Source organism: Osmerus eperlanus, chromosome 19, assembly GCF_963692335.1.
Source record: "Osmerus eperlanus chromosome 19, fOsmEpe2.1, whole genome shotgun sequence".
Taxonomy (NCBI): Eukaryota; Metazoa; Chordata; class Actinopteri; order Osmeriformes; family Osmeridae; genus Osmerus; species Osmerus eperlanus.
In genome coordinates, this window is record NC_085036.1 from 8,605,751 (window position 1) to 8,676,357 (window position 70,607).

At 48.3% G+C, this 70,607-nt stretch overlaps 4 protein-coding genes across 5 annotated transcripts; all 4 read right to left on the bottom strand.

The window, feature by feature from the left end:
* Window positions 1-6,044: 6,044 nt before the first annotated feature.
* cxadr (CXADR Ig-like cell adhesion molecule) lies at window positions 6,045-39,817 on the bottom strand. Its single transcript, XM_062484972.1, has 7 exons — window positions 39,628-39,817; window positions 20,335-20,504; window positions 14,708-14,912; window positions 11,199-11,354; window positions 10,949-11,071; window positions 10,420-10,558; window positions 6,045-8,743 (listed from the first exon to the last, which is right to left on the bottom strand). Exons 1-7 carry the CDS (start codon window positions 39,773-39,775, stop codon window positions 8,455-8,457), a joined length of 1,230 nt encoding a protein of 409 aa, XP_062340956.1. The 5' UTR covers window positions 39,776-39,817; the 3' UTR covers window positions 6,045-8,454.
* A 252-nt stretch (window positions 39,818-40,069) lies between these two features.
* On the bottom strand, window positions 40,070-42,760 carry btg3 (B-cell translocation gene 3). Its single transcript, XM_062484973.1, has 5 exons — window positions 42,601-42,760; window positions 41,539-41,746; window positions 41,237-41,374; window positions 40,830-41,025; window positions 40,070-40,711 (listed from the first exon to the last, which is right to left on the bottom strand). The coding sequence occupies exons 2-5, from the start codon at window positions 41,709-41,711 to the stop codon at window positions 40,508-40,510; spliced, it is 711 nt and encodes a 236-aa protein (XP_062340957.1). The 5' UTR covers window positions 41,712-41,746; window positions 42,601-42,760; the 3' UTR covers window positions 40,070-40,507.
* A 1,004-nt stretch (window positions 42,761-43,764) lies between these two features.
* c19h21orf91 (chromosome 19 C21orf91 homolog) lies at window positions 43,765-56,058 on the bottom strand. The gene is made up of 5 exons (XM_062485308.1): window positions 55,894-56,058; window positions 54,451-54,578; window positions 47,226-47,738; window positions 46,344-46,406; window positions 43,765-45,965 (listed from the first exon to the last, which is right to left on the bottom strand). The coding sequence occupies exons 2-5, from the start codon at window positions 54,575-54,577 to the stop codon at window positions 45,796-45,798; spliced, it is 873 nt and encodes a 290-aa protein (XP_062341292.1). The 5' UTR covers window position 54,578; window positions 55,894-56,058; the 3' UTR covers window positions 43,765-45,795.
* A 5,014-nt stretch (window positions 56,059-61,072) lies between these two features.
* Window positions 61,073-70,209, bottom strand: ripk4 (receptor-interacting serine-threonine kinase 4). Of its 2 annotated transcripts, none has more exons than XM_062485768.1 (8): window positions 69,913-70,209; window positions 66,758-67,049; window positions 65,686-65,834; window positions 65,349-65,398; window positions 64,138-64,296; window positions 63,821-63,927; window positions 63,069-63,309; window positions 61,073-62,894 (listed from the first exon to the last, which is right to left on the bottom strand). In XM_062485768.1, exons 1-8 carry the CDS (start codon window positions 70,179-70,181, stop codon window positions 61,621-61,623), a joined length of 2,541 nt encoding a protein of 846 aa, XP_062341752.1. In that variant the 5' UTR covers window positions 70,182-70,209; the 3' UTR covers window positions 61,073-61,620. The 2 variants fall into 2 exon arrangements, with proteins under 2 accessions (XP_062341752.1, XP_062341751.1); XM_062485767.1 differs by having other exon boundaries at window positions 63,069-63,312.
* Window positions 70,210-70,607: the final 398 nt, after the last annotated feature.

The window sequence follows — 70,607 nt, forward strand, 5'->3', positions numbered from 1 at the left end:
GTGAACACTGACAGAGCCGGGTGATTGTGTCTGGGCCGTATCATTGTGTTCCCACTGCCATTGGAACATGATTACTTCTACAACAAAAGAGATTCAAAATCAATTTTTCGAGCATACTGTACCCCAGGGAGAGTCCTTACAGGTAGAGACACAACATGCTCTTCAGGGGGTCGAAACGTGTCAATCCTGCACACAAACACTGACGATGGTGAGGCGATACCAGATTACTCCTGTCCCCTTCTTAATCTTACACAGCTTCCTCAGCCAACACAGTCTTATAGAAAACTCTCCCTGCCCACTGCAGAACAGAGGGAGTCTATCGAGAAGGCGATTAGGTGGGAACGCTGAGGAGCTTCTCCCTGACAACAATCCTAATCACATCCAAACAAACACTCTCCAGCTCTCCTAAAAATACCTTTCCTTCTCATAAATGGGAAAATATCCCGCTCTCCGTGGCAATGTTCCCCTGATGGTTGCAGACTCCTCTCAGAAATGGACTATAAAACACACAACTGGTATTAATCTGAACACCATTACTGCTACGCTTTCAGCTAATGGAGGAGGTGTTTGGAATGGTTGTTTTCCCAGAAGTCTCTCCATTTACACAGCCGTGAAGGATGCAGACGACGGCGAGAATGTGACACCCTTTTTAAATCTGTACTGAATCTTAACAGTTTTCTAAGAATTCTGAAAGAACAGATTTATAAGCCTGTATTAAATTACCCACAACTCAGTGGAATTTTATGACCTCAAAGGTCCAATAAGTCTATTTATTGTAGAACTAATTTCCAGTGTTCTCCAATGAGGAATGTTTCAGGCAAATGTTTCATTGGTTTTTCTATTAGATTAGTTTCCGTTAGCTACACATGACAAGCCGATGGCTAGATTGACACAAAATGGTTCATGCAGTTTTCGTGCAGCCTTGCTCTGAGCAAGAACATGCCTGGCACTTAAGTCCCACAAGGTCTATGGACAACCACTTTGTAATAGTCTACAATAAATCATTTGGCCTCAAAATAGTATTTTTGAATACAAATGCCATCAAGTGCTTAGCTAAAAAAGTTTAACAACCTTTTTCTAGGGGAATGCACAACCTACGTGTTAGGTCTTGAAATGAAATCCTTGGGTACATTTTCTATTCATATTTGTTCAACATCCAAAAAGTAGGAGAATAGTTCCGTTTTGAGGCAACATTTTTCTACACTTTACTCATGACAACATTTCTCCTCATTTCACCCCTCATTATGAATGTCTTATCAACCAGCTAGCTATTACAACAGCAGAAGAACATGTTCTTTGTCTACTTGCCCCATTTTAATCTCCCTGAATTACCACGTAGACAGGTGTAAGGGGTGCTTAACTAGCTCTTGCTGTGACAGCCTACATCCTTTTGTAATATCTGAGATTGTAATTCCGAAGAACCAGGAATTTACATATCAGTATTTCGCAGTCCTGAGAACAATATTCCTTTTGCAAAAATTCCAAAGTAACCTTTTCACATAAACTGTGGCGGGAGACCATCATTAATGTAATTGGGTGAAGCTGTCACATTCTGCCTCTCAGACAATGGAATAGAAATAAGGAAGCCATTTTTTTTTCATTCAGTATCTACAGCCTAATGAATTCCCTCGAATTAGTGACTGACTGTGCCCCTTGTCTGACAATCTTCTTGGACCTTATTAAAAAAAATTTCCTGCCTGCAGGTTTTAGGAACCTGCTTCTATTTGTGATGGAAGATGGATTTATTTTCAACAACCACGTCAGAAATCTGCACTCCAACCCCGTTCACGCGACAATAAAAAGTCGATAGCTAACTGGTGCAATCTTATGTTCCCCCTGGGCTCCTTGAAGGAAGCTGCCATTTCTCACAAATGAATCTATGCTTTCACTGACCCTGTGAGCCCATTGGATCCTCTGCCCCATCAGATGGGCTGACCCATGCCGTCTCCATGTCCTCCTCCTGATCATGTCTGCTCCCTGACCCGGGCCATGTCCCTCGGGGCTGCTGCTACAACCAGAAAACAATTTAGCCAATCTCTCTCCTGAAGGCAGCTGAATCAGCCCCAGTTCTCCAGATCCCCCCCCCCCCTTCACCCACAGAGCTCTTGGAGCCAAAGCCCCACTTTCCAGCAGATGTGATGGGTGAGTTCTGCAAAGGGAGGGAGGTCTCAATCTGTGTACGCGGACAGGGCTAGTGTAGGGTCCGTGGGCAGCGCTGAGAAGGGGAAGGACACTCTAATTGCCTGGCTGGAAATAGCCTGGGGTGGGCTGCTGTCATCTCCAAGGGGCTGGGACGGGAGAGGGATGGTCCCTCACCACTAAATCACCACCCTGACCTGTGGCCTCACTGTAGCCCCTCTGCCTGATGTTGCTGCACAGTGTACAAATGTGCGCACACAGACACAAACTCTCTCTCTCACACACACACACACAGACACAAACTCTCTCTCTCACACACAGACACACACACGCAATCTCACCGAGCACACACAGACACAATCTCGCCAAGCGCACACAGGACACACAGCCTCACGGCGCACATACACACGCACACACGATTTATCACCGACATCACCATGGTAATAACAGAGATGACCCCAATCACAAGGGAAGGAAAAAAGAAATGCGTTTCGTTCCCGGGGGCCAAGGCTGCGTTTCACTGCCGTTTCCATTGTGCCCTCCTGATTACCTGGCAGTGGAGGTTGATCACCTGTAATGGAGTCCAGCGGAGGTGCAGATTAACGGTACAAATCACAGTGTGAACGACTGCAGTTCCTCGGGCAGGGCTCTCCGGGGCTCGCCCCGGTCTGACTTCCAGCCTCCCCGACCGCTAGCTCATCGGAGCCCCCCTGCCCCTGCTCTGAGGTCGGGCACGGCCGATAACAGAGCTGCCTGTCAGCCAGCCAGCAGAGCGAGAGGTGGGGATGTGGCCATGCTGTGAGACTAGACCACGGAGAGGAGGATATTAAACCGGCACACCCCCCTCCTCTGCTCACGTCTGCCTGCCTGCCCTCAACCTCTCCATCGCACTCCTGGGCACTTTTTCCCTTCCTCGCCATATGGAACACGGTGGCAGAGCTTCTCTGATGAAGTTAATTCACCACATGGGGAGCGCCACCGTGCCGTCGCAAAGCGCCGTTAGTTTTAGTCTCGTGACTGAAGGGAGTGATGAAAATGTCACTGTTACCTCCAAGGAGCCGTGTGACATTCAGCCGGATTTCCTACTGTAAGGGTGCCTGGCTCACTGGCGTGCTTCATGGGTGAATGAAATGTGTTGTGTGTTGGGTCTCGCAGACCCCTACGGCACTGGGCCTCCACTCGGAAAAAAGGCGAGCCGACATTCACGTTAGTCACCACGAGAGAGGTGTCGCGGTGACGTCAGAGGTGACCTCAGTCTGGGCATGTGACGGTCACTCCATGAGAAGAGAATCCAGACTTTGTCCAGACTGTCCAATGTACGACACGTCTCATCCTGTGCATGTGGACGGCTGGTAAGAGATCGCAGGCAAAGGGCACCGGGGTGTTATTCGCGCCCTCCCTCCCTAGCAGGGGAGAGGAGATGACAAACGCGAGAGGAACAGCTGGAGGATTCATCCCAGATAGCCTGTCCGTCACGTCTGCCGTAGCCGAATGAGTGTTGCGGTTGTCAGGAGCATCTTATACGAGTGCTCATTGCTCACGCCTGTTGAGTGAGTTTTGCCTACACAAGACGGTTGGGCTCGACTGTCAAGACTATGAGACCTCCTGGAGGAGGTCATTGCGGAGGTTTCTTAACCCATATCCATGGTTACTGCTGCCAAGAAGACTGACTTAACCCTTGTGTTCTCTTCGGGTCATTCTGACCCATCAGTCATTGTGACCCACCGTTGTATTGCGACAACTTTACCGCATACAAAAACAAAGTGAAGCATTTTCTTTTAACCGGTGGGCTGTCTCAGACCCCCCACATTGCGAAGGTTAAAAGAAAATTATTTTTATTTGTTTTTGTATTGGGTAAAATTGGGTAAACACAACAATGGTTCGTTATGAACCTTTGGGTCATGTGACCCGAAGGCAGCACAAGGGTTAACACGGACAGACTTTTCGGTGGCGGCAGGAGACACGGGAGGAAGAGGGTCTTTGCGTTGAGACCAGTGCATTTTAGAGGGGTCTTTTTGTTCACGGGGGGAGAATCACGCTTACAAGATAAATCATCCGACGGCGCAGCCAGCTTAGACTGTGTACAACCAGATAAGGTTGCCAAGGAAACCCGCCTGGAGAACCAATGAGAACTCTCCCCCTATCCCCCCCATCCTCCCCCCACTCGATCTGTGCAAACAATTAATACCTTGCAGTCAAATGGGAGTGAGCGGAGAGGTAGGAAGAGGAGGCACAAATCCCCAGGTGCTTAACAAAACGGCAGTCTCTCGTCCTCCCTCTCTCTCTCCAAGCCGGGACAAGAGGCTAAACGTGTCACAAATGGAGATTGGGCCGGGAAACAAGAGGAAATATATAATGCATGGTACTCTAATTCAATGACAGTTGAATGGCACACGGCCCTTAAATCTAATCCATACATGTCATAGCCAGACAGCGCTAATATCCTTTTAATGTGTGTTTTGAATACACAGTCGTAAAAGGAGACCATTACATTAGCATGAACATTCATCTGGGCCGTGACGTTGGGGGGGGAAAGCTCTGGCCAGCCCAGCTAAACCAACCCAGAGTAGAACTCCATGTGATTAGGGAGTTATTGAAGCCATCAGTGACTTTGACTGACCACAGATCAATACAGCCAGGCTCTATCCATTACAGGCATCTAATTATAGCTGGTCTTGTCAGCCTCATTCTGCCACTAAGTGCTCCAGTATTTTATCGGCCACCAGTCAACTGCACCAGTCACAACAGCTCTATTGGCAAATTATCAGCCATAGATTCACCCGTAACTCAAGATCATGAAAGGAAAAAGGAAAGAAAAAGGATGTTATAGTGGGCTGAGCTTTGACCCGTTAAGACATGGCTACAAAACTCCAGCAGGGATGATAGGCTTCATCGCCATTAACCTTACATTCCTCCGTATTCAGCTCAGACAAGCGGCTATTTAGGAGAGCTAATTTAGAAACAAATGTTGATTAGCTGTGACTCTCGATGCAGTTAATTACAAACCACATTAACCAGGAGAGGAAATTGCCTGTAATTGAAAAAAGCTCAGCAAATGTTGACTCGTCCCCTTTACTTCACAGCGGGGGTGACAAAGCACCAGGGTGAGCTCTATAGCCCGGGAATAACAATGAGGCTCGAACGCACACGCTCTCACTCAGGGGCTCAAGTGCCGGAAGGTTCTAAACACCGTGCTGGGACGTAAACCTGTGCGCGTTCTCCGGTTATCTCCCCAGAACCGAGGAGCTGGCTGGTTGTGATCGAGCCTCGCGGCTTCATTGATTAATTACAGTCATTAGGTGGTTGGAAAGTCACCTCACCTGGTGCTAGGGGTGAAAATCACTGCCTGATTAGAATTAATCACAGTGGAAGGCTGCAGGAGACTGGCTCCCTGGAGGCAGAGAGTTGCAGAGTGAAGAAATTACTTTGATTTAGGCTCCAGTCAACAGCTGCAGCTACGGAAAAAGAATAAAACCAAGCTTTTCTTTTCATTTTACAGACTTTTATTATGGAAAAATACAGCACAAAAAAAATACACGCACAAAAAGAAAAAGTACAACTAAAATGGATTCCACGCAATGTGCCAATCCCCGGTTTCATACAATATTAGTACAATTGTCTTCAAAGCTACCGTTAATATGATAAGTATTAGTATTTAGTGTGTGAGGGACTGTACAGTTTGTCTAACTAGCTAATGGCTCTTTACAGGTTGTCAGCAGTTGAATGTCTAAGTCTACTAGAATACTACAGGGGCCCATCCAGACAGAACACACACACGCAAGAAAGCACACACACTTAGGCACACACTCTCGCTCGCTCGCTCACACACAGACAAGCAGCAGCACACACAGAGACAAGTTGCGGGTAAAGCGGACAGATTCGACACCTCAGGCTAGAGAAGGTGCTGGGAGATTCTCATCCCCCCCTTCCAGAGACCAGGAGGAGGAGGTGTCCAAGGTGTGAGATTACACCTGCCAACACCTGGAACAGGCTAGGACACTTCTACACCTGTCACCCCCCCCCCCCCCCCCTTAGACCACACACCTGCACTACATTACATTCTAGTCACACAAACACACACACACAGGAGAGTGTGTGTGCATGTGTCAGCGGTGCACACCCATACAAGAAAGCAGTCATTCTCACTGATAAGAGCTCTCTGGGGTTTAGATAGAGCGTAGCCAAGCACAGCACTGCAGAGCATCATACAACAAACACCAGACTGTTAGACTGTGTTGTGATTAGTTCTAGAGATACAGTACAAGATACTTTCACAGGATATTTACAAGGAGCCAAAAGAAACCGTTTCATTCAAATAAGAAAAAGAATAATTTGTGTAAAAAAAACAACACAAAAAACAAAAAGGGAGAAATCAAATGTATGAATTCATGTGTGGATTTTTTTTTTTGAAATGCAGGAAAAAGGATTACATACAGTGCTAAAACATGTTATGTTTCCATCTATGAAGGAGGCGAGCTTTAGGTGTGGGAGCTAACCCAAGTTCAGCAGCAGCAGGACAGCCAGCAATGCATTCTGCATATGCTGACCGGGGCTCTGGGTCCTTGAACACAGACTTTTAATGACCACTGGGACCTGCAATATGTAGCCTAGCTCCACTAACGCACACACACACACACACACACAGAGCCTGTGGCAGCCGGGTGTGAAGTCAATAGGGCCAAGGCACAACAATAGTATATGTCAATTGTAGACACACAGCTGTCAGTCACAGCTATGGGGGCTGTGGAGAAGCACAGAGAGGAGGGGGGATGTGGGGGGGGGGGCAGTGAGAGAGACAGGCTGGAGCAGCCTCTCATGACTGAGGGTCACAACATGGACAGTGAGCACCCTGGACTGGAAGGGTGCTGGACTGTAGGAGCAGCCTAAACCCCCTGGGCCCCCCGGCCCCCCCTCCCCCGTGCCCTGCATCCTCCCACGCTTCACCTCCTCCACCCGGCATGTCACGAGTGCACCGAGGAATCCTTCATTTGCTACTTCCCCGTTCAGGGTAATAAGGACCGCTAATAACTTCATATGAACCATTGTGAGGGGAGGGGGGGGGGAGGGTTAATGAAGATATGGAATAGCAGGTGTGCAGTTACAAATAGATACCACTTACGACTAGGACCATGACAAATGAGGGGGACCTTTGGGCTCCCGTTCTAAATACCAAAGATGATGAAGCAGTCCTGCTGTGGATGCAGCTCCAGCAGGACACAGGACTGTGTCAGGGGGACTGTGTCGGGGGAGGGGAGGAGGGGGACCTGCTGGGAGGGGTCAGCAGGATTGGGGGGTGTCCGGTGCCAGTCAAACACAATCAGATGAGATTGCTCGGTGACCTCTGGCCCTCCACTGTTTTTGTTGTTGTGTAAGCCGGGCAAAGACACAATCATCCACCAATCACACAATGTGTTTGCCTCAACACCCCCCCCCCCCCCCCCCCCCGACCTCCACCCCCCAGCACTCCTCCCCCGCTCTCGTCCTGCCCCAGCGAGCTGGACGTTACCAATGCTATAACGGTCAGAGAGTTGACCTAATTGCTCCCAGGACTGATACATTTGACCATCGGCCAGATTCTTCAACTTCAAGAAGAGGGAATGTTTTCTGTTAGTAAAAACTTTTGTGTGATTCCTGGACAATCCCAGCCAGCCTCTAATTCTACTGAAACAACTCAAATTCCCGATCCACTTTATTGTATATCTATCTATTGTATATGTCCTTAAAAAAAATTAAAAGGTATGATAGCAACCAAAAATTCAAAATGTTTTAAAAATTTAGTAAATGGATAAAAGTTTAAAAACAGATCAAAGCGAGGACAATTCATTCAGCGAGAGAGTAGAGTTTTTCAGATCTCTCACGCCCATAAACAGTATGAGTAACACTGTACCCTCATCCGCCAATCAGAGGTGTGTTTTCTCTAAACACATCTCTACGGACAGGGCCAGCTAGACTTGAAAACAGGAAACATCATGCATTCAGCTACAGTATGTACAATAGAACCTGCACATTTGACCATTCAACTGTACATCCACCCTAGAAGTTACGGAAGTTGGAAATTCATAAAAGCATGTGTGTGTTGGTTTTGCATCTTCAGTAAATACAGTTCATCTTCTCCGAGGGAGTTGATTTACAGCACCGCCATCTCTCCTTTCCGTCCCACGCCCTCACCTCCACACAGGAAGTGGTCAATCCGGTTGAACCGGCTCTCTCCGCCACCCTTCCCTCTCCACCGGCTCTTGTCCCGCCACGCCCCTGTCCCTCCTCCCCCCTCGCCTGGGGGGAGGGAGGGGGAGGGGGGTGTTGGGGGCGGGGCTCCTAGACGATGGAGCCGTCCCTGTTCTGGGCGGGGATCATGACGGGGATGGCGCCCATGCGGCTGAGGTTGGGCCCCGCCATCTTGGCGGCGACGGGCGGGGGCAGCGGGGCGCGGCTGGGCGGGCGGTCGTAGTCCTCGCTGGAGGAGGGGATCTTGTCGTACTGGGGCTTGATGGCGTACTCGTGCAGGTTGGAGGGAGACATGGAGCCCAGGGAGGAGCGCTGGCTGCCCACGCTGGTGAAGCTGCGGGCCGTCGACACCCGGCTCTTGGGCGGCGGCACGTCCTCTCTGGGGGGGTGGAGATGGGAGTGGGAGAGGGAGCGGTGGATGGAGGGACGGAGAAAGAGAAGGGTGCCGTGTTAAAGACGGCAGACAAGATTCTCCACTCACTTGGGGCCTGGTGTACGACCACACACAGAGGGAGACGGCGGGGGGCGGGCGGGGCGAGCGAGGGGGGTATGAGTCAGAGAAAGGAAGAGAGAGAGAGGAAGCGACAGAGAGAGATGGAGGCAGACAGCGGAAAGGCAGAGACGGACAGACAGACGGACGCAGAGAGACAGCTCCTGGCCACAGCAGTCAGCCCCGGTCAGCCACTCTGAATTCCCTGCAGAGGTAACTAAGCAACTAGCGAGCCTTCACACCCAGAGCCACCACATTACCAACTAATAAGCAGCGATAATCCATTAAAGAGCTCAATCAAACTGAGCCTGGGGGGGCTGCAGCGTGTGTGTACATATACATCGTCTGTGTGTGCAGTGTGTGTCTATGTAGTGTGTGTGTGTGTCTGTACATGTATACTTTGTGTGTATAGGGAGTGAATGTGTGTGTGTGTGGGTGTACTTGGTGTCTAGTGTGTGTGTATATCTTTAGTATATATACTGTTGATAGTGCGTGTCAAAGTGAATGTGTGTGTGTGTTTCTACAGTAAGTATAGTGTTGATAGTGTGTATGTCTGAGTGAATGTGTGTGTGTATCTCCAGTATGTATAGTGTGTGTGTGAGTGGATGTGTGACAGGGCCAGGGCACCACGCTCACTGGGCTAATCCCCCCTTCTGTCTGGCTGTGAGCAGAGTTCTGTTGTGTTGTCAGACAGACACAGTGTCCAGGCCAGAGCTGCAGGCCCAGGGGCCAGCGGGCCCAGCACTGCCTGGCCGGATCCCCCCACCACACAATGTGTGTGTGGTGGGGGGGGGGGCAGACAGAGGATCCACAGAACAAACAAAGCTCCCAAACTGACGACCACAGACGTTTATTTGAGGAAGAGAGAGCCGGGAGAGGGAAACTGCTGATGGAGCCACAACTATTTTCCTGGCCTGTCGGGGAGTGTGTGTGTGTGTGTGTGTGTGTGCGTGCGTGTGTGTGTGTGTGTGTGCGTGCGTATAACTGAGGCCACAGGCCAGCGTTGGGTCACTGTGACACGTACACACCTGCATTTCAATAGCCAGCTTACATATCCCATTCAATGGAACCAGCTGAGTCCAGGCACAGTAGGGTTGGTTAGATTCTAACTCAGACCTCACTACGGCCCAGCAGGGTCTCCTACTGGATTCATATCATCTCTCTATTCACCGCGGTCTCTCCCTGGGCTGATTTGAGCTACCGCTCTGCATTACACGGTGTGACGCCACGCTGCCATTGGTTGAGAGAGAAAGTAGGAGGCGTTCGTTTTGATGCAGCTGCCGTCCCTAATGAAAATGCGTCCGAATCGTAAATTTTAGAAATGAGATCGCACAGGAGATACGATCGGAGAATGCAAGCGGGCCGAATGGCGGCACCCTAGTCTGGGGCCGCCCTAGTCTGGGGCCGCCCTAGTCTGGGGCCGCCCTAGTCTGGGGCCGCCATAGTCTGGGGCCGCCATAGTCTGGGGCCGCCCTACTCTAAGGCCCTCTCTGTGGCCTGGCGGCGGCGGCGTCTCTGGGGTGAGGGGCCGTGCGATGGTGCGGAGGAGGAGGAGGGGGCCTTACCGGATCTCGTAGGAGATCTCCTTCTCGTACTTCTTGCGGTTACGAGCGCGGCAGCAGCAGAAGAGGATTATGGCGAGGAGGATGAGGGCCAGGAGCACGGCGATGATGGCGCCGGCGATGATGCCCGCCGTGTTGGGGGCTGCACGCAGGCCGAGGGAGAGAAAGAGAGGAGAGAGGAGAGAGGAGAGAGAGAGAGAGAGAGAGAGAGAGAGAGAGAGAGAGAGAGAGAGAGAACATTATTTAGACAGCTCACCGCCCCCTACAGCTTGATTCCCTAAACCTGAATGACCAAATTCCAAACCGACTCACTAGACCCTTAACCCATCCACACTAAGTGTCGGCTGGACATGATTGGACAGGCCAAAGCCACAGAGAGCACTCAACAACTAATCAGAGCGTGCGTAAGGCACTAAACGGTACATGTGACAGAAGTCCTGTTGTTTCCCCATCGAGAGGCAGCGACATGGTGGGGTCGTCTGTGCCGAGGGATCTGATAGGTGGGGAGGCGGGGGGGGGGGCGGGGACTCACGCGGCGTGATGCTGAGCTGCATGATGCACTCCTCCATGCCCACGCGGTTCTGGACCGTGCAGCGGTAGGTCCCCGACGAGCCGGTCGACGCGTTGCGCACGTTCATGGTCCCGCCCACCGGGTCTGTGGAGAGAGAGCGTGATCACGACCCTCTCAAACACGGTCACATTTACACCGTACTGGGTTCTGGTGTGTATTTACATATGCGTGTGTGTATGAGTAACCGTGTGTGTGTGTGTGTGTGTGTTACCCAGCACTGCAGAGGTCGGCAGCAGCTTGGTGTCGCTGGTCTTCTCCCACTTGTACTGGAGGGGGTTGGTGCCCTCGCTGGAGGTGCACCTCAGGGCCACATCCTTCCCCTCCTCTGTGGGGCCCTCGGCATAGCATCTGGGCTTGGACGGACGCACTGCGGAGGGAGGGAGGGAGGGAGGAGGGCGAGAGGGAGGGAGGGAGGGAGAGGGGAGGAGGAAGAGATGGAGGGATAGAGAGGGAGAGACAGGAGGACGGATGGAGTAAGGGAAGGAAACAGAGAGAGGGATGGAGGGAAAAGGGGGGGAAGTATATTAGATGTGACATTTGTGCCCAGGTGGACACATTAGCTCCACATAAACCATATCTGATTTTCTCTCTTTCTCCCCTGGGCAGGTTGGTGTGTGTGTGTGTGCGCGTGGGAGGGTGTTGGTGTGTGTTTGTGCGTCCCGTCATGGCTGCGGTCATCAGCATAATGAGAGGTGTAATCAGGGTAATTGATACAGCTGCTGTCATTACAGGTGCTGTCACTCAAGATAATGAAGATCAGAAAGTAGGGGGCATGCTCTCTCTTTTCACACACACACACACACACACACACACGCACACACACACACACACACACACACACACACACACACAGAGGAGGGTGAACGCAGGCCTCCATGCGAAAGCCGAAACGTACGCAAACAGACTCCCTGGTCTGTTGGCAGGAGATGCGATAGGAATTCAAAAGCAAACAAAGCTCCAAATTAAAACCAGACCGGATCCACTGGAAGGCAGGGACAGGCGGGCTTGCTGGGCGCGCTGGGGGAGGGGTGGACGGGGGGGTCGGGACGGGGTGAGATAGGGGGTGTACAGGCCAGCATGGCTCGATGAATCCATCTTTATGAAGCTCAAATCCTTAGATTTAAGACGTGTGGATGTGTGCCACTCTTTTGTGTGTGTGTGTGTGTGTGAGTTTCTGTCTGAGTGTGTGTGTGTGTCAGCGCTGACATCATAATGTGCTAATGGCCGCTATAACAACAGGGCCGGGAAGGGAGAGGGCAGGGGGCGGTGCAGATGTGGGCCAGGGGCTTAGCGGGCAGAACCGTGTGGATTAACACCAGACAGGCCGGTCCTGGGGGAACGCTCACACTCATCTGATAGTCAGGGGTCAGGATGGAGAGAACCAGAGAGAGGGAGGGGAGAGAGAGAGAGAGAGAGAGAGAGAGAGAGAGAGAGAGAGAGAGAGAGAGAGAGAGAGAGAGAGAGAGAGAGAGAGAGAGAGAGAGAGAGAGCGAGAGCGAGAAATTAAAGGAGTGCTGATGGACGGATGGAGGGGAGGACAAGGGCCAAGGCTGCTCTGTCTTGAGATCGGATCTCAGCCAGGGTGAACCCACACACACACACACACACAAACACGCTCGCTGCGTGAATGTCATACAGCGGTGGCATTTGGAATCCCTGTTCACTTCAAATCAGGGCTGTGACATGTGAGCCTTTCATATTAGCAAGAGGCAGCGGAGGCACGTGTGGGATTTATTTGTGTGATGTGGGAGAGGGATGAGGTCAAAGATGAAGGAGAGGGCACCTGGAGAGAGAAAGAGCCCAGACAAGACGGAGAGAGAGGGATAAGGAGAGCGAGAGAGTGATTGGTTGTGTGTTGGAATATAAAAGACCGGAGATAAGAGATTTATGGGAGCCGGGCTGCGCTGGGGTGAAGATAGGGAGAGGCTGATACACTGTGGTAGACCACATCTAGGGAGATATCAAGAGAGCAGCACACCAACTGACTGCTGTGAGGCTGTGATTGGCTGCGGCGAGGTCTGATGCTAATGGGGCAACTGGTTGTAAAATCAGGTCAGGCCCCCCGAAGAGTGAAGGTGATTGGCTGCCGAGGGCTCGGCCAGGTCCAGCTAGAGACAGTGATTGGGGGGCCGCTGACGTTGCCCGTCCACGTGCTGCAGGTGCGCTCTCAGCCTCGGTTACCTTCACCGTCCATCTCGGCGCACGCGTGTGTGTGTGTGTGCGTGCTGTGTGTGTGCGTGTGTGTCAGCTTGCCCGTGCAGAGTCAAGTTCACGCTCGTGTGTCCTTCCTTTGCGTATGTGCTCGAGAGTCTTTACCCTCTGACAAGATCGACCTGGAGGTAAAAATGCAGAGCAAGCGACATGTCTCCCCTTGTCCCCTTTCTCCTTGTCACCCCCCCTCCTCCCCCTCTTACAAGGAGAGCTCTGGCCCCTGGGTCAATGGCTTGGGGGGGGGGGGGATGCAGACATTAGGCCATGTCTCCGGTCCTGCTCCAGCGCCCCCCTGGTCTCTCACGCCGAGCACTGTTTGGTCAGGCCGGTCACGTCGGGACCTTCTCTCTGGTCAGCCTCCGGCCCATCAGCTTGGTGCGGCTAATCATTACACATTACCCAAGCCATTCATCTCCCTCGCCTCAGAGGCCGCAGGAGGGAAAGGCCTTGGCGGTGCACTAAGGTGCGTGTGTGTCAACGTCGGCGTGTTTACGCAGCAACCAGTCTGGCGGGAGGCCGTCTTGGCAGTTTAGCGTCGTAATGCATGTTGATTGCCCATAAAGACGACATGCCGTGCTGAACAGCGAGCGCGGGGCTGTGTGCTTATGTTTTGAATGCGAGGTGAAACCATCGAGCGCTATCTCCAGAAGCCCCAGAGGGCCGTCTCGTGATGTCTGACCACAAGCGCTTTCCCTATCCACACATCGGGTTTCAGGAAGTGGATCAACTCTGTCAACTGACAGTAGGGCATTTGTTTGAGGGTGTGATTCAGCTGACTGACGCAGCCTTGGCGCGAGCCTGTGACCGGGAGATAAGCCCAGTGAGGTGTCTGATCAATAACATTTGGTCCTCACCCTCCTAGCCTGAGAGACTGCCTAGCTCGATGATGAGGATGGTGATGGTGGTGAGTCATGGTTTTGGAGGTGGAGACTCTTCTGAACACTATTCTGGCTTGATTTATATAAAAGCTGTGAGAAAGTCAGTCAGCCTGAAATCCCATTTGAAGCCCATCTTAACCGTTGTTACAAGTACGATCTGAAATATCCGACGCGCCCCTACTCAGGGTAGCTCATTTAGGGCTGCGCTCGTTCCAATTCTCGGCTGCTGTTGCGGAATGGGACTGTTTGCTGGGGCATTTTCGTTGCTGCCGCACTTCTGAGGAAGTGTAACAAATACGGTGAGTCTTTACTTTCCTGGATGCGATTGTCACATTTGTAGGCATTCTATTGGGCTAGGTCACTGACAAATCACCTGGGATCGTACACTGAGGGGACCAACACAAGAAAATCAGGTGTGCGTCATATGTTATGGGGTTAAACGGGTTGTCAGAATTCTACTGAGTACAAGAAAAATAAACTGGGGCCGAGGGGGCAAAACCAAGTGGCAAAAGCCTGTGGCTCGTCTATACAGGAAGCCCTGACAGAGCCAGGCAGTGCTGGGGTAGGGACTGCGGGCTGTGGGTCTGGAGCGAGCGTGTGGCGGCGCAGGGCGGACGGGAGCGTCACTCACCCATGACGGTGAGCAGCATCTTGCGGCTGCGGATGCCCGGAGCCTTCTTCACCTTGCACTGGTAGGTGCCCGTGTCGGACGACTTGAGGCCCGTCAGGTTGATGGAGGCGTCGCCGTTCTTGGGGTCGGCCGAGTTGAAGTGGGCGCGGCCCTTCACGGCCGGGTAGTAGTCCTCGTAGGCTCGGTCACCCGAGTACAGGATCACCTGGAGGAGGGAGGAGAGGAGGAAGAAGAGAGGAGGAGGAGAAGAGTCGCTGGTGAGAACACCGTAACCGTAACCTTTCCTTGAACACGGATGCTTAACGACTCCAGCTGTGATAAGAGGGCCCTCGTTTCGAATCCATCACACACACACACACACACAGACCAGACCCTCCCATCCAGCCACCCTTCCCTGAAACAAAGGACAGGGAACACAGTCTCAGGCTTGTCTCCTTGGCGATAGCTGCATGTCAGACTGCTTTTGCCCTTTCAGTGCTGCCTAGGTACTGCGTGGAACACACAAAGCCCCCACTGTTGAGTCAAATCAACACCTGCTGTGTCAACAAAGAGCTGGCCCCCCTGCCCGCCTCCAACTACACAGCCCCCCCAGCCCCCATACCTCACCCGGCATGCCCGTCTGTCTGGCTGACGACGCCAACGAGGAAATGCCAGGAGATGAAGACCAGGTGTGGCCAACCAATAGATGCACAGGAGCAAACATAACAACCACGCAGAGCCAAGACAATAAAAACAGGCAGCAATTTGCTTTTTCTCCATCTCTCTCTCTCTCCCCCTCTCCTTCTCTCACACACACAGGCACACACAACAGGGGCATATTCATCCCCATTTCTATGGAGATTGTCAGAAACAGGCTTTCTGTGCCGGGATCACCATCAGACATGCACAAAACCCAAGGGTGGAGGAGAGGAGAGGGGGAAGAGAGGAAAAGGAGAGAAGAGAAAAGGCAAGGGAGGAGAGGAGGATGCGAGGACAGAGGGAGAGTGGAGGAGAGAAAGAGAGGATGTGAGGAAAGAGGGAGAGTGGAGGACAGGAGAGAAAGAGTGGAGGAGAGAACGGGAGGATGCGAGGAGAGAGGGAGAGTGGAGGAGAGGAGAGAAAGGGAGGATGTGAGGAGAGGGAGAGTGGAGGAGAGGAGAGAAAGGGAGGATGCGAGGAGAGGGAGTGGAGGAGAGGAGAGAAAGGGAGGATGCGAGGAGAGAGGGGGAGTGGAGAGGAGAGAAAGGGAGGATGCGAGGAGAGGGAGAGTGGAGGAGAGGAGAGAAAAGGAGGATGCGAGGAGAGAGGGAGAGTGGAGGAGAGGCGAGAACCCAGCGAGGGAGCATCCTAATCAACACATCAGAGAACACAGCCAGCTCACAGGGGGAGAGAACAGGGGGGGGGGAGGGGGAGCGGAGAGACGGCGGTCCGGGAGAACGCCTAGCGCTGCTCCGCTCGGCTGGGGAGTCTTGTTGTGGCGCCCCACGGCTACCAGGCGCCTCGTACATCTTGTACATATTAGCCATGGAAACGTATAATGTATTCCACCTGAATCGCTGGGGAGGGGGAGGCGAGGGGGTGGGAGAGGAGAGGGGGGGCAAGTCCTGAAACTTTTGTGGGATCAGAACATCGCTAGTAATAACAGCGAGACTAGAACGAGGAGGGGAGGAAATTAAATTGCCCGAGGCGGCGGAGGAGACAGACAAGAACTCGTTTGATTAAAAAAACACACAAACAAACACACCACAGTCTTGTACTAGTACACACCGGTGAAAGCAAGGCCCGACGAAACAAATCCCACCAATACCTTGTCAGGGCCCCGCGTGATGGAAACCACAAAGGCCAAACGGTGTGCTGAGCGGGCAGGCACACCGGCAGACCGCCAGGTAGGCTGCCAGGCAGGCAAACAGAGAGACAGGCAGATAGACGAGCACGCAGCCAGACACACAGACAGAGACAGACACACAGAGACAGGCAGCCAGACACACAGACAGAGACAGGGAGACAGGCAGCCAGACACACAGACAGGGAGACAGACATAGACAGGCAGCCAGACACACAGACAGAGACAGAGAGACAGGCAGCCAGTCACACAGACAGGGAGACAAACAGCCAGACACACAGACACAGACAGGCACACAGACAAAGAGACAGGGAGACAGGCACACAGACAGAGACAGACAGGAAGACAGGCAGCCAGACACAGACAGATACAGGGAGACAGGCAGCCAGACACACAGACAGAGAGACAGGCAGCCAGACACACAGACACAGGGAGACAAGCAGCCAGACACAGACAGGAGGACAGGCAGCCAGACACAGGGAGACAGGCAGCCAGACACAGACAGATACAGGGAGACAGACAGCCAGACACAGACAGAGACAGGGAGACAGGTAGGCAGCCAGACCGCCAAGCTATCAAGCAGCCCAGCAGGCAGGAAAGAATCGTCCAGGTGGGGAAAGACGACGTCCCCCCCAGCGTTCTGCTCGCCAGCAGGTTAGCCTTCACCGGCTCCATCTGGACAGCAGGTCTCTGAGGACCGCCCGGGATGAAGACCTGTGTTTGTCTTGGTGACAGCAGGGGGGAGACGTGGAGAGGAGAGTCACGGTGACGTCTGAAGATGAGGTCATCGCTGGTGTGTGCGTGTGCACCATACCTGGGGGGGGGGAGGGGCGAGGCCTCATTTGGGAGTCAAATGAGAGGGCGGGGTCACCTGTGTGCTCTCAGTGACCCGTCTGGCTCTTTGAAGCGTGCGGCTGAGTGCGCGTGCGTGTGTGTCGGCGCGAGGCTTTAATCCTGAAGGACTCCCGCTACGCCTCCACAGCCTTTCTACATGTGCTGCAGCTCTTCCCCAAATGAATTCTCAAGGTTAAAAGTGAGCCTTCCTCCTAGAGTAGACGGAGTACCCTTGGACGAGAGGAGAGTTTAAGTTGATGAAACGCACTCCACAAAAAAAACCCACTGGAGGAAAGCATCGATAGATGAAGGAAGGAGGGGGGGGGGGGGGCGGGGGGGTCTGTTGGCTGTGAAACCAAAACAAACAGTGTCAGAGGCTCACGGCTAAAGCCTCCCTACCTCAGTCCTCTCACAGCGCTCTGGTGTTCATGGCTGTGCTGCCGTCACCCTGGGTAAACACGCGGCCCGGGCGCTTTGTTCAAGGACACAACACAACAGACGATTGCACGACTGGGGATTTTTTTTTTTTTTTAAGTGGCAAATGATTCGTTTTCGCTCGTTATCTTCCTCCTGCCCCCTGAGATGCATCTCTCACAAAACACACACACACACACAACACCAGCAGGGCTGTGTGTATTATAATGGGTAGCACCGTTATAGTCAAGTTTCAATACCCGGAGCCCAGCCTGCTCTGAATCAGTCTGTCCCCTGGACACGAGAGCCAAACGCCTGTTACTGGAGGCATGTGTGCAGACGCCATCTCCCGCCATCTGAGCCCAAACAAAGACAACAGCATTAGCTGTGCACCAGTAGGCCCCCCTGAAGGCCCTGCTCTGTCAGACAAAGACAACAGGGATCCACCAAACTCTCTGGACGTGAAACTCCAGGCCACCGTCGGGGCCGGGCTGCGAGGAGGCTCTCGGCGTCTGTGACGGCGTGGTGTGTGCGGAAACTAGCGATCGGCTGATCTGGTTAGTCTGCCCGGGGGAGCGCTGCTGTACGCTGCATGGGCGACCATTCGCTCATGTGATCCATCTTCCAGCCCGTTTGGCCTCCTCTGCTCCCATTATCGGTGGACTCAGATCAGTTAAGAGAGTCTCTGGAGAGCCCTCGGGCTATCAGTTAGACTAAATGTTCCTCTCTCCTCCCTCCCTCCCTCCCTCCCTCCCTCATCTTCCATATTTTTCTTCCTCTCTCCCTCCACCTTCTCCCTCTCTGCTTCTCCCCCTCCCCCCCCTCCCTTCTCCTGCCTCTACCTCTCCCCCTCTCCCTCCCTCCCTCCCTCTCACTCTCTCCCTCCCTTCTCCCTCTCTCCCACTCTCCCGCTCCCCTCCCTGGGAGGAGGTGGTGTGAGGGGGTCAGTGCAGGCTGCCAGTACAGAGCAGGCCCAGCCCTGGCAGGGCAGTCTAATCCCACTGGGCACCGTCACATACACTAAGCTGCCCACTGGACTTAACAGGCCAGTAATTACTGATAATACACTCTGCACATGACATCATCATCACATAAGGGACTGGGAGGCTGTGACTGTGTGTGTGTGTGTGTGCGTGTGCGTGTGTGTGTGCTACCACTGCACACTCCCTCCCATCTCTAATAGGTCAATGAAAATGAACCCGCTTGAAGGGTATACAGTCGATTGCCATAAATCCCTCCCCCCCCAAAAAAAGATTACAAAAAGTTTGGTGACATTGCGCCCCCCTTGCAAATGAGTTGCAGATTAAGGAGCGGCACTGAAGTGTGAAACTGGACTGGAGTCTGGAACATTCTGTCTGCAGCTGCAAGGAAGAGGCGTCCACAATGGGGGAACATCCTCTAGATCACCCACTAGGCCATCATTTTCCTTGATGCCAAATCCCCGAACCTGGGAGCAGTTGTTGTACAGTAATAGACGTTTGCATAAAGAGGAAAAAATGGAAACATGCCATTTGTGCACCCCCCCCTTCCCCCTTCCAATCAGTCATTAGAGGTTCCCTTTCTAAATAAAGTGAAGTAGGTCAAAAACAAACAGACCCTCCTGAGGCACCGCTCCCCAGTTCATAGGAGACAATAGGGGAGAGGGGGAGGGGGAGAGAGAGAGAGATAGACAGAAAAAGAGAGAAAGACCATACAAGGTTGGGAATGAAGCCCTCATTGCGTTCCTGGACTGGGCCCGGTGGAAGGGAGTGGGGGATGGAGAGGGGAGAAGGGAGAGGGAGAGAATGGAAAGGCTAACGATGGGTTGCTGACCCATTTCTGGCCTCGGCCTAGCACACAGGTTGTTGTTGGGGGGGGGGGGGGGGGGGGGAACGAAGATATATAGATCCTGGAGGGAGCCCCCTCCCCCATAGAGAGGCAGGAGTGGAACCCTAGGAAACAGGCTCCTGTCTCAGTCCAGCGTTCTGGATCTCCGTAGATCCCCACGGGTCCAGTCCACCATCAGACCCGTGTGGTCCAGACTGGGGAGCAGTACCACAAGCCAGACAAACACACAGGCCTTCCCCTGCATTCTCTCCAACCTTCCACATCCACACTAGTTCCTCAAAACAGGCGTAGTAATACAAGACACTAAATGTATCAGATTAGCGACACACACACAAACACAGGCTTGTGTACTCCTACACACCTTATACACACGCCTGTGTCCTCACACACTTTATAACAATGTGGACACAGTCGTGTGAGTTCCAAAAACATCTACCAGGTTAAACATTAGCAGATTAGGGTTTTTCCCCCAGCCACAGCTGTGTGCAGTGAGAGTTTTCCAGGACACACCCAGGAGAACCAACTAGAAGCTCCATTCAGCTGCATCACAAAGAAGAGGAACAAAGAGAGAACTTCATCTTTTACGTCTCGGATGTCTGACAAAAGACATTTTGGAGAATATATATAACGAAACACCAGTTATGTAACCCCCATAAGGGTTTGGTTACTATTTTACCGTGTAAAATAAACTGCAGGCTAAGACAGACAGACTGACACACACAGCACTCACCACTTTGTCTTCTTTCTGGTTGTCGGAGGCCAGAAGGCTCCATTCTATGTCCAGGGGGCCGGAGTCTTCAGGGCCCAGGGAGAACTGACAGTCCAGCTTGACTGTCTGCCCGCTGGCCTTCTCTATAGACGTGGGCCCAGTGGAGGTGATCTCCAGGCTCTGGACTGAACCTGGGGAAGGAGGGAGAAAAAGAAACATTGAAACTATAACAAACGTCGGACGACATTTAACCTACTTTAAGAAGCGCTTCGGAGTTCACCGTTCAGAGTTTCATCTGGAAAATGTCACTAACTGGCGGCGTTTCACAAAACTTATGTTTAGGAGTCAGTCAATCGATGGGAGTGCTTAACCGCGGCATTCTTCACACAAGCGTGTGTTCACAAACACTCTTGACATTGGTAGGCTATTTACCGCTGGCATTACATTCTGAGAGACGGCTCTGGCCTTTTCAATAGAAGGTAGCAAATATTATGGTGCGAAATGTGACTTGCGCAGTGAAGAGACACTTGTACAGCGGGTTTGCGGGGGGGGGGGAAATAACAATGAGTGCAGCCAAGCCATCACCCGACTGGAGCACATTCTCAAGAGTTATTCATAGAATGAATAAACATAATTTCCTGGTGACAGCCACAGGGCTAAAATGCTCCATTCAATAGCCGATTTAAGCCTGAGCAGCGAATACAGTCCATAGAGAATGGAGTTGTCACATACTGATGCCACACAGAAAAAAATCCCTTTGACAGCGATTCGTCTTCCACTGGAAAAAAAATATATATTTGAATCAACGAATACATTTCCTCCCCTCCAAGGCATGTTGAGTGTCTGTGAGTAAAGACATACAGTACTACCAATTAAAAGGACTGCAAAAGCGGTGTGAAATCAGCCACACTAGAAAGACAAGGCGACGGGGTCTGACAAACAGGAGCGTTTTGGAACCCGTGAAACCACATGAGCCGAATTCGGAAAATGAAAAGGCATAGACTTGGAAGACACACACACACACACACACACACAAAGGAGCTGAGTTGAAGGTACATTGGGATGTAGCGATCTAGAAAGCGCAGAGATGAGTAGATCCGAACCATGGGAGTACCCCCTCACATCCTGCCTGGACTACATCAATCAGACACCTCTGCTGCATGTTCTGCCAGCCCCCAACATTTCAAACGACGCCTCCACCCCTCCACCCCCTCCATCCCTGTGTGCATTTGGATAGAAGGCCTCATGCCAGGGGGTAACACAGCAAACCTGCTCCCTCCCCACCCCCACCTCGGCACAGCATAAAGACTGTTCTATAGGCTGGGAGAAAAACCCTGGGTCTATCTGTTCTCTCCTCAATTATCTGTACACAAAGACTGTGTGAAGAGGAGCTCTGCCTTCTCTCTCAGCTGCTGAAGTCTGGTTGGGAGTATCACATACCTCAGCCTCACCACAGATCTAAACGCAAAGAATAAAAGGAGGGAAGGCATACCATCCAGTCATACTGAGTCAAAACCAGAATATGACGCGTGGTGAAAAAAATGCTTTCGATCATTAGGCTCCTGTGTTCGTGTTAAATCACCCATCCTGTTCCTTACTAAGGAAGATACTGATACTCGGAACAACAGCTGACAGAAACTTCCAGAACCTGTTCCCCTGGTCCTGTGGTGGGAGGGTAGAGGCCACAGATGGTGACCTTACTCACACACCCATTGGCTCAGACCCAACGCCACGTTGCGCCGCCACTCCCCCTGAAGTGATGGACACCGGGAGGTAGGCTGCACACACACAGTACACACCCACGCGCATGTATGCAAACACGCACAAGCACTAGGCGAATGTCTCCTCTCAAATCGCTTAAAAAATGGTCAAAGGACCCGAAAACACAAGCAAGCACACAGTATCCATCAGGCCTGCTAGTGCAGATCCTGGCTCTGTCTCAGGGCTTTCTACCGGTCAGAGAAGGCTATTCCCCTCGCTGCTACTGTTGGTTGTTCCTGTCCATTGGATCTGACAGTCGTCCTTGGTGTGGACGCACCCAGTGCAGCAGCCTGAGAAACCAGCGCAGTAGAAACAAACAGAGATGCACGTCTGTCCGTCAGGATGGATCTCGAGGCCTGCGTGACAGGAAGCTGGATCAATTCATCAAGCTGAACATGTGGGGGTGGGGGTGGGGGGGGGAACAGAAATTTCACATTCCGTTCAGCTGGAACCGTTTTATCAGGGTTTGTTTTTCGTCACGTTTGGTTAGAGGAGCAACATCTGATGCTGCTGTCTGGCGGAGGCGAGTCCGGGACCCTGTCGACCTTGGGCTGCATTACTCTTCATCGTTGCGCATTGCAAGGCCTCTCCCCCCTGCCACACAATCGTCGGATAGTGCTATTTCAAGCTATCATCTAATCACTCTGAGCGCTGGCTGTAAATCTGCCCGGGGAATGAAGCCGTGGGGTTGGGGTGAAAACGGAGCCGGGTGAGTGAGAGGGGGCGAGACAGCACATCTGTGATGGGAAGTTAATTTTACGTTGCGTCGGCCGAGCGGAATTTACACCCCCTCTTTACAGCACCTTCAGCCACAGGAAGTGGAGAGGGGGGGGATTGATCGTTGCTAACGTCAAACAGCGTCGCTCTCGACCGACGCCTGACGTCCTGCCGGGGCGGTTAGTTAGGTGAGGGGGGCTGGTGTGCGTGGACGCTCGGCCCATCTGGGTTCATCTTCTAATCATGCTAATAGCTTCTTCCTCGGGCACGTGTTGTGTTTTAAGGAGCTGCTCTTAATGTGGCAGTCAAAAGGACCTGGCTGCTGATGTTCGCCTCACTTTTACGCCATATTAAAATATTTTTTTAAATTAAACGACCCAGATGGCCGCCCCTTTTATACTGTGAAAGTTTATGTAATGGAGAGATGACTCCACTAAAATCCATTTCATCACTTTAATAAACAGGCAATAGAATGGGACTAGATGGTATCACTTCAGGAGGAGGGGGAGGGAGGGGGGTGATGGAAATGAGCTTTGGCAAAGATTATCAGGCTAGATAAGCCCACGCAAATCAATGTGTTGTGTGGGAAACAAAAATAGGACATGGAAGAGACATAATTAACATCTGCATATACATGAAGGGGGCTGAGGCGGGAAAACATTCAATCACCACAAATTACGACAATAAAGTTAACCATTACCCCTACAGTAAGTTGGGAAAAAAAACACTCGTGTGACATGCTCGCCAGATGGGGCATGCTTTTCCACGTAATTAGTTATCACTATAATCCCCATGAAACCAGCACTCAGTTATGGTTCAATAGCAAGCAAAGAGACAACAAACGTATTACTAGCCATTCCCTCCACCTACAAGGATGTAGCTGGAGGGAATGGCCTTTGCTCAGCTCAGCCCTGGTTCTTAAGAGGGAAGTGTGGGCTAGTGCTCCATGTAATCATCCAGGAGGATGTCCTTGGCTCTGGATTTAGAGTAATGGCAGCACAGCATCAGCCGGGGCCTTCTCTAATGGTCAACACCGGGTGATAAAAGAACCTATTATTATGGTCTCGGGAAAAAGGACAACTATGAAGATAAACCTGCTGGTAAACGTGTGCATTGATAAGCAGAGGAGAGAGAGTGAGAGAAAGGACGAGCATTATCGTTAATCGTGGTGCCTGCATTAACTCCCTCCTGTTGCAGCAGTGTGAGTGAGTGTGAGGAGGGGGAGGGGAGCAGTGTGAGCTGGAATACTGGCTAATTAAAAAGTCTTCTGATGACTATCCATGCCAGACTATCTCCCCCTCCCCCCCCCCCCTTCCACTCTCCCAGTCTGACACAGCACATCCCAGTGCCGTTACCTGGTGACCAGCTCTGGCCAACTGAATCGTGTGTGTGTGTGTGTGTGTGTGTGTGTGGGGGGGGGGGGGGGGGGGTCAGAGGGCCTACCCATTACCTACCCACCCCCTCCACATAAACACACCCCCTGATTGTGCAGTGCTGGTCCCCTGGGTCCCAGATTCTCCCCAGCAGAGTCAATTGTAGACCCCCTTTGTAGCGGCACAATGGGGAGAGAATCCCGTCTCCTGGCAACAGATCCTACTGAGGACGTTGCGATGGCACTTGAGAGACAGTGAGAGAGAGAGCGAGAGACAGAGAGAGAGACAGTGAGAGAGAAAGAGAGAGGAGAGGGGGAAGGGAGAGAAAGAGTGATAGACAGGTGGTAGGAGTAAGGAGGAGAGGAATAACAGGCTGAGGGCGAAAGGGGAAAATGTCATGTTGCTCAAGAGGTTTCAAATGGCTGTGGTCAGGCCAGTCATCGGTTGGAATTCCGTGGTGGGAGGTGTCTTTCTAAAACCCAGGTGGAGCTCCGTAAAAGCTGCCTGGCTGCATTGAACAGCAACTCCAGGCGCTGCCCTTTTGTGAAACATGGTTGAATGCAAATGTTGAGCAAGATCAGTAGTAGAGGTGTTTTTTTTAAGATACATCAGCTCAAAACGTATACTTTTCCATTGACCATTATGATCTACATTTACATTTACATTTAGTCATTTAGCAGACGCTCTTATCCAGAGCGACTTACAGTAGGTACAGGGACATTCCCCCCGAGACAAGTAGGGTGAAGTGCCTTGCCCAAGGACACAACGTCATTTGGCACAGCCGGGAATCGAACCGGTAACCTTCAGATTACTAGCCCGACTCCCTTACCGCACAGCCACCTGACTCCCTATCCCTATCTAGGCCAAATGGCCTAGGCCTCCCGATCTAGGCCAAATGATTCATTCTGTCGAGAGGCCGCAAACACAGCTGTTTGCGGCCTCTCGACAGAGTGAATCATTTGGCCTGTTCTTTTTTTCCAAGGCTACGTAAGGTTGCCACAATGTTCCACGTGACAGATCATTATCTTTATAGTGTTTACACTAAAAGCTCTTACAAGGGCAAGAGTCAAGCAGTACGCCCGCTAGGACTGCTCGAAACACAACAGCTAGCCGACAGCACTAAAGCCTAAAGCTCCCCAGCCTAGCTCAAGGCCCTGACCTGGCCAAAGATCCCTCTCTGTTGACGGAGGTTGTAGAGAAACGCAAGCCTCTTTTCCCCCAGCCAATGGATGACCTTAAACACTCCGGCTGTGTGAGGAGATGGGAGTCAAGGCAGGGTCCGGGTCCTTCCAGGAACGAGGGCAGAGGCCCACAGCGAGCCATAAACAAGATCAATGGCAGGAGCTGGGTGAGGCGGGCTGCGAGTGTGTGTGTGTGTGTGTGTAATGGTTGTGTGTCTTTGCGTGTGTTTAGGTGTCAGGCAAAACATGCAGGACCAGCTTGCGTCGACGAAAAAAAAAAAGCTGTGATCTACCGTGTCTCGCTGAAGAATCAGAGAGTTCTCCTGTTGGTAAAGACATGCAAGAGTGACAATAAACAAGTCACGGTGTTTGAAGGGGGGGTGGGAGTGGAGGAGGTTTCAGCATCCGCAGAGACAAGACAACAGCCCGTACACTCACGCTGTGAATTCTAATGAGTGGCATCTTCACATCCGACACACACCACCACGGAAAAACGGAAATAGTTTGGTGCCTCGCACTCTTCAGAAAACATTTCAAACCACCGTAAAACAAGATTGAAGAGAGAGAGAGAGAGAGAGAGAGAGAGAGAGAGAGAGAGAGAGAGAGAGAGAGAGAGAGAGAGAGAGAGAGAGAGAGAGAGAGAGAGAGAGAGAGAGAGAGAGAGGGGGATGGAGTTATTTTGGGGGACGTTGAGTGAGACTGAGCTTCTTGCTTGTCTAACTAGAAGCCCTCAGTGACAGGGCTTCTGAGGAGCGTGGCACGATTTCCTGGGTGGGTGCCGCTGGCGGGGAAGGGATTAAAAGGCGGGGGATCACCGTTAGAAAATGACGGTCTGGCGGGCACCCGTAGCGAGCCAATTAAAGAGCACTGATGAGACACTATCCTTTTTCAAGAGCCTGTCAACCTTCGGTGACCAAGAAGAAGCGTGTGTACGGTGAGCTTCGCAGCGCGGGATTCATCGTTCCGATGGTGGTTTTCAAACTAGTGAACGCCCACCCTTTGTCCTCCTTCCGGAGCAATCTCATCTGGACCAATCTAAAAGCGTTCAGAGCGAGCGGGGTTGTCGTGTGTTGTGTCGCACGGGGCTGAACCGTACTGAACACGCTGGAACGCAGCCTGGGAGTTGGGTTTGCACTGTAGTCGGTTGTCTGTGTAGCAGATTGACCTGGGGGCCCCACTTGGACATAATTGAACATTAGCAGACAAGCGGGTGACAAATGACAGGCGTTTCACTCGCTTTCCTTCGCTACATTAAACAGAACGCAGATGATCCAGTGCCCGTGGGAAATGTAAAGCAGTTAGTGCCAGGGATTTGCGCATCACTCCAGAGGACTTCAAAAGCTGCTGGCCTGTTTACGTCTTGTGTATCGTTCCACGTTTCGATATGTAGGGCAGACTAAGAGAGCTAGAGGGTGATTTCATCACGTCTCTGACCCCTAGATGTTAAGTCCTCGACCCAGCGAGCAGCCTGGCGTTGCGACCTCCCCGCTTCTCCCTGCTGCGGGTTCCAGAAGCTTCCTGGCCGAAGCCGTTAAAGGCCACGGCTGTGCTCCGGAATACATCACCCGGTTTCTTCTGAGGGAATGCAAATGAGGCTCCGATGACGCCACCCGCTGAGTAAGCTAGCAGTGAATAGTACGCGACGTGGGTCTTGGAGTGAGAGCGAAGGGGCTGGCGGGGATGGAGCTCAGCCCGGCGGATGTGTTCGCCTCGCTTCTTGATGGTTTGCTCAAATCAAAAGGGCGAGAGCCTCCTTCTAGGCCCACGTGCTCGCTGAGACTCTCATGCCATCACAGCCTTGGGAAGAACAGCGGCGTTATTTATAGGCTCTGCGTTATCATCTTACAAGGTGTCAGAGCTGTGGACTTTCAGCAGCTGCTGCATGTCTAACCCTCGAAGTTCTGTCTTGTAGCTTGAGCTGGAGACAATCCGCCTATCCTCCCTCCCTCCTTCCTGCCCTCCCTCCGTGCTTTTCCCCTTTACCCCCCCTCTCCCTTGCTGTCTGGCCCAGACGGGAGTTCCCGTATCTGAAGCGCTCTGGACGGTCAGATAAGAGTGCCCACACCTCTCGACTAAGCTCCTTCTCACTCCCCTGTGTGACCCCTGAGGGCGACTGTTAGGAGACGTCAAACGCGCACACACCGACACACATACAGAGTCCTGCGGAGCCCCAGGGACACGGTGGGCTGACGACAGGGGGGAGGCTGGCTCTGCAGACGGACTGATAGGACGCAGGCCAGGGCCGGGGAGCCCAGCAAGCGTGAGAACACCTTCAAGGGGAAAACACTAACAAGCGGCTCGTAGGCCATGGGAGGGGAGACGGAGGAGAGAAGAGAGGAGAGGGAGAGTTCTAAGCGCGAGGTGTCTACAGGGACGTGATGCCTGGCCTTGTTTAGAAACACTGGCTTTGCAGATGCAGAGGCATGCAAACGGGAGACATGCAGCATGTTTCCTCCAGTCGTGGGGTGGGTGTGTGGGGCTGGTGGAGTAATTACGAAACCATGTCATCCTCACCCCTCTGTGAAAAATAGCTCCCTGTGAGCGATTACTAAACATTCGGCGCCTACCACCGAAGAAGATTTGAAAAGCATTAAAAATAGAGGCTGCACAGCCGCAAGTGTGCGTGTACACAAACACACAAACACACAAATTACACTTAATGGACCACAGAGCTAGTGCAGGATCAAACCAAACCAATTAATTAGACTTGTAAATGGCGTGGGAGTTTGAGGCGGATTTCACCCCAAGTAGTTCAAACCACAAACAACCACAACACAGCGCATCAGGCTGGTGGATGATAACCAGCATAATAACCCAATTAAAAGCAGGGAAAACAGATCCGAGTCAAGTTTCAACTAGTCTGACACGGGGGTAAAGAGTTTATTTTAACTCATTTAGGAAGTAAAGTAACAATCCCACGATGCGAGTCACGGGTTCCATTCACCAGGGTGAACGGCAGGTGACACGTACAGCGGTGGGGGGTGGTTGACCCTGGAAGACGGAGCGTCTTTACGAGGACGTAAATCTTCACACTCCCTTATGGAGCTCTAATCCCAACTTTAATAGAACAGTACCGCTGCACTGGGAGGTGACTAAGGTCACTCACTCAGCACTGACCACGGGCCTTCCATCTGCAACACACACACACACACACACTCCCAATGGGCACATGCTAACAATCCCTCTAAAATGCCAAGAGAGCTAAAGCAGCTTATTCACCCTTCTGCTTCGACTTTGTTTCTATACATCATATGAGGAATCTAGATTTATAAACATTATGTAAAAATCACATCCCAAAGAATAGCTATTGAAGATTAAAAAACAGGCAGGATTAGGGGATGAACAGCGACAGAACGGTGATGGAGAGTAAATCATGTTTCTTCCAGGGGTGAAAGCAGGTTGTGGGACATTTTGGGAGAAGGCAGGCAGGATACAGGAAAGGCTTACATGCTTCAAGCGATTCAACAAGTTGTCGAAATGAAAACCACATGTTCAGCGTTGTGCAGCCACAAGTCCCTCCAGACACAGGGAGGGGGGGGGGGGGGGGGGGGGTGTAGCCAAGCCAACCTATACCTACATGATCCCATCCTCACCATCCCCCAAAACAAACAGAGCCCCTGATAGAGGCCAGAGCCTGTCGGCACACCAGCCCACGCCTTTGTCCAGGCCAGGCAGGGGGACACAGCTCCCTTTGATCCGGGGGGGGGTTAGGGTTAGGGGGGGGGGGGGGGGGGGGGGCTCACTGATCAAACACGGGAGACAACTGCTGAGTGCGGCCACTTCTTTCAAACCATGGGATCGAGTCACACAGGACCTCTTAACATCAGGCCGGGTGCAGCGCCGACAACAAACCCCTGCTTTTGAGAGACAAGAAAATTTGACCGACGCACAATGCAGGATGCCGGCCAGCACATTTTCACGTGAGAGTAATTAGGCGATGAGCAAACAGCGCGGCCAAGTAACAGCCCTGTGAAGTGTAGGAGAAGTGGGGATGGAGTTTCTCTGTATGTGTCGAGTTCTGCCGGGTTAACCGGAGAATGAAAAGCACTAAAAAGCATTCTCACGACTGTCCTTAATCACGTTGGAGGGGGGCCATACAAGTAGCCAGCTTAGACTGACGAAGCGTGAATATCAGACTAGAACATTCTCCCCTGAAACGCAGGGCTCAATTAAGGATTAAGAGCCCTCGCTAGCACTCCGAACAAGCCCCGGTTTCTCAACGTCATTAGTAACTGGAGGTTCTGAAAAGAGGGCCTGGTCTGTGAAAAGGGCTCCTGACATGTCTGGTGTTGGGAACACACAGGTCAGTCGTGTCTGAGGCGAGCGGTGCTCGCCAACGTGCTTATCTGCCCATCGGTGCTGTGAGTGACCTTCATTAGCCGCGTTCCCAACAATCTTATGAAAAGAAAAAAAAAAAGGAATTAACTCAAAGCCTGGTGAAGATAGTCTGGAGGAGTCTGGTCAGTTCCAGAACCCTGGTGGAGGTTGCGGTCAGTTCAGGGCTATTCCACACTTATCTAACAAGTTCCTTGGTACCGTCTGGTACAAATACTTGACATGAATATTGCTGGTATGCCGTCCTTTCTATTACCATACATGGCTGAGAAGGTCTCCTACGCATCACATTCAAGGTGCCAGTACACTATAAGACACACACTGTATATGACCATATGTCCATAGGCCTAATAGACACACATGGGGCAAAGACTTGTGGCTCGCTGCCAAACACTAAAAGGATTGAGGTGTGGGAGGCATTAGACAGACAGTTCAGAGCTAGGGAATTCAAACACTGTTGAAAAAAAATGGTTAGCTCTAAAAGATCCTTCCCATTTTCCAGAGATGGAACTGGCTTCTTTCAAATAACTGAAAATCCTTCTTCAATCAACTACTGCTGCCCCTGCTATAACAATAAATAAAAATATCCAAACTTATTTTCGTAGCGGAATTTAGTAGGTCAAAATAGCAGCGTTTATTTAGTATTCAGGATTATCGTTGACTTAATTCATTATATTCCTGCGTTTCATGTCATACACACGCACAACCCATGCAGATGAAGATATTAACGTGTCTTGTATGCATATTTTACAAAGTAACCTAGTTCCTATGCTGCAAACAGGAGCATGCGATTCTGTCAGCGGGATAGGCCAGGAGCAGTTGATGAGTCTGACTTGCTTATGTTCTCTCCCTTGCAGGTTCTGCTCTAAATTTAGCCCCCACCCCCCACCACCCACTCCCCAACCCCCCAAGGATGTTGGTCCTCTGGACATTTCCAACAAGATATACACAACAACAAGTACATGTGAGGATTGCTTGTGTGCGTGAATGCCCATGTGAGCATCTAAATCAGTCTACTTCTGCACACGGAACAAAGACACATTTCAATCTAGCACTATTGTATTTCCAATGATAGCGCCTCGGGGGACCGTGGCAAATGGTGTATTGATGAAGCACCTCATAACCACAAAAGATCAATATCACTTTCAAAAGAGATGGGCAGCCTCCCTGCTATACTATCCCCACTAATCTTGTCCCTTCTCGCCCTCCCTATGTAGGAAGAAAGCAGTGCTTTGTGGGCCTGGAATAACACAGACAGACCTCCTCTTCCTGCCCTCTGAGGAGTAGACGGTGCAGCAGGACATCAAGATAAGCTCCCAGTCAGAAGATCACAGATAACAGGACTCTGGACTCCCTTCTGATAATCACCCTTTGACTCCTGCATCCCCCAGCTCTCCTGCAGGGAGACCGGAGCCGGCTGTTGAGAAACTCGGGGCTCACTGGAGTCTCCCTCGCTCTAAGGACTCACAAAGGCAACGAGTTGGAGGCAAACCCACCTGAGCGTTTGGGCCCCGTAGCAAGCTGGCTAGCTGCAGAGTCTTGTCAGTTGCTGTTACGGCTAAACCAACCCCCAATGGGCATGTTCATCTCTCATGAGCTCTCGTGGTAAGCCGAGACGTGATAAGAAAACCCTAAAGGACCCACTCTCCCCCACGTCTGGCCTGTTCAGCGAGTGAGTGACAAGGAGCGATAGGCGAAGGCGAGAATGAAAATAAACTCCACAGTGTCGGTTAAGCAATCTCCCACAAAGATATTGCAAAAGATTTCTAGGCCGCTCCCCCTCCCCCTCCATCTCTGTTCTGACATCTCTTGAAGGTATTTATTCTTGATGTTGCGTTCTATTACAGTGTATGAGAGACGAGGCTGTCAAGCTGATATAAAGAAGAGCCCAGCGTCTGGACGGCAGAGATAAATGCAGTAAGCCCCTTAAAGCCGCAGAGCTTGGGACTAGGGAGTGCAGGGGTTCAGGCTGTGAACAGGTTATGGGGGTTCCAATCCCAGTCCAATGTTGTTACTAGGGTGGGCAGGCCTCAGTGTGGCTGTTCAGGGGAGTCAAGACCCTGGCCACTCCCCCTGATCAAATGAAATGCGTACATGTTTAGACACACTGTAGCTATTTGAAATTGATGTTAATGCATGAAATTTGTTTTGAATTGCTACCGGAATGAAAAGCTGTAGCTCTGCTATTTCGGTGATTTACCATTTCAAAGCCTAATTGACACTCATGGATACAGAAGGGCTATGTGAAAGAATGGCTTTGTGCTGGATAGTGGGAAGACTCTGGACAATTTATGCTTACCCAATGTATTTTTTATACAGGTAAAAAATGTGTTGCAACAGTGACGACCACAGACGCTCTTTTTAGAAGGAAGATACAAATCCTATCCATCAAACATCCTGGGTTAAACTCTGAAGAATATTGGCTCACATCTGTTCCAAACAGTGAACAGCCTGACAGCGCCATACTTGCAAGACAGACAAGAAAAACAAGCTTGACCTTTCAGTCGCACAGTGTAATATGTCTTACTATAAATACACACGACCTGAATCGCTAACCAAACGTGGTTGAGATAGCTGCTGATGATGTGTTGTTGCTACACACGCAACCAAGGTACCCCTCATCAATCACACCTGCTTAGAGAGATAAGTAACACAGGATGGATGGGAACAGACTTGACTGGGAAAACTGTTGACGAGAGCATCTTACCATCCAAGATACCACCTTATTATTCACCCCATTGAAGCGTCACAATGTTGCTATTCTGGTCTCTAGATGAAACAGTACTTTCATTTGAAAATAGTTTTTTAAAGAAGTTTAAAACATTCCGAATTCAGAATTGTTTAGTCAACTTGATATTTAACCTTGCAACTGATGCCTCAATGTCAGAGGCCCCCCTGAGAAGTCAACAGGTATACTGTGAGTGAGTCTGCCTAAGAACTCCCAGACAAGCTGGCAGGCCAGTCTAATGACATCTAAAAGGGCTAAACCCCCAGTGGCCCAACAGACAACACCGGCCTACTTATAGAGCACCCTGGGTCAGTCTGGCAACACCGTAATCCCAGGGAAAGTGGCTGATGGTCAGCAGACCAAAGGATACAATCTCCTCAGGTAAAATTTAGATGACTACAAGATTTACTTTTGGTAGGTTTTCTACGTGTTATCATTAGGCCTAAACACAGAAGAAATTTATAAGAACTCTGCTTGCGTTGACCTTGGTTATTTTCGCAAGTCTCGGAAATCTCAAATGTATCCAAAGTTGTGGACAACGATTTTGCAAGTGTGGGTACAGTACTTTTAGGAAAAGAAACATTCCAGATAAGTGGGCAATCTGGGCATGTTTGGTTCTTTGTTATTGTGCATATGGCTGCTTATAGATATCACTGCATGTTGCAATAGCAACCCCCTGAATTCCAAGACAGATAAAATGTATTTTATTGAGACAGGAATGAACATTCGGTTCCCGGTGTCATGTCAAGTTTGTTTTGCCCCAGAAGCTGGGCAAGACAAACCATCACTTTTTGTTCGAAAGTCAGCTTATTCCTTAGGGCAATTCACAGATTTTAGGCACAGAACTCCAAGGACACTTTAGCTACCTGATGAATATAGGTGATAACAAAAGGGGGTGTAGCCTATCTATCGACAATGGAGCACTTTCAACAATACCATGTTCGTGATGCTAGCAGCACATTAAGTCCCTCAACTTATTTTAGGGCACAATTCCTTTCAACTGTCATTTAAAAAGGCTGTTGCCATCGTTTCCATAGCACCGGCCCTGTAGCAAACACCTTCCTGTTGTCTCCAGCCCTGGAACCCCCAGTGGAATTTCATTAGACGTGGAGCCGATGTTCCTCCACACCTCACACAAGAAGAACGTCTACCATTTGTGCCCATGTGACAGGGGGGGGATGCTTGGCTCGCCAATTACCCAACACTCTGAGGAGGGGAGCCAGGCAGCCCTGTGTGTGTGTGTCCATGAATAAAACATGGGCTCTATTAAGACACTTAACAGCTGGTTCCTGAGGAAGCTGCTGATGAGCGAGCGCAGCAGCTTAGCAGCCCGTGTGCCTGGCGGTTAAAACAGGAGCACTCGTGATTAGGTTGTACACTAATACACCTGTGCTTTCTGACCACCATAAAGCAGCCGAACAGCGTGGAGGTCTCCTTCAGGTCATTTCCTGTGGAATGTCGAGCCAACGGACGAGCTGTTGATCTCTTTGCTTGGCGGTGAGAAGTGCTACGGTAATTAGATGAGTGTGTGTGATGTGGCCTGCTGACCTTGCTCGTGGTTCAGGCACTCAGCCTTCCCCTGAGTGGATGCCAGCAGATGTCCTGGTCATCATCCCTTACACGGCCAACCAAGGGCCTGCTGCCCATGGCAATAAACTGCAGCACCCCAGCAGGGAAGGGGTCTGGATCGTGAAGGTTAAGGACAGTGTGGCCAAGTGGCAGATTGCAACTCCGTTCTAAAGCACCTGGCTGTGCTGGTGTTGTCAGCAAAGGAACATCATCTGAACGCAGTGAAGACCCATTAAGAGAATAAAACATTTATAGTGGGGCTTTGTACATGCCACGCTCGACGCCTCTAAGCCACCCACAGAATTTAAGAAATCTGAAATTGAAATGTAATGCTCTTTGACAAAAACATAAAAGCGCCGCCTGATTTATTCATATTCCCTGGGCACTGCAGATTACAGATCTTAACAAAAGGTTAGCCTATAGTGTACAATTCCCCTAGATACCGTAACAAAGCTTAGGACATTCACAGAAAGTACAACAAAATCATATTTTTGGAGACGGAGGTCTGCATTAGCTGAAAAAAAAAAAAAGATGGTGCATGTTAATAATAGCCATTGAGGGAAACATCATTTCCTATGCACACTGGGTCATTTACATATGCATGCCATGCACGTAGGCCTAATTGTAATTTGCCTTGATTTAAGATGAGACAGAAAATGGCTTGAATACCATCGCCACAGGGCATGATGAGAGGCTTGAATCAAGGATGAGGCTTTTTACAGTCTGTGCATATTTGCCTTCTCTCCCGTGCGTGTTGCTAGTCGACAATGCGTAATGTTTCTCAATGAGATAAAGGCGCTAAAAATGGCTCCTTCAACAGCTGCTTCAACTCCACTCCAAATCCAGCCCCACCCTCTGCTCATGCTGCTTATTTTCCTGAGCCATAATATTTTTCAAGATTAGACTCGCAATTAACTCTAATGTTCTTAGTGGAGGGAGGGGGTGGGCTTACTGCTGGAAAAGACCAGAGTATTATCATTTTCTAATAGCTTGGTATCTGCACAAGACAATGTGTGGACAACAGGACCCACACTTTACATGTAATAAATGTTCATATCTGAGGAAACATTTCCCATGGCGATTCCCTCAGACTGACAGCTTGTCTTCACCGTCTCTAAACCTGTGCGACCATGACTCCCCACTGCATCTAACGGAGGGAGCAGTGTAGGGGAGAGCTGGGACCTGGCTGGCAGGTAGGTAGGAAGCAGCTCACTGCCCACCAACACCTGCAGATGCAACCCCCCTGGGGCCAGGCTTGTCTCATTGTGTACCGTCACACCGTGCTGACTGTCTCGCATAGCTCAGGGGAGGAGGTGGAGGCCAGTAACCAGCCACTGTGAGCAGGCTACGCCACGGTGAACACAACAATAAAGACTGCAATTAGACAACACTTGAACAAGGAGTCATCTTGAGACTTCCGAGTGAGAGTGTGACAGGCAGATAGACCGTGGTCTCAGCTTGTCAAAAGGCTGACAAGCCATCGGAGAGGGGGTTGATGTGGTATCCTGAAGGATGAGTGGTGGGCAGCAGGATAAGGAGACAGGGGAGCCACATTAGGCCTGTGTGAATATGAGGTAGAAAAACAGTCCTGCTCAATAGAGTGATCTACCATCTTCCCTTATACTAGGCCTCCTCATCCAGACTTATGAACGCCCAATTCAAAGCTCACTGAGGATCAAACAAACTGAGATCACAAGACAGTGAGTCGGTATCCGATTTTAGAAAAAGAATTCCAGTGGCAGTAAACCCAAGCTGCAAGTTTTCAGAATATAGCTTATTTTAAGAGATAACACCTTCTAAGTATATGACAACAGATGGCCTAAAATTTGAAAAAGAAAATCCCTCACTTAGTCATGCCAGCTGTAGCTCATAGGGCTCTCAGTGGTTCCGTTAAAGGAGCAGTTCTCGGCGTGATAAATATCACCAGATATGAATGTGAAAAATCCAATTTTTGGTCACGGCTCCCTGTTGATCCATCACAGTGCCCATTACTCCTTGTTAGGGATGGAGGGCGTTGCAGGGCCGTACGTATCCGCACATCACCGAGTGGCCGGGTGATGGATGTGCCAGGGTGTTTATCGTCTTAACAGACCAACACCCTGCTGATGATGGATGGATTCCCAGGCTGGTGGAGAATCAGCATGGCAGCACAGTGACCTTGTTTTTATTGATGGGTTACATTAAGAGTGGAGGAAAAGTCTCTCTTCCGTGTCCCAGTGCTGGTCGACCAATGTGAACTGTGTGTGTTCAAGTCATCACACATCTCAGTAAGGCTACGAACCCAATCGTACATAGACTTTGGCCCGTACAAGCTGCACTATCAGCGGGAGTCTAGAAGACAATGGCAGCCCAATGTCAACTAAAGCTGCAGACCAAAAGTTCCATAAAGATGAACAATGCAGAAAACTTCAGCAAAGTCGTTCCAACTATTTACAACATCAGCTCATATAAAACAGGGTTAATGGCCATTGAGTTCAAGTGAAAGGTTACCACCATCTCCTTTACGTCTAGTGCCTTGGCAGCAGGCCAAACAGCAGGCCGAATTATTGCTCCCACTACCTGTGAATAAGGAATGAACTCCGAATACAGAGTGGCCTTTCGCTGCTGTACACAGGCCTGGAAAACAGGAGCTCCTATTAATCATTGGCTGTAATGGAATGGTCCACTCGCCCTCGAAATTGAAAATGGAACTAACACACATTTACACATTTAGTCATTTAGCAGACGCTTTTATCCAGAGCGAGTTACAGTAAGTACAGGGACATTCCCCCCAAGGCAAGTAGGGTGAAGTGCCTTGCCCAAGGACACATCATTTGCACGGCCGGGAATCAAACCAGCAACCTTCTGATTACTAGCCCAATTCCCTAACCGCTCAGCCACCTGACCCCCGAGGAACACAAAGACAGGGGTTGTGAGTGCGTGAGGTTAAGGGGCAGGATCAGCCCTTCGCACTCCTGGACGAGTGAACCGGAGCCGACACGGGGCCTGTACGACTCTGGCATGTTAAAATATTTAAGGCTCGGCCGCTGAATATTCATGGGGCGTCGTCCTCATCATCAGATGGTGGAGGACACAGCCACGTCCCTGGAGTGTAATCCGATTCTACATGTTCTTGCTTCATTTCCAAGGACGAGGCTGCGGGCGGATGTTGGGTTGGAGGTGAAGCTGCTGCCACAGCGTGTTGCGGAACACAAGAGGCAAGTGGAGGGCTGGGGCATCCATGTCACGACAACTGAATGTGGAATTGTGACCCCCCAGGACAAACTGTCGGCATCGGGCCACGGACAATAGTTGAGGTTCCACATTTCAACCCATCAGCATGAGAACTGTTCACAGTTCAAGAGATGTTTGTGCTGCCTGTGTTATTGTGCCTGAATACCTGAAATCTGAATCCAGGTCGACCGTGCAGAATTAACAATCAAAGTGAGAAAATTGTTTATGTTCTACTGATTGTAAACTGAAATAAGCACAAGTGGCACCAGTAAGGGGAGAGGTGGTTTCGGTGGAGAAATACAAACACAGCCAATCACACTCCCAGGATCAGCATGCCTGTTTTCAATAGGTAACCTAGCAACCAGATCCCCAGCCGGGGCCTCCGAATGCAAGCTTATCAGGTAATGACATCCTGGTCCTGCTTTGTGGTTTTGCTGCGTTTGCCTTACCCTAGGTCACTAAATTCATTCCTTGTTTGACCCAGCTGGGGGGGGGGGGGGGTCAGGGGGTGGAGAGAGCACCTAAGAGGCAGCTCTATAGGAGACCTCCTCAGGTTCCAGAGAAAATAACCAGACAGGCATCGCAACTTTAAACAAACACAGGCAAAGTGCTGACTGGCTGCCGGATGTCTAGAGGCATCTGCTTAATGCCTCTAGGACTGGGCAGAGCTGTCAGGAACTATAGGGACCTTAGCATATCGAAAGAGACAAAGGAACAGAAAGTCTTGGACACAAACTAGACAGAAGGCTTGGGGTAAGGAGAATTGTATGTGGCATGGAGCTCTCAAAAATATCTACTAAAATATTAGAAAAAAAGGACTACCTGTGTGATCTAGTGGGAAGAACTGGAGAAGTCGTCAATGCCTTAACATGTTTTTGTAACACGAGTTATTTGCTAACATCTGAAATTAAATTTATAGTATAGGAGGAGTGTACTCAAGGAGTACAAAGTGTATAAAATGGTCTGGTGGAAACTACAGATCCTCATTATAGATAGATAGGTAAGTATGCATCATTACTGCCAGTTAAACATGCTTTGCCTAGTCAAAATTCTATGCATGTCTGCTGAAGTGGGACAGTGCCTAAATGACGAGACTGAGATGCAATTATAATGGTAATGACCCTCTGCCATATACAATAACGTGCAGCGTGAGGGGGGTCAGCATTGTTTTGAGTTTGACAACACCCATACCAGACATTTAAACATTACCATCACTGTCCCTACTTTACAACAAGACGAGGAGATGCCTGTGTACACAAAAGACTTCATTAGTTCATGGGTTTATCAGTAAGCTAACCAGTGGACTGGAATGTCATTGCCCTGACTATGGCTCTGCATTCTCAACAAGGAAGCTGAGCTTCACAAGCCAACACAGTGATACTTTATATATAGTTTCACTTCTGACGTGGGAGGGAGGAGGCATCGCCTGGTTTCAGTGAGAATTCCAGAACATTGAGTGACACACCAAAGTGCATAATTCCCCTGAAGCATTTCGCCTCCAGCAATGAAATGGGAGGCTATAGTAAAGAGCATCCCTGATGACAAAACGTTTGAGCTGTATTGTATTGTTTTATTGGTAATCAATGTTAACAAGCCATCACGTATTTTGGCCTGCTGACAATTAAGGAGAATTTGTAATGGACATGGGAATCAACAATTGTATCAGTTCTCACTGCGCACTAGACTGCAGGGGTCACATTTTAAACAAAGGGTAATTTGGGATATATTCCCTTTGTAGAACATTTAACCGTTCGTATAGGGTTGTCGGATCAGGTTGAGTGAATATAGGCGAGATACTACTAGATAAATTTGCCGTCACAATTTCAGGCTTGACTTAAAAGCACCTCCACATAGAATGTGGGACGGTGTCGCGCGGGAGGGAGACCAAGTATTGGCCTTAACTGGCAGATGGTAAACTTTTGAAGCCCCTTGTCCACGGGTTTAAAGCGGATCAAGCTATTGTATCTAACGTTAGGAAAGTAGCCTAATAGTTACCAGATGCACAACAAAAACACCTAGCTAGCTAACCATAAACTAACAGGGCAAGTAACTTTTGAGTTATAAAATATTTTCTAATTTGAGTGTTTAGTTCAAGCAAGAAGCAGTATAGGTCTATAATTTAACATTTGTAAAGGACAAAAAACGCTGTTTTCAGTTCGAAAATCAATGCTGAAACGTCGGCTATCCGTTTAACGTAATTATTCGAAGTAAAACGCACGTAGTTGGACGTTACTACATAAAAATCATATTGAAAAAATGCTGTATTATCTGACTGAATTAAACAGTGTATCCTATGTATTGTTATATTTTGGAAGCGGCAAACTTTTTCACATGTTGCTTGCGACTCGTAGTCGAGCGCAAGCTGTTGACCACTCCATTTTCGCTGCCTGCTTTCACGAAGATTCAAGGTAAAGTAAAAGATTAATTAAAAACTTACCTGCGATTGTGCTAATTAATAAACAGCAGAGGTGGAATATCGTCAAATCCATTCCTTTTGGTTTATTCCAAGACTTAATTGTGATAAACTTGGCTACAACAGAACTTGTGTCGCTTGTCTGATAGACCAGTCCACCAAAGCAAAGCATCAGAGTTCTCCGGCGTTCCTTCTTCGCCTCGGCAGGTGCACGGAGCTGGAGTGTCGTCACGTGGTTTCCGGAGACTATGGATTTCATTCCAAGACGCTCTCATGCCCTCTGCCGTTCATAACAGTAATGACACCACTGTGCCCGATTGATGAACGTGCCTGCCTGCCATTTTGTGAACATAATAGTGTGCAATACTGTCTCATCAGTGTTATCAGAACTGCTTTTATTGCTATAGATTTAACTTGCTGTGTTAAGGACGTATGACAAATACCAAATTATCTGGACAACAGCATGTCTGAGTCTACCGGAGCTCACAAATCCGATTAGAAAGTGTTTAATGAATTTCATAATTTAAGAAAAGGTGTACAAGTCATAATACTACAATGTGAATAAATATACTATTTGCTCATTGGTAAATAACTAGTGGACAGCAAGTAACGATTATTCCATCAAATATAAATACAGTACATATTTTCATGGCTATGAGATACAAGGAAAACCCATTACTTTGGATTTTGTACTTAATTAACTACAGATGGACTCACACTAATAAAGTTGATCTAAAGTGCAATGTGTTTATGCTATTGTCATTAAAATAAACAAATATAAATTCCAGAGTTAGAATCTCACTACAAAAATAATTGTAAAATTCTGGTCAGTCATCTTAGTGGAATTCTTTTTAGCTCCCTCCCATGTCATAACATCAACTCGACTACATCGCTACAGTGCTTTCTAACAGTGTGCCAGGTTTGGAATGCTACCCCAGTAGCCATGGCAACCTTTGTGGCCAGAGCGGGCCCATCCGTTCTGTCTGAAGGGCTGGTTGGGTCTGCTTGGAGGTCTAAAGCCGTAGTGATGGTGAGGAGGGTTGAATCCTCTGCTTGGTCCCATCTTATTCTTGGGTCCAGGATGCCACAAGGGTGCCGCTGGGTTCATCTTGGAACAGTTAACAGATTCAAGTCCCATGTCTGACACAGCCAAAGTTGGCTAAATTCAAACTGACATAATTCATGTTCATGTAAAATCATTTGCCTTGCATGCAAACCTGTTGTACCTGGAATGTGGAGTGTCTCTGCGGGAGTGTGAGGGTTTCCCTGAAGCTGTTCTCCTCATCAGATGAAGAGCCAGAATGGTAGTCTGAGGTAACCCTCTCCACAGCACTGGTTACCTTCTTGGTGACGTCTTCTTTGTCATCATCATTATCACCAGAAAAACTGGCCACTGTGAAAGCATGGTTTTTCTCTCCATACCTAAGTAGCAGGAGGGAGCCACAGGAATGTGATGTGACTATATATTAACCACTGCGGAGAGCGTGCTCAGTTCCAAATCCAGCCCTTAGTCCTGCCTCCACAGCACTAAATAGTTGATTTTATACCTCTTGTTGAAAAAGTGACGTCACATTGTAGGGTCTGGCTTTAAACGAGCGATTCGTTTTTGAACCTGAGCAAAAAAATGACTGACCTGCAGCACACCTCGCCTGGGTCCACCCAAAGGGTTATCTCATGGGGAAGGCCCAGGTCTCCGTAATGTACCCCACATTCCTGGCAGGCCCGTTTCAGCTCTGGATCTTCTTTCTGTAACCTGTTCACTCTGATACACCTGGAGAAGACAACCATATCAGGCTCAATTTGTAGACTGAGTTTCAAATGAACTATGCAATGCCTGTCTGATAGATATGCTAATTTAAATTAGTGTCAGGGACAAAGCATATCTGACATCAAGACAAAATTGAGACAAAAAGGATGTGAATGCAAAGCTTTTACCTGTACGCTTGACCTCTGCTGGGGTTGTCAGGGTACCAATGGCCCCTGAACTTCTCCTGTAGCGCCACAGTTAACCTCTCAACAAATTGTTCCACTTGCTCTATCTCCAACTTCTCAGCCTTCCTGATGAGTCTTTTCAGGAAAAACACCACTGCTGCGATTTCCTTCTTCATATTTCATCAATGTCCCTCTCACCGCTGACCAGGATCTGGAAATGCAAGATAATCATGATAACCGGCAAAATGAACCGGTAACATGAACTTCCAACAAGATTTGCAATTATTTTGTCGGCTGACTATTATTGACACAATACCAGTATGGCGGGGTATCTTCCAGAAAGGCGCGCTATGACGCACCATTTCCGTTAACACGTATGAAGCCACAGCTCTAACAATCGTGTACAAATACTGTACCATCATCTCGAAAGCATGTATAATCGGGACAAGCCTCTAATATATGGTCATTTAAGTCATTAGTGCCTAAAACAGTAGCTGACTTAACGTTAGAAGACAGCTAGATAGCTTGATACGAGGTAATAGATTGCTAAATTAAGCTAGAAGAGCTAGCTGGTGATGTAGCTATGATGACCGCATGACAGCTGGTGATGTAGCGTGGGCAATTTAACAATCTAAAAAGCTACTTGATTACTAGTACTACGCAAATAACTTTGGTTTGCTAACTGGAGTGTACTGTAATAGCAGTGGCTATTGTCTAGTCTACGTATATGAGAATACCATTTCAGAAACTACTTTGCTGACTGAGGTTAGCAACTCTTAGGCTAGCTACATCTTGACATTAGCTAGCACGAGTTAATAGTTAACAACAACTGGGTAAAACAGTCAGTGACTAACAACTAGACTAGTACTTGATGATAAACCCATCTCAGTTAAGAAAAATAAGTTTGCTAGCTAGAAATGATATGTCCTACAGTACCTGGCTGGCTACCTATTCTGAACTGATGTGATCATAAATCACCGATATACTTCTATGTATTGCTAGTTAAACGACGGCATCGTAGAAAACATTACAAATAGAATATTTACCAAAATCAATTCTACTTACTGTTTTCAATGTTCATGACATGTGGACGGACAACTGTTGCCAGATGTGACCGAGACGTACGTTGTCTCCGCAGGCGCGCTTTCCATCCAGGCAGAATACGTCAGCGTCAACCGCAATTAAGAAATCTAGGCTACCAAAATGGCTACCAAACAATTTAACAAATAAATACAGTTTAGTTATCCATTTGTACGACATAAGAGAGGGAGGTGAATACATCGATGAAGAATAAAACGCTCTAGTTTACCACGTTTTCGATGATTATGTAGGTTAATCGTAATTGTGTGATATGTGTCCACAAGAGGGCACTCTCCACCTATCTATCATTTTGGGGTCTTACGACCCTGGCCCGAACAACTAGTTTTAGAATGTCGATTGATTTTGAACATTTGCCAGTGACACATAATGCATAATTTATATTATGTAAAGTTGAAACTACATTAGGTCACGTTAGCTGCAATCAATTACCAAAATCCGCATTGCCCGGCTAGTAGTACCAGCTAGCAATCGACTGATGTGTTGTTTTATGTTGAGGTTTCTTGAAAAAAACAGCTTCCTTTAACTGCATGGTATTTTACAGGCATTACTAGAAATATATTTAAGGCGAAGCAATAATATGCGTGTGGATTTTACCTCAAAACTTCATTCAAGGGTTGCTCTTTGCTTTAGACAGGTCCAGTAGTGTCGATGTAGCGAAATATCATCATGATTTCTAACTCAGGACAGGTGCACGTGCGTTGAACTACTGTAGGAAATTGCACAGCATTTAATCCGGTCGAATTGTATTTTTTTTTATAACTGTTTAACTTTCAATCCAAGTTTCAAAACTGTAACATAGCCTAGTTACACTTTGATCCCAACAATATTAGGAATCAATAAAGACACTGTCAAACTGATGCAATAGTACACAAACTTTGCAATGTCTGTATATGCTTCTGCTAGTTGGCTTCCTCACATTAACCATCTTAATGCCCGGCAGAAAGGTTAAATGCCCCAGGCTTTTCACAAAATATACCTCCCCACGTAAAACCTTTTTATACTATTCATATTTAGCATATGAAGGACTGGATATGTCCAGCTTGTAATGTTTGCTTGATCCTGTACCACAAAGCTGTGAGATAAGGCAGACTACTTAACCAGTTTGGAGAGAAAAATTCTGAGACATAATAAGAAAAAATAGTTTTTATTTCATTGAAATAATTTTGAAAAAATACAAACCATTGTTCAGACAATTTACACAGGCATTAAACTCCACAAACACACATGAATATAATGTAAGTCACACAGCACAGGAGCAGTCTTATGCATCTACCACAGCAGTAAACCATGAGTCATGTCAATTTAAACATAAATGCACAAATCCCAGATTCATGTTAATGGTAACTGATGACCTCTAGCCCAGAGCAGAGAAGCACTAGTCACTTGTCCCCACATCTTTTCAGTGTTGCCAAATCTACAAGCCTCAGTCAAAATTCAAATAAAAAATAAATAACAATCAATGTGATTAACTTTACCAAAAAGACAACACTCATGCACACAGGACATACATTTACAAATCTAAATAAACCAGACCGTTTTAAGTGGAGTTAAAAACTTTTCAATAAACCCAAAGAGGGTTGGATTTATTTCATCTCTTATAAAGAGAGAGAAAGACACAAAGTAATTCAATCCAGTTAAAATAATGTCACACCTTTCAAATATACACACACTTATTGAGATAATGATGGCGGCCAGTAAGTTTGAGGTTCCAGCCCCGTGGTCAAAACCAACTCATCTAAACCAACAGCAGAGGACAAATGTTTAAACAACCAAAAACACAATCAGGGTATCACACACTAACTGATCAAAATTGTGAAAACCGTAACTAAAATGCTCCAGACAATCTCCATTATTCAACCCTTGTTCTAAATCCCAGACCTTTTGAGAGCATTTGTAACCTTTCTCTCCTCACAACATTGCTTTGGATCCTTGGTTACAGAGGGGAAAAGGTAAAGCCATAGTCTTAAATAGAATACAGAAGAGAAAAATAAAAAACATTCACACAAATATACAAAATAAGGTAACTGCATAATTGCTAACACAGATCACTCACAAAACCAAAATACATTTGAAAGTGTAGCAGGTTTTAACAACAAGGGCAATTTAATAGAATGTGATTTATATTTTTGTCACATCAAAGCTAATTTGGTATCAGTGCTTTCTATTGCATTTTCGCTAAGAAACAAGTAGGCTATAGTGAGTCTATTGAGGCCTATGCTCTTAGGCCACTAGTGAAATAAATACTGAAATATACTTTGCTTTGCAGCAAGTGAAGGCTTTGGTTCTGGGACAGGCCCCCAGTGCATTCAATCACATCTCTACTTTTTCAGCACCTATTTCATATTCCTCTGTTCAAGTATCAGGCTGTCTTGTGCTTGACAGCTTAACCAACGACCATCATTAGATACCTAGCCATTAGAAATCAAGGACTTAAGACAAACAGAAGTGTGTCTGCAGCATTTCACTAATCAAATCATCTTTTTTACTGCAAAATGCAAAAATAACAGGGTCATATTACTGCCTTCCATGGGAACTCAGATTATTTTCCACCGCACTGATTTTAAAAAGTAATAGATGCTCTTTATTTTGCAACAGTTACCACAGCAACAACAAAACCATTCGTCAAAGGCTCGATGGGTATAATGAAGATGCTAGGCCAATCACAATAGCTTGATTCCCAATGATAATTTAAAAAAATATATATAAAAAAAATAAAATAAACACTGGTGAGTTTCCAATTAAATAAATGTATATAAGGATAAAAAACAAAAATACGGAAAAAAGTAACTAGCTAAAGTACATTTGAATGCAGCAGAGACCTTACCATGTTTGTATCTTATCTGCATAGGAAACAGATCCACCGACACTAGGACTTCACATTCAGTTCTCCATTGTGAAACTGGTGGACAACAAAGTCCTTTTATTGCCTTTCTTAAACCCTTTCTTTAAGTAATGCAGAAACCAGAGGTCCCCAGACGAAGGGAAAGCATGTCCATTCCCCTGTCCTCCATCACTCACCACACACACACGCTATGTTGTGAAAGCTGTTCAGGGTTCAGAGGGCATGGGTCAGGCTGCTGTAGCCACACAGCCCAGGGTGGCAGGGAGGAGACCCCCCCCCCCTCCCCCCAGAGACATCCAGGAGCTCCCTTCACAAAGTCACTCCACAGGCGCGCTGCTGCTGGCTTTGACCCCCGCCCTGCTGATCTGCAGCCAGGGCAGCTTGGCACAGTTCTTGAAGAGCTGCTCGATGGCGATGTGACGAACGTGCAGCTCCGACGCCAGAGAGTCCTTCTCCTGCACTGCCCCGGTCAGCTCCTCAAACACTTCTGAGGGCAAGAAAAAAACTGAGGTAAGTAGAGATCACACACACGGAGGTCAGAGAAAACTCTCACTCACACATGACAAACAGAGACAATAGACAAACACAAAGGAAATCCATAACCGGACTGAAGACAGAGGGCAAAGAGCAATGACTTCACGCAGACACAACAGCTAATCTCCGACAACAACAACAAACCATCTCTCCCAAGGACGGAGCTGCAGACGACAGTCTGCATATCATTTGAATCCGTTTTGAATAAACAAGGGCATTTAAAACAAAAAGGCCAGTATATCCAGTATGCTGAAGCGATCCTCTCAATATAACTGATGCAAAGCCATAACTCCGACCCATCTGTTCACTTTAAAAATGACTGTAAACTTACTTTGAATCTGCAGTAGTAGTTGGCCATTCAGCTGGTGGAGCTCATCCATACTCATTTTAACCACTGCAATATAAAACAGAATACATTATAAAAACACAGGCATGACAACCTCCCCGTGGCTTTAGCAACTCATTTCCAAACTACAGTCTCTGACCACAACTTCATGCACTTGTCGCATAGCAACACACTATGCCTTGCCAGTTTAAGGGCCGGTTAGTCACACTGGTTCTCTTTTTTCAAAGCAATGAAATTCAAAGAGTATGAAAGGCCAGCGTCCTTGAGAAAGAACCTCCCGCGCTCCCTGAGGATGTGTTCAACACAACCTTGGTTCAGTGACGGAGCGGGGAGAAAGCAAGGGCAGGTAGGAAAGAAAGAGACGGCTTCTCTCCGGAAGGAGGGTGGCGGTGTGGGGGGAGGTGAGGAGAGGGAGGGAGAGAGGTCAGGCACGAACGCCCGATAGTGCCAGGAAAGCACGGCTCCTGCGTCACCATTATTGTCTGCTTGCCACATCGCTGAGGAGGAAACCAGGGTGATAGGAATCTCTGGCCCGCGCACCGCAGACGCGATGAAGAGGGGAGGATAACGAGCGTATGATGCATTCCACCCGTCTCCCCCCATCTACCCTATTCTCCTATTCTCCTATTCTCCTATTCTCCTATTCTCCTATTCTCCTATTCTCCCTCTCTCCCTCTCTCCCTCTCTCCCTCTCTCCCTCTCTCCCTCTCTCCCTCTCTCCCTCTCTCTCTCTCTCTCTCTCTCTCTCTCTCTCTCAAAGTCACTCTCCGCTGAGGAAGCCATACCATACTGATGGCGTCTGAAGATGTTGCCTTTTTTTGTGTGAGTGAAGAGGGTGACGGTGAACGGGGGGGTCTGGACACTCACGCTGGTCTCTGCCGTGGCCCTGGTGTCTGTGCTGCGTCTGCTCGCCCCCCAGAGGCGGGGAGAGGTGCTGCAGGCCCTGTCTGCCCGTGCCTCCCCACAGGCAGCCCTGCGAGTCCTCCAAGAGGCCTAGGCCCAGCTCCTCAGCGGTGTGGCACTCCAGCATGCCTGCGGCGTAGTCGGGCAGCCCCGTAGCCGTGCCCTGGTTCCAACGCGGGGCGTAGCGGGGGACCTGGGCGTCTGACTGGGGCAGCAGCTTGCAGTCCCCCTGCTGGCTGTAGCACAGCAGCTTGCCCCCCCGACGGCCCGGCCCGTCGGAGGAGGAGGAGTCTTTGTTCTGGGCGTACTGCACGATGCGGCCGATCTTCTGGCTCAGGGCCAGCTTCATGCCCTCGTAGGCGCTGCGGGAGACCTTGGAGCGTGACAGCTTCTGATTGGCGATGAGGTGGTACTTCTCGAAGCAGTCCCTGTGACCCCGCAGGGACTTGGAGTGGAGAAGGGTGGAGGCAGACACACCTAGGGGGCACAGAGCAGGATGTTTTCGAATAGGACTTTCCATTTCTAAGTCTGTTAAGTGTGTCCAAGACGCTGTGCTATGGAGATATAACACGAATCACGGCACAGCCCTGACACAAAGCGCTTGAACAATTCATTTTGAAATAATCCAATATAAAAAGCAGGCAAAAAAACGGTCAGATTAAAATATGTGGATATTCGGGTGAAAGCAGCTTAAGTGTGCTATGGATTATCTTGCCATTGCCTTAGCATGGAGAAGGCAGGGATTGCAGCCTGACCCTATCTTGAATAGAGATAGCTATCTGCTGGGGCCCAGTCCACTGTTAGCTCCCTCACAACCTCTAAACAGGTGCCATTCGGTCTCTGCAGCTTTTAAAGACCCTTTTTCCTGAGCAATGGCTTTGTAAATCTCTGCATATTTACTCTACAAAAATGGCATGTGCTACATTTTACTGGGCGTTCTGGATACCAACTGAGAATAATATACAGGCCAGATCCGATTATGATGCTTAGGTTAACCTTTTTAGATATTATTTCAAATAGTTTTGAGGGAACTGACTTCCTGGCTTCCAGACAGGAGACATTCTTTCTCTCATGTTTATTACACAAAGGAAATTCGGAGAAGTGTCCCCACTCCAAGTTAAAACAACCTTGGTCAGGAGAGAGGCTGGCAAATAGTAAAGATGGAAGGATGGAAGGGTACAGGATGGCAGATCGATGAGGACTGAATGTGTATGTGTGCACAAGATGTAGAGGGAGAAAGGGAGAGACTGTGCTGTTTGTGCAGGCTTTGTTTGATAGGAGTCTTCTCGAGGCCTCCCATTTCTGCGAGGCAGACGCACGTGTTGGAACATGAAGCCAGGGGATTAGTCATCACCACCATTCGTCAAGACGGAGGCGCTTGATGAGCTGGGTTAGCAGGGTTCAACTTAAACATTACAGGAAGGAGAGGCGAGGTGAGAGGAAAGCCAGAGACACCACTACTAAACACCTGACCGATAAAGCATTTCCTCCCACGGGGGAGGCCAACAGCAGGAAGGGCTCACTTGTCTAAACGGTAGCCCAGACAAAGAGGCAGTAAAGGCCAGGACCTTCAGACCACCCAGAGCCCACACCCACACACAGTCTCCTCACAGAATAAAACACACAAATACCCACGCATAGAATACCCTGGCTTCCTCTCACACGAAACACAGAAAAGCGAGAGAGAAAAAAAGAAAAAAAAAAACTTGGTTGCGCCATCGACCCAAGAGACACATTCAAAGCAGCTGACTAGCTTGTACTTCTCCTCCCCCCACTACTTACAGAAGTAACACAATCCATTCACCATAGAGATACAACCTGCCTTAACCTGTCACAATACTTCTCTGTTCTTGCAACAGTGACTAACAGTGGAGGTGAAAGAGCAAACCCCCACAGCAATAGTCTATAGGCTTATGGCTGGAGAAAGCCCATTTGCCTCTTTAGATAAACTGGAATTAGGCCATACTTCTGGAATGAGGGGCATCAATTCTTAGTGCAGGTGTGCGTTCTTACTCTGGCCACAGACACAAATACTTCTTCGTATATTTTAAGGTCAGGAACCGACCGGTGTTTCGAATGTCTTCGTCCACGGCTACCGAACACTTCCCAAACTTGCCTCGCTCACCCTTTACCTCCGTAAGCCCCAGCCAAGAGCAATAAGCCGATCAGGCTCAGACACTGCTCTGCCACAAAGCACTGGCCCCATGTTGAAAAGAGGAGGCCACGACCAGGGCAGCGCTCCACTAGCCAGGCAGGGAGAGTCAGGCTGAGCACCGGAGCTAAGCAGCTTAGCCACTAACATGAGTCTCTTTCTGTCTGAGACACAGAGACACACACACACACCCCATTCAAGCAGAGGTGAGTCAACACGTTCTCCAGTCTAGAACGTAAGCAGCGTGGACCTGGTGAGCAACAGAAGCCCGCTTCGTTCTGTGTTCCGAGTGACAGTCTACCTGACCTTGAATGAAACAAGCCTGGAGCCTTGGGACAACTTCTTGTCCTCACAACTGGAACGTTAGGTCAGTAGCGACTACAGACTAGCATAACCAAAAGCCAATATACAGGGAAAGGCTTGCATTGGAGTGATCTGTGTCAAATTGAGTAACTCCTGAAAGGAAAGCGGATCCCTGGGGCTAGGAAGAGAATATGTTCCTTCATTTGATCTAATCCTTGTCTCCATTTAGAGAACAGTCCAACATCTGGACAAATATCTGCTCTCCCTCTCCACGAGCAATGAGGGCTAGTGGTTCTCTACTCGCTGCCATGGAAACCATAATCTTATCATATGTAATCTATGCCTTAGCTGTCTTTTCGCTGCTGTGAAGATAGAGTCCTGAGGCATCTCATCTAATTAGACATGATAGTGTGTGTGTGTGTGTGTCTCTGTGTGTGTGTGTCGTCTCAAAAGACCGATACCTTCTCCACTCCACACCAGTATATAGACTGTGCAGGTCACTAACTAGCCAATATAAATATGTTACTAAAATGTAATTCTCTAGAAACAATAAAACACCCAAGAAGGTTCCCTGGTTTCCTTCCGAGTAATATTCAAAAATAGTTTCATTACTAGATTAAATCTGCTGGCAGCAATCTTCTCTTTGAGCGTGTTTGTGTGTACTGAGCAAGGGCATCCAATTCTTGACACACTTCACCGCCAGTAAGTGGGTGAGGGGTTTGTAAGGAGAAATAGGACAGGGGTCAGTGGGCCATCGTGTTCTAATACAGCCACTTGGCAGTGGCACAGTCTAAACAGGAAGACTGTCAACAGCTGCAGAGCTAAACCTGGACGCCACGCAGAGCTCACGTGAACAGCAGGCACAGATCTCTCAACCTGTCCTCAACCGCTGCTGGATTTTGACCTTTTTTCCAACCAGGCAGGGTTGAACAGCTACCAACGGAAACATGGTTGAAGTGGAACGTTTCACAAATATGGTTGACGTGGAAAGCTTTCCGTCTTAACGTGCAAACGAACATCCCAGAGAGTAAATACCAAAACGCAATAAAAAAAATTAAAAAAAAGAAATTCTCCCATAACATAGTTCTTTAATAGTAGGATTTGGCAGTAAGAGCATGCTATTCCTCTGTTTCATGGCCACAGCAGAAAGCCCGTGGATGGATCACCAGGAGGGCTTTGGACTTTAGGCTATAGCAGAGTCAGCACATTACTCTGCCAGTCCTATTCGACTACATTAGGCACAAAATACCACGGCCACAACACAACACAATCAACCTCGAGGTGAGGAGTTCAACCACAATAAGCAGGCTTTTTACGGAGCACAATGACCCCCAAACAGCCAGCTCTACAGCGGCCCGTAGCTCCGTCAATGTGTGGGAGCGCGGCCCTCTCCTAGCTGGAACATTCCCTGCTTTTACACTCGCCGGCACTCACGGTCCAGGCCGGTAACGTCACGGGGCCTCAGCCCAAATTCCATCTGCGGTTACGTCAAGGGATGAAGGAATGTTGCCGGAGAGGTGACGGCTGCTGCTCTGCAGACGTGTGCTTTGGAGAAGGGGTCAAGAGAGGTCGTCAAAGTCAGCCCCCATCGGGATGACAGGAGCATCTGGAGGAAAGGGCCCTCGGGTTGTCGTGGGGATCCTCTCAGGTGTGAGGCGTGAACAGCCTGTCAGATACAGGACTCTCTTCACCGAAGATAACGGAGCAGAACCGCTGTCGAGGGTTTAGCCGAGGGGCCTTTTCAACCGTCCAATCACAGGATCTTCTTCACGAGAAGAGGAAGCTCAGCGCGAGTTTGCCCGGGACTCTACCGAACCACAGTAAACAAGCACGTGTTTCCCAACAGTGGAACACCAAACTTTACAGAGACCAAAGTGTGTGAAGCATCAAAGCTGGTGAAGGAAGCACATGGGAGCAAAAGAGAACAATGAATTGATACCCCAAAAAAACACACAGTGCCGCAGAGGACACTTGTTTAAAAATAGTACAATTACTGTCACAGCTACTGGCGGTTAGAACCCACAGAATGTGCACACCCAAAAAAACAACACGTACAGAAATCAAGACATATTGAAATACACAGAAGTTCAACACTTCCTAAGGGGGCACTACTGTTGAGTTGTAAATAACCTCTTTAAGACATAGCAGAGAGGTGCCACTTCCTGAACACATGGAGGACTGCCCTCTCTCCCCATTGTAAGCAACAAGGACATTAACAATGCTACCAGTGGAATCCGCTTGTCAGCCCTCTGGTGTATGGGGTTTGGTGGCCAGTCAGTAAATCAATGGCCCCACAAAACAGTATGTGCTATCCGCCAACACCAGCTTCTATCTTTAGTGATATGCTATCACTGGACTCATGAGCATGGGAAAAGTATTTGGCTGGTAGAGAGAGCGAGAGATAGAGAGAGATCTTGTTAGTGTCTTGGCGTACATTTCCCGGCTCCAGCTGTCACAGTACAGTGTATCAGCAGCTATGTGGAAACAGACCAGAACCTCGACAGTGAAGTTGCTATGGTCTGAGGAGGGTGTGAGGAGGGCAGCAAGATGAAAGCCAAAAAACACGCCTGCCTGCAGGCCTGCCTTTAGCTACAACGCTGCGTGGTATGCTTGCTCTCACACTGAGAAAAACCCTATCTGTAGCCTCTATGTAGCTCATGTCGAGCTAGTGGTGCAGTGTAATATGAGTACTGTTTGATGGCTCATGTTGAATATTCAGAGCAGCACGGATGAATATTTTGTGGTGCTAATTCACCTGCGAGACAGAAGCCGGACATCTATCACATGTTCTTCTGTTCTCTGTATTGATGTGTTCGCAGGCGCAGAATAAAATAAATCCCGGTCGAAATCCTTGTATGCTGCTGCGAGTACATATTAGAAATGCTCAGTGCTGAAAGCCCCAGCCTGAACGTTCCTGCATTCTGGAAAGTACTGCCCCCGGACGAGGGACCCTATTGGTTCCAGCTTTTAGCACCTCGGAACTCCATTTAGACCCTGGTTCCTGCGGTGAAACACAGTGGGTTCCAGGGGGAAGAGTTCCTGCAGTGGAAATGTGGCTACAGACTAGGACCGAGAAAGAGATGGAGAAAGAGGGCATGTCTTCGCACGGTCTGCCCTTGGCGCCCCATGGACATAGAGCAGTCTTTTGTTCTCCCCTGATTAAGTCAAGCTAATGATGATGAGCCGTTGGCACTAGATCATCTCTGGGCACGTAGCCTGGCTAGGGATGCCTGTAAGCAGGGCTGGGTCACACTAGCCTGCTATCAGACTGTAGACCATCATACCCTAGGCTCCTTACAACAAACGCTATTATTATGTGCTTGCCACCCAAGGCAGCCGGTTACATAACCAGCACTTTGTGGCTGCACAGGCTCTATCAGAACCTCTGCAACAATATCTATTCTAGACTTTTCTACTGAAAGAGGCACAGTAGGCCACAATGGTAACACGAGGAGGCAGACTGTGATATCAGCACATGATGCTCACGGCGACTCACAATGAAGCTCATTCTGGAAGAACTCACATGAATTCCCACAGATAATAAACCGACTTAGCTCTGGAACAAATGGGATGCGTTCTCCCCCTCGGTTAGTTCCCATATTCAATATCTCAAGTCCACCCATGCCTTAAATCCTAGCAGCGTATAAAACTGCCCTCCTGTCAATATGATGTCATGCTTCTCGGAGAACGTTTCGGTCTGCTATCAGCTACTGCTCCCCTAGCTAGCTAGCCCACTGCTTTTATGGAGGGAAGATAAACACAGTTCCCTTCCCAACAACGGAGGGCCCTCGTGCCGTGGGTCTGGGACTGAGCACCAAGAGAAGGCCAGGCATGTCTAGTCTCCTGGGAGACACCGCTCTCATTCTAGTAGGCCTGCTCATTAATTAAGAACAGCAAAATAGGCCCTTCAAACCAACGGATCTAATGTTGGAGAGGCATATGAGGGGAAGGAGCCTTGGCAGTGCGGTGAGAGGTGCTTGCTGGTGCTGAGTGGACTGACGTGCATAGCATGTGCCCCCTGTAGGCCCATTGTTCAAGCTGGTGAGAGACAAGTCCACACACTGACCCTGATGACAACATCAAAACGTAAGCCTGATTAGCCACAAAAAAAGCTACTTGTTAAGAAACAGGCCAGTGCTAACTGGTGGATGTGATGCTTCGGATGTGGAGATGTACATGTCGTCACAGTCACTTTGAATTCGCCAGGCTCAAAGATCAGTTGGACTACCCTGCTGTCAACTAGCAGTGTGAACCTTAGCGGATAATGTAAAGGTCCCTGGAGAGTGATACGATCAGGGATTGAGGCCTACTGGTGTGGTGATACCCTGCCACGGCCTTCAATTTTTTATCAAGCAACCAAAAGGTGCTGATATACATGCCAGAGGTTCTACATTTGACTTCATTCTAAGTGCTATGAGAGACAGCAAAGAATATGAAAAAATTAAAAATGGCACAATGATCGCCGGCATATTCAAGCAAGCCCATCTTTGTTCTCTGTGCGTTTTGGTCGATATCGGGTGCCAAATAATCATGGAACAATCATGAGGGAGAGGTTCCACAGTGAGGTGCACAAACAAGGTCCTTATGAAACACGCCGTTTTGGCCGACAGTCATCAGGTTGCCTTGAAATATGAGCCGTCACATGCATTGCACACTGACTGCACAGGAGGGACACTGTTTGCTTTTCAAATCCACTGGGTAAACAGGCTCTAGGGACCCATCTCGTTCTCTCACCTTCAATGCTGAGCTCGAAGCAGACATGGCAGAAGGATAAGGTCCCCGTCTCCGTCTCCAGTTTGCAGACACTGCAGATGTTGTCATCATTCAGGTCGATGTTCACAAACTGTTCCTCTTCGTCCATGCTGCCCGTGGGAGGAACACACACACACACACACAGAGCAGGATTTGAGAGACCTTACACAACATCCAAACTATTTAGGCAAGATTGTCACTACTCAGACAATATATTTCAAATAAAAAAGCTTGGGTTGTAGCCAGCAAGACAAATGTGTTCTTGCATTTCTACTGGCTCACAGCTTAAAAGGTAGCTAGACATCTGTGAGCTCTGAGCTAGACTATGGCCTGCTGAATGCCACACTATCTGCCTTTCATGTCCAAAACACCCCCAAAACACTTGCATAATAGCCTGTAGCCTAGCTGACTTCAGAAGATAATATGTGAACTACTGGCAAAAGATAAAATGTAAATCTATTGAGCTTCATCGGTTCTCTCTTAAGAAAGGGGAACTTTGTATTGACACACATGACAAGCTGCTAGGAGACACTGCTTTGTTTTCCTAGCATCAAAAAGCTGGCTTCTGGCTTCTAAAACAGCAGTGGTCTTTAGAGATAGGGAACACTAGTGTCCAGTGTTTACACATGGCAAATTAGCTTACCCTAGCTTACATAAGATCACTACTCTGGAATGTCACAACCAAGCGTGTCATTTCATTACAATGTGAGAAGAATGATTTCAGTGTCTTTCTCAGAACACGAAAGTTGCTTTAGTTTAATTAAGCAGTAGCCTATATAATGAACGTGTACAAGAGTTTGAAACAAAATAGACAACATCTAATTTCAGACGCCTGGTGCTGTGACTTGTCGAGGACAAGCTGGAAATGCAATAATGACAACATATTTGCCCACCAAGTACAGTACAATGGTCGGATACAGAACATTTCTAAAATGTACATGTTCACAGACCTGTGGAAGGAAGTAGATGTGTAGGAAACTAAGACCGGGTAAGAAGGTGGTCTCAGAAGTCTACGCAACAGTCCCGACCACTTACCATTCCGTCGTGATTAGAGGCAAAAGTATAGCTACATGTCATCCTCTGACCCTTGCAGGGATAGCTGTTTCAAACTATTGCAAGGAACTGAAAATTATGCTCACAACATATCTATATGATATTTAATGAAAATATAAGTTAAGCAAGTAAAGGTAAGCAATAACTAGCATTTAGCTCACTGCTCACTGACTTACCAGGTGCCACTTGCTGCTGTTAGTACTAGGCTAGCTGCTATTGCTAGTCTACCTGGCTAGCTGGGCAAGATTATTCGTGACCGTTAGCTAGCTACAGTAGCCTACAGTGTCTCCATCAAGCCAAAGCCAAGAATACATCACATTATTGTTAATGACAAGCGAGGGCAATTTGATAAGGTATATTTCGTCTAGTTACCTTGTAAGCTTCGTCAGAGGATCGACTTCGAATAAATTGATCGGGTGTTCTGCTAGTTCCCTTGCGCCTCCTCGGGTCCTACGGCGCCCACAAAGTAGATTCTGATGGAGTCAGACTCCGCTCTCTGGCACGCTAGCATCAGTTAGCTACATTAGTTTTGGTACACGGGGAAATTCCCCCCCCCCCCCCTTTTCGGAATAAACCACTGGTTTAAAAGTGGGTGTAATAAAATATTGACAAATAAAACATGGGACGTGTTTTCGCATTGCTATGATGTAAACACATTTTTGTTAGATTGTTTTAGATTTTTTTAAGATTGTCTGCATACAATTATAAAACAAGATTTTATCCAAAAAGATATTGTAATTACCCATCTTGAAATATTGTTACATTATGGCCCCTTTACAGATTAACACGGTAGTTTCCTGCTTAACAGTATTATAAAAACAGGAACAGTTCTGGCTGATTCAGAGGAAACAAAGACATTTTGATCATTTTATTAGAGAAAGGTAAATGGAGAAAATGTTATTTTGTTAAAAGGAAAATGTTATTTAAAGATAAGAGAGTGGTCTGTACCTTATCCAGTTGAAGTTGAATTGCAATAGACTTTCAGTATTGACAACACCTCTTTCATTTTTCATTCATATGAAGGCAAACCCGGGGAATTCCTTTGGAGACATTCCTATTTAAGTAAAATTGTTGTCAGCCCGGAACAAATTCTAGGCTACATAATCTATCTCAACATGAACATGAAGTATGGCTGTGACATAATTTATTGATTTTTTAATCATGTTTTATGACACTAAAATGAATTATATTTAAACGTGGTTTAAATATCCTACAACTGTACAGCTGGAATGAAATAATAGAATGTAACAACATACAATTTTAACATATTCTCTCATCTGATTTCGACTACTATTGACCTACTGAAGACAAATAGTTTCAGATGCAATGCTGAAATACAGGACTTGTAGGAGGATTGGTCTAATTAATTATGAAACAATTGGTCTTGTCCGGAGAAATGACAATATTTACAACCTTTGTCCCAGCAAGGTAATGGGCCTATTTAAAATTGGTTGATCAGTGTAGGCCCTCTAGCTGGAGCATTAGTGGTCTTTGAGATACCATACAATATCCCATGAAGAGTACATTTACAACAAAATGGTTTACATTTCCAGCTGAAGGTCCCCCAATAAGTCTTCAACCAGTCATTCAAACAAGTCAGAAAAGCTCAATATATAAATTCCCAGTTTAAAGTAGAAATCTGCAGCACTGAATTAACATTGGGGTGCACTCTTCAGAGTTCAAATGTGACATTCAGGCCTACCATGCTGTTATTCTCTTTCATCTCCTGCCAGCATCATGCAATCTGCTGCACCTCCTTTTTGGCGCAGCAATTGTTTGAATCATTCTCCTTGATTAAAATATATTTTCCAATGAGACTATATTGTCTGCAAAGGCTGAACTCAGATTTAGATTTATTTCCAAAGCCTTCACCTCTGTCTTCCCTAATTTGAACAAAATGAAGTTATATTGGAAGTAAACAGATATTAGGATGTTTATATTCATGTTTGACCAATGTACTATCTACACAAGCATAATTAATGAAAGCCTCATCATGCCAGTAGTAGCCTTTTTTCAAACAGTAGAAATCCTGCTTCTGGAAACACTACACTTTACGGACTGCACAATGGAGAAGGACTAACATCGCCACCTCCTGGTCAGAAGACAGGGGTGCAGTAAATGTTAAATGAAGTTACACAAATGGAATGAAGTATGTCAGTTGCTTTCAAAATGAATTTAAAAAGAGATATTGAAGAAACCTTTAAAACTGTATATTTCAAGTGGAAATGAAAAACACTGGTTTGTTTACAGCTGTTAAGTGTCGGCCAAGACTGAAATATATTTTTAGAGCAGTGCATTCCAGGAGGTGGCGTGAAAGTACATGTTTCTATTCAGTATATTTTCCGAAAAAAAAGATGGTTTGATTGAAATAAGAACTTGGTTTGGAGAGAGACAACAACAATAACGTTTCTTTGTGCAGCAAATAATACATGTTAACTTGCTTTACACATCATTGTTTAGATTTGTTCTTGATGGGACTGCCTCACCCTTCATCATTCCTGATGGAGAACACACAATATGAACACACTGACCCCTTTGTTATCGAGTAACTTTCCAAATTATATATTCAACACAGTGCTTTTAGCCCTTTTCTAATCCAGCTATAAATCTAAGAATCCCTCAGTGCACCCACATCACCCTGAGGTGATCTCCACAAGTTGCAGCATGCGCGCCATCTTCAGAGGCACCAGCTTACATCTAGTTAGACAGGTTTTGCGAGGTTGAAAACGGAGTGAAAAACAGCCCTCAGCTTGTTGTGCTGTTGTGATCCCTATGGTCTGATCACTTAGCCAGAGTCTACGATAAAGGATGTTACTGTTAAGCTACTGTTTTTAGACAGTCCACTACATAACTACAGTTTGAAGGGCACTGGGTGTGTACAGACAACCGCTCAGTACACAAGTTACATATCTCATGATTGACTGAAGTTGTGAGTATAACAAAAATGATAGGACATTTGCGTCATTTGAATGGATGGACCAGGAAATTAGTGTTGAATCATTTCTGCGACCGCCCACCTTGAAAGGCACCCAGGCAAGCTCACTGTGTAACACTGTCTCCCAGAAAGGAAGTGCATACAACCTTTGAAACATATTCCTAGACAGGAAGGCCATAATCAACAGGTGTCGAGCCAGACAGTGCAAACAATAACTTGCTCATCTAGTCATCAGATACAATATTTCTATTTACTGAAGGATGAAACCACCCATGTCTGATGCCACACAAAGATATAATTTGATGGGTACAAAGTATGATGTATAATAAAACACATGGGATTTTTATGGTTTCAATACCAGTTTGAGGAATTGTTTTGTATGTTTCTGTTGTGATTAGGAAAATTATTTTGATTAAAATAATGATGATGATTAAAGAGAGATAGGAAAGCAGGGTGAGAGAGAGGTGAAGACACAGGAAATGGGCTGAGCTGGATTAGAAGCCCCCTGCCTTAAGACCTTGGCCTTAGTTGGACATGCTCGTACCCAGTGAGCCATTGGGATGACCCCCCCAATGGAACATAGTTGCCACAGAAACCGTCTCAAACAGAATGTACAGATATCATAGCAAAACACTTTTACTCGCCATCAATCAATCGGCATATTTCAATTTAACCCATCAAAACGCAACATACAAACTACACTCTTACAGAGGACGAAGAAATGCAGTTCCACGTCATTCAAAACCAACTTCCGGCAATAACTTTGGCAGAAGCCTTTTCCCAAGGTGAGACCAGCGGATGGTTGCCATTAATTCATCTTGCACTGCTATATAGTGGCACAGTATTTACAATACTTTTTCTATTGTTTAATGGTGAATAGATACTACAGAAATGCAGGGTCCAGTCATGTGGCATCAGACCCAGGGGCAGTGGCTCAAGAGCGCCCACCGGGTGCACGATCCTTACATGGGACACCTCATCCAGTCTGTCCAAGAGAAGGTGTGTGTCAGCCAGTACCGCTGTACTGCTCATTACTGGCTCCCCCATCACAAACTGCACCCTGACCAGCACCCCACACACAGGTGGCCTGAGGCCTGCAACGTGGCCAACCAAGCTGAGCTCCTACAGGCACAGGTTTACGAATGTCAGGATGTGGCCTGGCCTCACCACAGGGCCTCACCCACTACACAGCTTCCCCCCTCAGGCTGGTGACAGCACCTGTTTGGCAGCTTGGCAGCAGGCTGTAGGGCCTTTACTCCAGAGCCCGGGTCCTGGGGCAGGACCAACCATCCTGACCCAGGTCAGTGAGACACACCTGCAGGGGGCAAGGGACAGCTGCCTCCCCAAGGCCACCTCACTACAGGAGGCCATGGAGATCTTTCAGTGTGAGCCTGTGCCCAAACAGGCTTCTCTGGTAGAGGCTGAGATCCCTTTTCAGGAGCTGGGGTCAATTCCCACCCAGGTATCAGGTATTTAAATCTGATATAGTCGGTGACTTCAAACACATGTACCCATGTAACTAAACATTTTGATGGCATAATGTTGTAGTCGGTAGATATTTGTAAATGCCTCTGACAAGACTCCTTTGCAGATGAGGTTCCTTCTCACTACACCATGGAACACTCCTTGGACCACGAGGACTTGGAGGCCTGTGTGCAGCGGCTACTGGACGCCCACACCTCAACGGAGGCTCAGGACCTCTCAGTGGGAGCAGAGGAGTCTGGGATGGAGTTTGACTATGAGATGGACAGCTTGGGCCGACTTTGTGACCTCTAGCTGTTTGGACGTGGTCAGAAGTGCTGAGAAGAACAGTGATCAACTCAAAAGTTTATCATGGTCGTTCAGAGTATAGTATTTTCAACAACAAAAAGTGGCATCTGCGAAGTATAAAAAGACCGGCTGGTTTCTGTATCTGTTAACTCTAAGTACAAATTATAAATTGTTGCCAATTTAGACCATCAACTGTTAACTATTCAACAAAATATTCCACAACAAACAGAACTACTATCTTACTCCATAAACTGGCTAAATCTAGCCAGACTGTCTCTTCACAGAAGAGGTAGGGGAAATTGGCCAACAGCAGAACTTTATCTTTTACACCGCTACAAGTTTACAGGATCACCTGGCAACAGCTAAGATAGTCCTCTCTGAGCACACACACAAAGACTTCAGATTACACGCTCCACAACCAGTCAATTCTGTGGGTCTCCGCAAACATGATCTGTAAAAACAGAGCAATTACAAACCTTACCAGCGTTCAGCTCGGAGGGCTGGGGACTAGGGTTTCAAAAGCCCATCCCTCTGGGCGTCAGGGTTGGCATGTTGCTTTAGCGAGCGATGAAAAGTTTAAGTGGTCTATGGTATTAGCCAACAGCCTAGAAGTCAGCCCCCCCACCCTCCCGCTCACCCACCCTCCTGCTCCCTGCGATCCCCCCTGAGGCCAGTTCCCATGGTGCTTGCCAAATCAAGCGTGCTCAATTGTGTCGGGCAGCGGCACCTGAGATAAGAATAATCACGGGGCTGCATATGTAGACATGCCCATTTTACCTGGCATTTAAAGAGGCAGTCATTTCTGGACACAAGCACATGTGCACATACTACAAACAATTTTAAAAGTACTGGCATAGTTTTTTTAATTTCATTTGAGAATATAACTTATGGACATTTTTACAAATCTGCTACAAAATGTTATGGAATAGGAAAATACAAATGATCATCAACAGGTTATGACATTATCCTATTTATGAATACAAGAATTGGGCATAATGCCTTCAGCTTATGCAAAGTTGAACAGGAATAAACATGACATGGAATCTAACTGTAACCTGAAAGATTGGTCTATGTGGTCTATTTTAAGGCTTAAGAGACATTTCCATATACAGTGTACACATATATTACATACAAGTACTCCTTCTGTGACAATTCTACAGATAACAGTGGCTTTTAAGTCCACAGCACCAAAGAATTATACCATCCGCCAGTGATGACACCCGTCTGAAATAAAAACAATAAAAAAAATATGTACAAAAACAGTTCTCTTCATTCTCTCCACTCTACATTCCCCATGTCATCCATTGGGATCGAATGGGAGATTCTAAAGTCAGGTTTTAAAGACAAGTCTGTACAATCCAGAGTGACCTCAAGTCCGATGGTCAGCTGTCCCCTCAGCAGGGAGCCAAGTTACACAGAGAGTCAGCGGACTCTGGACGACCGTGTCCAGGACTGTCCTGCTCTGTCAGTTTGAGGATCACAACTTTCCTCTGGAAACGGTTGGCTACCTGGGGCGTGGGTCCGTCCTCCACTGGCTGCCCTGCACTCTGGGAAATGGAGTCGTGGCAGTCCTGCGGAAGCTCCACCCCCTGTGCTAGCAGCATGGTGATGATGTCCGTGTAGCCTCCCTTCACGGCCAGGTGTAAGGGGGTGAGGCCCTGCTCGTCCGTGAGGCTGGCACCTTCCGGACAATGGAGTAGGAGCTCCTTGACGACCTCACAGTGCCCGCCCTCTGCTGCCAGGTGGCAGGGTGTACGTAGTGCCTGGTTGGTGCAGTCGGCGTCTGCCTGTTCTTCTATCAGCATCTTGACAGTGGGCAGGTGTCCGTGCTGGGCGGCGAGGTGGAGGGCAGTAAGACCCTGGGCGTTGCGGGCCTGGATGTCCGCCCCGTGCTTGACCAGGAGGCGTGACGTGCTCGTGTGGCCCGTTTCCGCGGCCACGTGCAGGGGCGTGTTGAGCCCGGAGGAGGTCACGTGGACGTCGGCGCCCAGCTCGATCAGGATCCGCGCCACCCTGTACTGCCCCCTCTGGGACGCCAGATGCAGGGGCGTTCGCCCGTCCGTGGTCTGCCCGTCCAGATCGGCTCGCGCCTGCTTGACCAGCAACTTGACGATGCCCAGGTGGCCCTGCCAGGCCGCCAGGTGGAGGGCCGTCCAATGATCCCGGCCCTTGACGCGCACGTCGGCCCCGCGGCTGAGCAGCACCCTCACCACGTTCTCCTGGCCGTGGTGGCAGGCCACGTGGGCCGGCGTGCGGCCCTGGGCGTCCGTCTCGTTGATGGCGGCGCCGCGGTCGAGCAGGAGGCGCGTGATGGCCTCGTCTCCGTTCTGGGCCGAGCAGTGCAGCGCCGTGTACTGGTCTTCGTCCTTGGCGTTGACGTTGGTGCCCCGGCGGCCCAGGAGCAGCTCGACCAGGGCCTTCAGGTGCTTCTCGGTGGCCAGGTGGAGGGGAGTGGAGCCGCGGGCGTTGGCTAGGTTCGGGTTGGCGTTGTTGAGGAGGAGGAACTTGACGGCTTCCTCGTTGGCCAGAGCCACGGCGTGGTGGAGCAGGCTGGCTCCTCCGTCCAGCAGCAGGTCCACATCCTGGGGCTGGAGGATCTTCATCAGCTTAGCGATGTCCTTGGTCCTGATGGCCTCGCACAGCTTCCTCCTCTGCACCTCCGCCGAGTCTGCAAGACCAGGAGACAGAAAAGCACACACTTAACCAAAACGACATAAGGATCTACAGACCCGCGTCATTCTTGCTTCTGGCAAAAAAGAATATTCAGGAAGGAAGCCGTGCTATAAAAATCTCTAACTCAGACCCTGAATGATTTGAAGAAATCCTAGGAGCTCCCACTTACCATATGTGCTTTCTTTCTCAAAGGAGAGGGTGATGGAGTCCTGAGAGGAGAAGGCAGAGTCGATAGAGGAGATTCCCGACAGTCTCTTGCCGGTGTTGTCTTTACTGGCACAGCCGTCCTCCTTCACACGGTCAAAACTCCGGGATATCCCAGAATCCACCTGGCTCAACAGCTCTGACAGGCTGTAGTCTTTTTCTGGCAACATGGCTGACTTGGGTCTAACTGGCTTCTGGTCTGTGGCCTGCTGCAGGATACAGAGATACGTTAGGATATAGCTAACAATCAGTCACACTTGATTGTTGAAAAAGTAAACAACCAATATCAAATGGCATTGTAGATAAACAATACATGAGATACATAGACATGCCACCTCTAGTCTTCCATGTCAATACAGTACAGAACAAAGATTATCACTCCACTGGAAAGCCAATAAAACCTGTCACTTCCCAGAAACATGCATCTGTTCATCTCAAGTCATACAATAACAGCTCAGGAAGCGACTAAAGATCACAAAGGGGAACAATGCTGAAGGATGACATTCTTGTGCGCTGATGAAACGGTTTATTCTCAATTCTGAAACATTGACAGCACATGGTCCTTTACGGAAATGTTTGATAAAAAAAAAGGCATTTCACGCCTACCCACGGGTTATTCAAGTTGGCTAACATTGTTGGAATGTTGAACAGGAAATTGAAAGATTCTAAAAGTGAGTGACTGGGGTCAGGAGTCTGAGAAGTGTGGCGTGGTTTCACCTGGCTGGTGATGTGCCCATTGGACTGGTTCTTCTCTTGCTCGTGTGACTGAGTTTTGCTTTCCTCCTGGGGCTTCGAACAAAGTTCCTCTGCTTCTGAAGTGATTTCTAAAAGGGGCAAACACATATTGGGATCACATCAGGAGTAGATCAAAGTGTCTCTCATTTCACCCAACCGCATTTAAAATGTTATCTTTCTTTCGATCGACAAAGGGAGTAACCTGTTGTCTAACCCACGCAAAAACACATCTGTTATTGCAAGACACATGACACATGGCTGTGTTGCCATGTGTGGAAACACTGTTAGGGCGGGCTTACCTTGGAAGCTGGGCCGGGCGTCAGGCGTGTTGGCCCAGCAGCGCTGCATCAGGTTCAGGAACTCGGAGCAGGCCTGGGGTCGACACCGAGGCACGGCCCCGAGGTCGGGCCGGCCCCCTCGCACCACCTTCACCATGATCTGCAAGATGTTGTTATCTCCTGGGGGGGGGGGGGGGTGACAAGAGGATGTGGTTACAGCCACGACAAGACTTCCTGTTATCACTGTGTCCTTTACAGTGACCCTGAGCTTTAGGGTTCACTTGCGTTCGTGTGCAATAAAGCTTACGAGAACAATGATAGCAGGCAGACAAGATAACACAAGGCAAGTCAAGATGACACTGCAGGCTGGCTTGAGCCCAAGACGTTGGGTAAAAGAAGAGAGTTTAGCAACTACCATATGGCATGTATTCAGCACAAACCATAACAAACCACTCCACATGTGAGTAACCTCTAGCAATATTGACAGGACTTTATGTCTATAATCTTCCTACTGCGTGCTAAGATAAGGGTGTTGGTGTGTTTACGTTTCCCACAGCAGCTGTGGAAAATCTCTCAGACGTCCTACAGGCTGAGAAGTGGCTCCATTGTTAGCAGGCTGTAGGAGAAGCCAGTCAATGATTCAAAACAAACAAGGTAGTGGCGCTAACCCCAGGTGCCCGAGGCCTGTTTAGTGATTCACGCTCTTTAATTTCCTTCAGAAAAGAAGGGAGCATACGGGGAGGAGATGTCGATGCCCACCCTCCTGCCCTGATCGGTAGCTTTTCGAATACAAAAAGTGAAATTCTTCCAGCAACAGTGGCACATGATATGCCTGGGAACACGCCCTCCACCTGCCAGTCTGGCTCGGTTTGCCTCGACTGGAATCTATCAGGTAAACACATATACACATGTCTGCATGCACACTCACTCGCAGGTGCGCGCACACACAGCAAATAAGCTGACTAACCTTCCCTCAAATGCAGTGACCTTAACTTAGGGTGGGTCACCCTTACAGGGAATAGATTGTTTGATAAGAGCATGACGCTCAGGTTCAATTCTCCAGGTAATATATGAGGTCGATGACTGATTTACAAAGCCCCAAAGACAGTTTGAGGTGATCTAATAAGAGCGGAGATGAAATCAATGACAACCTTGACTAGTTATAGATAGTTCTGTAAACAGAACTATCTATCTACTAATCTATTGCCAAATCGACTGTCTACGTGTCTCACCTTGGTATGGCTTCTTCTGCGTGAGAATCCCCCAGATGACGATGGAGAAGCTGGAACAGGCAGAGGGGCTGGTTAGTGTCATAGAATACACCACTAGCTCATTGATTAGCTTTTGGACAGATCATAGTCATGTAAGTGATATGTTTCAGTGGGAAGAAATAACATGATAAAGGAATGAGGTACACACAGACATGGGGAGACAGAGACATTGAACGGATGAGAGGGAGAGCGAAAAATAGAGAGAAAGGGAGAAGGGGGGGAGAGTGAAATAGAGCGACAGAGAGAGAAAAAAGAAAAGGGTTCTCAAAATCAAAAGAGAGAGGTGGGGGAGGTTCACCTGTAGACGTCGTGTTTGGTGTCTGACACCCTGTCCTTCTCGATGATGCTCTCGGGGGGCAGGTATGCGATGGTGCCACAGAACCCGTCACGGCTGATGTCATCCGCCCTGGAGAGCCCATTCCACCGGGCCAGGCCAAAATCGGAGATCTGAGAGGGCGGGGATGGGAGCCATCTTTTAAGAACAAGAACCGAACTGTATTCTCGCCGTCTTCCCAAACATGACTAATGTGATAGCTTAGCCCTCATTGTGTGATGTGTACCATGAATAAGGCAGCCATGTCCTAGCCTGTCAGTGCTTCCCTTTCACAGAAGGAGAGGCCTTTTCCACTAGGCCTGCGTGGGCGAGTACACACACACACACACACACACAGACACGCACGCACGCACGCGCACACACACACACTTTTGGCAGGGCCTTTGGAAGCCTGCTGTGACAGGCCCAGACAAGGTGTTTTCTTATCCAGGCATTAGGCAAACGCATGAGCGTTCCCACCTAAATCTCCTCCCCTTCTGTCAAGTCAACGTGAGGTAGTTTGGTGATGAGGTGGTCATGAAGACTTGGGAGACACCTTTCTGCCTCAAGCATTACAGTAAATGCCACTTCAAGACTGAAAAACAGACTGCATGTTTAAGGCAATAATTCCATCAATAATTCCACTGGAGTTAATCCAGTGACGAGCCCGAAAACAGTAACAAGTAATCCCTATTGAAACAACAGCATGCACTCGCTCTTTAAACTCCCTCAGCTCATCTCGATATTAGTCGACAAAACACAGCACTGCCTCGTGCTTGTAGCAACATGTCCATCGACTGTGAGCACGAGTCAATGACATGGTGTTCATCTCCATAGCGTGCCACAGTGTCCTTCCATCATCTACTTGACGGCACTGCTTTTTCCTCATCTCAAAAGAACAATACTAGGTGTAAACATGCACGCCCGCGATCCCCATCCCTTCCCTCGGTGCTTCGGTGTCGCAAAACCAGCAGGGGGGGGGGGGGGGGGGGGGAGTCAGACAGACACGGAAGAAGCTTCACCGTCGAAGGCGCCCTCGTTGAGTGCGAGCTCTCACCTTGACGTGGTAGTGGGCGTCCAGCAGGATGTTGGCCGGCTTCAGGTCCAGATGCAGGAGAGGAGGGTTCATGCAGTGCAGGAAGTTCATCCCCACGGCCGTCTCGTGGATGATGCGGAAGCGCAGCTCCCAGGGGAGGGGCTCGGCCACCAGCAGGGTCTCCAGCGAGCCCGTCTCCATGTACTCCATCACCAGCCCCTGGGACAGGCCGCAGATCCCGTACACGGGCAGGATGTAGCGGAACTTGGCCGCTTCCATCTTCCTGGCCTCCTCCAGCAGCTCTGCGCGCTCCCTGGAAGAAGAAGAACATGGCCGTTAGGTGACGTGATCTAGCCCGCCTGGAGTACGGGCTCTACCCTATGGCACTGTTATGTAGAACCTGTTGTTAACAACCAAACGTGTCAGCGGTGCTCGAATAAGAGCCTATTGTTCAACTTGTGTTCTTCAGCAACATGAAATCTTCTGCACAGATGGCTAGACAGTTGCAAAACCGATTGACCGAGGACCAATTCGATAAATGGCTCACAGGACCATACGGTTTAGCCTGCCATATGAACCTAATTGTCTACCTTTTCTCATGAATTCCATGGATTCTACTCTGTTGAATACGACTCTCTGGGGTCACGTACAGATAAGCCCAAGCCATTTAAAATACTATTTCACTTGCCCTTGGTCCTGTTCCCACAGTTATACAGCAGACAAAGACAGGTGCTTTCAGTTTTTACTGCACTGTGGAGCTAATGACCTTCTAACAGCCATGACAAATTTATGAGACGATTATGAGTCAGAAATGACTATAAACTACTATGTCTGAAGGCTCCATTCCTACATAGACAGGCCTTAATGGCATTCCTGAGAAGCATCCAGGGCAGTGTGAAACATGAACAGACCTCTTGTTCTCAGACCTCTTGCTCAACCTTTGCACAGTTACCTTTATCAGTTCTAGAGCGGTGACCTAACAGCTTCAAACAGGCCGGCATTTCACCGCTGAACTCACCTGACTAGTGTCAATGGAAGGTCACTACTTTCGATTAAAACAACATTGATTCAGTTCATATGGCCATGTTGCAAGGTATGAACTACAAAGCGCATTAACTCAATTGTCCTTCACTGTTGAAACTGCAAATTTGGAACTTTTAATACACTTATATATTCCTTACAGCAACAACAGAAACCTTGATTGATTGACTGATGTTGTCCTGAGAAAAGTCTCTTTTTAATCAACGCACTACCCAAGAATCAAGTTTACAGGTACAGTCAGTGACCAGGGTTGAATTAATGTCAAAGGGCATGGCAAATCTGTTTACGTATATGTTGCTGTTGGAACCACACCGGGGCCAGCTAATCCCTTGCTTCATCCAAATAACTCAACAGCCCTTCAGAACCAAACAAAGTCCCCTTTCTGATGGAAGGAGTCCCAGCCAGACCGGTTCTGCGACTTCTCTCATTGTCTGCGACACACGGCTGCAGAGCCCAGTCCAACGAGGCTGGCTTTGAGTTACAGCAGCGTGGAGGAGGGGAGAGGGGAACGGGTCAGGCACATGCATGTACTTTGCAGATGTTAAGGGCGGACAACCCTCTTTACTTAGCTCTCTAGGTGATTTAAGTGTCGGTTGGAAGAACATGTCAAGGCTTTAATTTGACTTGAAGCATTTTTTTGGTCTCATCTTGTATCTTCTAAAGACGTTTCTTTGCCATTAAGAGCGCCGGGGTGGATAACAGATCAAGGAGATATGAGACTGAGTGATCTGAGGAAATCGATCTTGAAAAACAACATAATGTGAACCGGTGATGGTTCTTAGGGACTTAATCTCCAAATCAGAAAGTCCAGTGCTTTGGTCTATGCAGTGGGCTACATTGCCTTTAATTTAAAATAGCTTCAGAAGTGCAACCAGATCCACTTGCTGCTCCCAAGGCTGTACAATTTATCAAATAACAATGGTTCAGTGGTTTAAATGCTCTACATTGTCTGTCTCCTGAAAACAGTATATTCCCAGAAGCATGATTAGCCTTTAGACATATTACATGGTATTCAAATGGAAAGGCAGTGCAATGCTTTAAGCCCAAAGCGGTGTGCAATGTTAAACGACTGTGGATTTTCTATGGTATAAGGAAGGCCAATTACAACAAAGTACAATTGTGCCTGTGCCTCTGAAAACTTCCGCTAAGGTGGAGATAGGGATGTTTTACTGATGTTGACATACATGTAATGAACACAGTCACCCACGCAGCTATCCAGCTGGGTGTTGTAAGACAGGAAGGACCATGCTAGCATAACATTTCACTCTCTCATCTCCTACCTCTCCTCCTCCCCCCCCCTCTCCTCATGTATGGCTATATAGCAGAGGTCCACTGAACACATACAAATGGACACGCACACACGTACACACACAGACACACCAACAGCAGACACAACTAACAGAAGCCATTGGTTGACAGTTGACATAACAAAAAACAATCACTTCCCATAACTATGATGACCATACACTTCCCATTTTGAAACCCTACCGGCGATCCGAGATTAAATCGAGGCAAGCGTTACTCAGGACTAGAAGCCCCTACATTCCACAGTCATGTGTAATGTCTGGGGTCGTCTGGAGACAAGGCCAGGTTCCTTAATTTAGCTAGATAGGTATTCAAACAAGCTCTTCCCGAAAACAAAGAGTTCTTTGTTCAGTGACAGAGGTGTTTGGGTTTTTGAAGGGAACATGTCTTCTTCAAACATACCTCATCACACTGTATTACAGTAGACTGTATGAAATTAGAGGGACACACAAATAAACAAAACACCTGAAGGCTGTTTAAATACTGTATCTGCTGTACTGTGCCACTACAAGCCAGTGTGAAGGGGAAGGGAAGTTGTCACACATTCACAGGTGTCTTTTTCAAGAACTCATGAGCAGTGAACGGCCACTCACTAGCCTATCAGTAATTTAATAAACCCGACGATCATAATTATAAAATTTCAGCCAGATGGGGTTAAAAACAGTATTGAATACGAGGCCAAATTTAATTTAATTTAAAAAGAACACAAGTCCTAACAATTACAAAAGATAACCTTAAATCTTACACACAGAACTACTTTGAACCATGCAAATTTAGTCTTTATTCGCAAACACATTTAACCACAGATATATAGAAGTTGCCATACTTACTTGTCATCTACATAGGGGCATGGAGGGCACTTCACAGCCAGCCATGTTTTCCACTGAACATGCCGGACTTTGTATACTTGTCCAAAACCGCCGGAGCCTATCTTTTCCCAGCTGCCAAACTCAGTAGAATCAAAGGTCCTCAACAGCCCCATATTCCCATGGGAACTGTCCGGAATATCCATATCCGTCTTCAGAAAGCTTTCAGGTTTGTTCAAATTGCCAAATCCCTCTATTTTCTTCTCCGAAACACATTCACAACAACTGAGCATACACACACCTGTCTGACTGTGTGAGTTCTTCCTGTTTTTTTCTCCTTGCCCAGCTAGATCAAGCCACTCCCTCTCCAGGTGAAAGGGGGAGTAGCCTGAAGTTGTGACATCAGTTCTTGAGCCAGCGAAATCGTGAAGTCGATTGCTTTTTCCATGGATGTTGTCTAAGCCCCTCCTCGAAAATCATATTTCTGTTCAGGGAAAAATAATAATCGTTGTAACATGGTGGAATTTAAGAGCACTGGAATGTTATATTTCACACTGCACCATTGTCTTTCTGAAAGTCAGGTCCCTAATAGCCCCCGAAGGATGAAGAGGGAACACTTCTTAACAATGGCCATGTCATGTGAGAAGTGGCAGTGTTCATCCAAGGAATGTGGGAATGCATCTCAAAAGCATGAGGCCATTCACAATCGAGGACCTACT

Coding starts and splice junctions, on each gene's coding strand:
- cxadr (XM_062484972.1), bottom strand. CDS start 39,775: ATGCTTTGCTTTGGTGGACTGGTCTATCAGACAAGCGACACAAGTTCT. Junction 14,913..20,334: donor ACCAGAAAGAAGACAAAGTG/GTGAGTGCTGTG, acceptor TCCCTCCTCCAG/GTGATCCTGTACTCGGGTGA. Junction 11,072..11,198: donor GCCGACCTCTGCAGTGCTGG/GTAACACACACA, acceptor CTCTCTCCACAG/ACCCGGTGGGCGGGACCATG.
- ripk4 (XM_062485767.1), bottom strand. CDS start 70,181: ATGCTCAGTTGTTGTGAATGTGTTTCGGAGAAGAAAATAGAGGGATTT. Junction 67,050..69,912: donor TGCCCCTATGTAGATGACAA/GTAAGTATGGCA, acceptor TTCTTCTTCCAG/GGAGCGCGCAGAGCTGCTGG. Junction 62,895..63,068: donor TGAGAAAGAAAGCACATATG/GTAAGTGGGAGC, acceptor CTGGTCTTGCAG/ACTCGGCGGAGGTGCAGAGG.
- btg3 (XM_062484973.1), bottom strand. CDS start 41,711: ATGAAGAAGGAAATCGCAGCAGTGGTGTTTTTCCTGAAAAGACTCATC. Junction 41,026..41,236: donor CCAGGCGAGGTGTGCTGCAG/GTCAGTCATTTT, acceptor CCTGCTACTTAG/GTATGGAGAGAAAAACCATG. Junction 40,712..40,829: donor AGAGACACTCCACATTCCAG/GTACAACAGGTT, acceptor AACTGTTCCAAG/ATGAACCCAGCGGCACCCTT.
- c19h21orf91 (XM_062485308.1), bottom strand. CDS start 54,577: ATGGACGAAGAGGAACAGTTTGTGAACATCGACCTGAATGATGACAAC. Junction 46,407..47,225: donor GGGCCACGGCAGAGACCAGC/GTGAGTGTCCAG, acceptor TTTATATTGCAG/TGGTTAAAATGAGTATGGAT. Junction 45,966..46,343: donor ACTACTACTGCAGATTCAAA/GTAAGTTTACAG, acceptor TCTTGCCCTCAG/AAGTGTTTGAGGAGCTGACC.